The 60,874-nt window shown below is 35.6% G+C and overlaps 10 protein-coding genes and 1 non-coding gene across 26 annotated transcripts in view; 4 read left to right on the top strand and 7 right to left on the bottom strand.

The window, feature by feature from the left end:
* Positions 1 to 1,186: 1,186 nt before the first annotated feature.
* Positions 1,187 to 4,689, bottom strand: LOC111809166 (NAC domain-containing protein 17-like). The gene is made up of 5 exons (XM_023695544.1): positions 4,269 to 4,689; positions 3,504 to 3,781; positions 3,135 to 3,422; positions 2,147 to 2,663; positions 1,187 to 1,744 (listed from the first exon to the last, which is right to left on the bottom strand). The coding sequence occupies exons 1-5, from the start codon at positions 4,432 to 4,434 to the stop codon at positions 1,356 to 1,358; spliced, it is 1,638 nt and encodes a 545-aa protein (XP_023551312.1). The 5' UTR covers positions 4,435 to 4,689; the 3' UTR covers positions 1,187 to 1,355.
* A 5,281-nt stretch (positions 4,690 to 9,970) lies between these two features.
* Positions 9,971 to 10,166, bottom strand: LOC111809485. The gene has a single exon (XR_002817254.1). It is a non-coding gene; the product is annotated as a U2 spliceosomal RNA (small nuclear RNA).
* A 243-nt stretch (positions 10,167 to 10,409) lies between these two features.
* LOC111808972 (uncharacterized protein OsI_027940-like) lies at positions 10,410 to 12,472 on the top strand. Its single transcript, XM_023695236.1, has 6 exons — positions 10,410 to 10,555; positions 11,303 to 11,489; positions 11,583 to 11,745; positions 11,832 to 11,869; positions 11,949 to 11,988; positions 12,064 to 12,472. Exons 1-6 carry the CDS (start codon positions 10,551 to 10,553, stop codon positions 12,174 to 12,176), a joined length of 546 nt encoding a protein of 181 aa, XP_023551004.1. The 5' UTR covers positions 10,410 to 10,550; the 3' UTR covers positions 12,177 to 12,472.
* Positions 12,473 to 13,107: 635 nt separating this feature from the next.
* Positions 13,108 to 16,803, bottom strand: LOC111808159 (probable F-actin-capping protein subunit beta). Of its 2 annotated transcripts, none has more exons than XM_023693979.1 (8): positions 16,444 to 16,803; positions 15,607 to 15,677; positions 14,948 to 15,061; positions 14,618 to 14,700; positions 14,466 to 14,539; positions 14,262 to 14,381; positions 13,345 to 13,440; positions 13,108 to 13,275 (listed from the first exon to the last, which is right to left on the bottom strand). In XM_023693979.1, the coding sequence occupies exons 1-8, from the start codon at positions 16,570 to 16,572 to the stop codon at positions 13,192 to 13,194; spliced, it is 771 nt and encodes a 256-aa protein (XP_023549747.1). In that variant the 5' UTR covers positions 16,573 to 16,803; the 3' UTR covers positions 13,108 to 13,191. The 2 variants fall into 2 exon arrangements, with proteins under 2 accessions (XP_023549747.1, XP_023549748.1); XM_023693980.1 differs by lacking the exon at positions 16,444 to 16,803 and adding an exon at positions 15,878 to 15,964.
* Positions 16,804 to 18,475: 1,672 nt separating this feature from the next.
* LOC111809003 (tRNA pseudouridine(38/39) synthase) lies at positions 18,476 to 27,128 on the bottom strand. Of its 5 annotated transcripts, none has more exons than XM_023695292.1 (17): positions 26,944 to 27,127; positions 26,651 to 26,843; positions 26,485 to 26,544; positions 26,269 to 26,374; positions 25,641 to 25,713; positions 25,358 to 25,403; positions 24,326 to 24,436; positions 23,643 to 23,724; positions 23,162 to 23,258; positions 22,214 to 22,274; positions 21,982 to 22,112; positions 21,140 to 21,257; positions 20,452 to 20,575; positions 20,201 to 20,308; positions 20,038 to 20,112; positions 19,257 to 19,330; positions 18,476 to 18,896 (listed from the first exon to the last, which is right to left on the bottom strand). In XM_023695292.1, the coding sequence occupies exons 2-16, from the start codon at positions 26,795 to 26,797 to the stop codon at positions 19,263 to 19,265; spliced, it is 1,407 nt and encodes a 468-aa protein (XP_023551060.1). In that variant the 5' UTR covers positions 26,798 to 26,843; positions 26,944 to 27,127; the 3' UTR covers positions 18,476 to 18,896; positions 19,257 to 19,262. The 5 variants fall into 5 exon arrangements, with proteins under 5 accessions (XP_023551060.1, XP_023551061.1, XP_023551063.1 ...); XM_023695293.1 differs by having other exon boundaries at positions 18,476 to 18,888; XM_023695295.1 differs by lacking the exon at positions 26,944 to 27,127 and having other exon boundaries at positions 26,269 to 26,400; positions 26,651 to 26,665.
* Positions 27,129 to 27,831: 703 nt separating this feature from the next.
* Positions 27,832 to 38,937, top strand: LOC111809123. Of its 7 annotated transcripts, none has more exons than XM_023695476.1 (11): positions 32,066 to 32,155; positions 32,419 to 32,486; positions 32,971 to 33,156; positions 34,677 to 34,728; positions 35,775 to 35,848; positions 36,133 to 36,234; positions 36,575 to 36,715; positions 37,143 to 37,194; positions 37,755 to 37,828; positions 38,242 to 38,331; positions 38,689 to 38,937. In XM_023695476.1, the coding sequence occupies exons 2-11, from the start codon at positions 32,443 to 32,445 to the stop codon at positions 38,699 to 38,701; spliced, it is 828 nt and encodes a 275-aa protein (XP_023551244.1). In that variant the 5' UTR covers positions 32,066 to 32,155; positions 32,419 to 32,442; the 3' UTR covers positions 38,702 to 38,937. The 7 variants fall into 7 exon arrangements, with proteins under 7 accessions (XP_023551250.1, XP_023551248.1, XP_023551249.1 ...); XM_023695475.1 differs by having other exon boundaries at positions 38,684 to 38,937; XM_023695477.1 differs by lacking the exon at positions 38,689 to 38,937 and adding an exon at positions 38,584 to 38,650.
* A 2,121-nt stretch (positions 38,938 to 41,058) lies between these two features.
* Positions 41,059 to 44,883, top strand: LOC111808111 (polyadenylate-binding protein 3-like). Its single transcript, XM_023693922.1, has 7 exons — positions 41,059 to 41,533; positions 42,312 to 43,087; positions 43,182 to 43,259; positions 43,360 to 43,449; positions 43,635 to 43,949; positions 44,023 to 44,247; positions 44,340 to 44,883. The coding sequence occupies exons 1-7, from the start codon at positions 41,269 to 41,271 to the stop codon at positions 44,562 to 44,564; spliced, it is 1,974 nt and encodes a 657-aa protein (XP_023549690.1). The 5' UTR covers positions 41,059 to 41,268; the 3' UTR covers positions 44,565 to 44,883.
* On the bottom strand, positions 44,853 to 46,625 carry LOC111808110 (MRN complex-interacting protein). 4 transcript variants are annotated; one of them, XM_023693920.1, is made up of 6 exons: positions 46,507 to 46,625; positions 46,108 to 46,414; positions 45,779 to 46,018; positions 45,601 to 45,698; positions 45,204 to 45,247; positions 44,853 to 45,173 (listed from the first exon to the last, which is right to left on the bottom strand). In XM_023693920.1, exons 1-6 carry the CDS (start codon positions 46,555 to 46,557, stop codon positions 45,101 to 45,103), a joined length of 813 nt encoding a protein of 270 aa, XP_023549688.1. In that variant the 5' UTR covers positions 46,558 to 46,625; the 3' UTR covers positions 44,853 to 45,100. The 4 variants fall into 4 exon arrangements, with proteins under 4 accessions (XP_023549688.1, XP_023549687.1, XP_023549685.1 ...); XM_023693919.1 differs by lacking the exons at positions 44,853 to 45,173; positions 45,204 to 45,247 and adding an exon at positions 45,303 to 45,462 and having other exon boundaries at positions 45,529 to 45,698; XM_023693918.1 differs by lacking the exons at positions 44,853 to 45,173; positions 45,204 to 45,247 and adding an exon at positions 45,321 to 45,371 and having other exon boundaries at positions 45,486 to 45,698.
* Positions 46,626 to 47,487: 862 nt separating this feature from the next.
* LOC111809279 (probable LRR receptor-like serine/threonine-protein kinase At1g34110) lies at positions 47,488 to 51,583 on the bottom strand. Its single transcript, XM_023695721.1, has 2 exons — positions 48,510 to 51,583; positions 47,488 to 47,928 (listed from the first exon to the last, which is right to left on the bottom strand). Exons 1-2 carry the CDS (start codon positions 51,367 to 51,369, stop codon positions 47,552 to 47,554), a joined length of 3,237 nt encoding a protein of 1,078 aa, XP_023551489.1. The 5' UTR covers positions 51,370 to 51,583; the 3' UTR covers positions 47,488 to 47,551.
* A 2,615-nt stretch (positions 51,584 to 54,198) lies between these two features.
* Positions 54,199 to 58,416, bottom strand: LOC111809291 (30S ribosomal protein S1 homolog A-like). Of its 2 annotated transcripts, XR_002817200.1 has the most exons (9): positions 57,439 to 58,416; positions 57,266 to 57,340; positions 57,099 to 57,170; positions 55,696 to 55,776; positions 55,506 to 55,603; positions 55,220 to 55,345; positions 55,103 to 55,151; positions 54,799 to 55,013; positions 54,199 to 54,271 (listed from the first exon to the last, which is right to left on the bottom strand). XR_002817200.1 is itself a non-coding variant. In XM_023695735.1 (8 exons), exons 1-8 carry the CDS (start codon positions 58,351 to 58,353, stop codon positions 54,852 to 54,854), a joined length of 1,578 nt encoding a protein of 525 aa, XP_023551503.1. In that variant the 5' UTR covers positions 58,354 to 58,416; the 3' UTR covers positions 54,630 to 54,851. The 2 variants fall into 2 exon arrangements, 1 of the variants encoding a protein (XP_023551503.1); XM_023695735.1 differs by lacking the exon at positions 54,199 to 54,271 and having other exon boundaries at positions 54,630 to 55,013.
* Positions 58,417 to 59,243: 827 nt separating this feature from the next.
* Positions 59,244 to 60,874, top strand: part of LOC111809189 — a 6,113-nt gene continuing 4,482 nt past the window's right edge. The window contains exons 1-2 of the mRNA XM_023695574.1: positions 59,244 to 59,451; positions 60,293 to 60,427. Of these exons, the coding sequence (XP_023551342.1) occupies positions 60,297 to 60,427 (131 nt within the window). The 5' untranslated portion in view covers positions 59,244 to 59,451; positions 60,293 to 60,296. The remainder of the gene's footprint in view (positions 59,452 to 60,292; positions 60,428 to 60,874) is intronic.

Here is a 60,874-nt window from a genome sequence, read left to right as displayed (position 1 = left end):
CTGAATTTGTAATCCCAACGAAACCCTACTAGCTCCCCTCGTGGATAGCCTCACGCTATTCTTCGTCTTCCTTTTCCATTGCTTTTTCTCGTGATTTTTATTGTCATCATTGCCAAAACACTACCGACCATCCATCGTTACTTTCCTCGATTGGTCCTATTAATTTCCTTTATTATTATTATTATTATTATTATTATTATTATTATTATTGAACAACTATTTTGAATTGATTTGAAAAATGACATAATTTTTTGAATGATTTTTTTTATTTTTTTGCCTATTTCTTTGAACTTATTTACACCTATTTTTGTCTAATCTATGAGTTGAATTATTTTTTTTATTGTTAATTTTATACTAATTCAGAGTTGTTTTATATATATTTTTTTTGTTTGATCAATCTGTCTTTTGAGAGCTATCGTCCCACTAAAAAAAATATTCTTGTGATAGGGCCCGTTCCTGGTCAGAAATACAGGGAAATCACCTTTCTATTCTTTCCCCGGACCCTGCGAAAGATGTTTACTTCTTAAAATATCCCATATACGTAGGCGAGAACAGGGGAAGGGGTCAGATTTTTCCGGGAGTAAGAGTAATAATAATGTTTATAATGGCTACAGCAGCAGGTATAGTAAGCAAAATAATACGAAAATAAAAAGGAGGATATGGTGATTTTGACTATTTTTATCGGTTTAGGGTTATATGCTTTAATATTGTAGAGTAAAATCAACAAAAGTGAGTGTTAAGACGATTTAACATGCAACAAACAGTGCCACCATATTGTAACACAAACACACAACTATAACAGTTGGACTTGCATGGTAAATATGATCATCATGATTGACAACGATATTATGCAACGTTCATATCACTATAGCTTACACATCATGATTGGGCCATATCATACGACTCAGTCACACGGAGACATGACACATAACAACCCTTGTCAAGCTTGTGTAAAAATTACCTTAATTTTTCCGTCGTCAAATTTCAATTATACAAATATATGTATTATATTCATTTTTTCTTCTATAAATAAAAATTATAAAAAATTATTAAAATTAATGATTAATTATTTTTTTAACAAACGATATTTTTCTTAATGCTTTATGGATATTTATAAATTAATTCACAGTATAGGAGAAGTTAGTAATGTTAATATGTTTTACAATAATTATAGGAGACTTTAATATATAATTTATGAATAATTCTAGGATACACGTGGCACTCAGTAGTAAACTACACGTGGCACTCAGGAATCAAACTAGATGTATAGAACTCTCATCTATAATTAGCCATAACTGGATTGCTTTACATCCAATATTCTATGCATATAACAAAGGAATGAAAGAACTCTCATCTCACGAGGCAATGCAGTTTCCCCATAATCTAACATTTCCTATCAACACCCATAGAATGGCACACAATACTCCAACAATTGAAAACAATAAGAATCCTTTATTCATACCCGTTCTCCTTGCACCGGTAACGGGATTATCGACGGCGACATTGGCGTTAAGGGTATTCAGTGTATTTAGTTTCAATCTGCTGAAACTAGACATCCGCTCGAAAGCGCGGTTGACATTCTCTGAAGCTGATGCAGGAGTGGTCGGTATCGACTCTACGAACGCCCACAAATTGGAAGAGAACCAACTTGCAGAATCGCCACCAGCATTTGTTGCAGTTTGGTTCTCCGTTGTTGTTCCTGCTGTTCCTGCTGCTGCAGAACTTACAGATTCATATCCCACACCTAAACAAGACCAGAAAGTTTCAGAATTAGCTACTGCCTACTGCTTCCAATCAATAATGGCACCTGGGATTGGCACCAAAATGGCAGTTTATGATGAGGTCGACAAATATAATTCGATAATTGCTCCTTTCGAGTCGGAGAATTCGATATACACGAGAAGATTACTCGTTCTAAGTAGCTGTTGAAGCTGGCTCAATATTTCACAGAGAAGGGCTCTTGTCATGTGGAGTATAGTATGGCTTATCAAACAAACCCCATTCATCTGAACAAGAGCTCTGTGTCGATGTGCTAATCGAGCCAGCAACTTCGCGAAAATCAACAGAAAGAAAGAGCTCAGTAAAAATGGACTGCTGAATGTCTGCTAAAAGAGAGAAGATATCAAGTTTCAATTGAATAATATACCTAAGGTTGATTGAGTAACAAACTGTCCATGCGATTCCGGGAAGCTGAAGGCATTTTCTGTCTCGTTGTTCTTCCAGAATCCATTGTCCATCCCGTAGTCCAAACGGTCATTCAAAGTGTTCGTAACATCGATATCGAGAGCATTCAAATATGGATCTAAAGCTGTTTCAGGGACGATGGGACCCAAGTCGCGGAGAAACATATTCGCATCATGGAACAGATCTAACTCGCTCAATCCGTCCAATTCTGTGGGTGATACATTTGCCACCGGAGAAGGCTCCGGGTCAAGGAGATCATTGATCTCCAAGAAATCTTCTTCCTCGCAATATTTGGGAGCTGATGATATCTCACTCTCAAATGATTGCAACTGAGAGTTACCCAACTGGGTAAAGTCAAAGCTTGCATGTAAGTCACTGGGATGGCCACTAAAGTCATGTACTTTATCCGCTTCAGGAAGAACGTGATCCCAAGAGTAAGCATCGATCATAGTACTTACAGTTTCTTCTTTGTCATCAACCTATACAGAGAATGGAGATAAATCATAAGCTAATCGATGAAAACAAGCAAATAAAGCACATGAAGAAAAGGATAACTGACCAAATAACCAATGAAATACAGCATATATATCAGTTCCTTACTGAACCAGAATACTACTTTTAAAGCTTTTAAACATTATTCACACTTAAGTTCAGAAATGCAGTTTATATGTAACGACCCAGGTCCACCGCTAGCAGATATTGTCCTCTTCGGGCTTTCCCTTTCGGGCTTCCCCTCAAGGCTTTAAAACGCGTTTGCTAGGTGATTTGTTCTCCTCCCCAACCAATGTGGGACATCACATTATTTGTACCAATGTTCCCAGTTCCTACTGCTATATGATCAATCAAATAAGAAACATTTTGATCTCGAAGCGATGACCAGTCAAGCCACCAAGGAAAATTAACATGGATGGGAACGGATTATCAGAAGTGCGAAATACGGGGCAGCCAACCTGCACAGCAGAGTCAAATTGATGATAACCACTGATTGATGGCAACACTGGAACAGGATCATTTACAACTTGTTGCATAAGCTCCTCAATATCATCTGATGAAAGCTGAATTCGACCATTCTCTATTTCACGAACTACAGAATTAACCTCATCAAGTATCTTCACTTGAGGCTCCTGACCATCGGCGTCGTCAACCCAATCTTCTTCTTTAAATGGTGCTCCATATTGCTCCCCATTTTTAGGTCCAGGTCCACTTTTCTTGTAAAGTTTGTAGAGCGCATAGTAATCCTGAAATGAAGATTCCAGCTTAATCAAGCAAGATCATCCAAGAACTATTAAGTACAAAAACGCGCTTAAACATGCAGTTACCTTTACATTCTTACACCTCTTAAGCTCATCTTCCTCCAAGGAATACTCGTGCATAACCCAGTCAGTGCGCTCGCCATTAGGGGCACGACCTAGATAGAACACAAGGGTCTTCTTCACTCCGACATTACGTGAATTGCACTGTATTATTCGATCCTTTCCCGTCGCCTTCCAGTAGCCATGTCTAGTAGCTCTACTCAATCTTGATGCATTTGGGTATCTATGTTCCCTAGGACTGAAAAAGAACCATTGTCTATCACCAGATTTTAACTTAGATTGACCTGCATTTATTTAATCATGTTTAGAAACACCATCAATATTCATTGATATCCAAAAATAAGAGAATCATAGGGCAGCACCTAACATTTACAGAAAGAGAGACCAAATCTCTCAAATTCTGGAAAAAGATAGAATCCAAAGATCAATTATGCCTTCGGCTAGTACATGATCTCCTTTCGGTAATAAGGTCTGAGTGGATAAAAACGACTCAAATAGGAAATTATGCCGAAAATAGTAACAATAAATAGCTACAACTACGAATTCAAGAAGTTAAACACGTTTAGAACCATATGATACGATTAGAATTTGATAACAAGTTCAAACAAACGCAAATCGCACATGTAGGCACATACAGAAAGATCCCCAAATCAATTCCAAACGATCAAGTAAGTTAATCTACGACAAATTCAATCAAAATCAAACTAGGTCAAAGATAAACCACAAGAACTTCAATCAACCAGATCAAGCATGAGAAGGAAATTTCTTTACCAGGCAATTCCTCGGGTTCCCACTTGTAAACATCGGTCTCACGGATGATATCAAGCTTCAATTTGCGTCCACAGATCTTGAACTTCAAGTAATACAGAACCAGCTCCTCATCCGTCGGGTGAAACCGAAACCCCGGTGGCCAATCCCCCTCATCGCACAATCCCATCGAAAACTACGTCGTTGACAGCAAACCGCTTGAAAGAACAGTTCAAAACTCGGAATTCTCGGACAAAATCGACAGCGACGGTGAAGAATTCCGAATTCGAAGAATCTACACAACCTAAATTGAAATTGAGAAAGAACTACAACTCCGACCACCGGAGACGATCGAAAGACCGCCTCAAGAGAGAGAGAGAGAGAGAGAGCGGAGTGGTGGTGGTTTTGGTCAAAACAATTATGGGGGTATGAAGCAGCCAGAGGCACACTGGTGGCGGCCTTTTTATTATTACGGTAAAACGCCGAAGTTTCCTCGAACCAGAGACGTGGGAAAAGGATAAATTTATTTATGCTAAATTACAACCAAAATATATATATATATATATATATATATATATATATATAATTATATAAGCATATATTGAATTTATTTTATTTTATTTCATAACTATTTAACTATTCTTTCTAAAAATATACTATAAATATTTCTATCTCAACTATTTAAATAAATAAATAAATAATAACCGAGCCAAACTATAAATTAATTAAGGGCAATGTTATGCTGAAATAATATTTTAAAAAATACTAAAATTAAAATTAATGGGGAAAAATAAATGTTTTTGTATCATACGATAAGAAAAAAAAAAACATGGACCACAAAAGAATTTAAATGTTTTTATTATTTTATTGCTATTAATATTTTATGGAGCGGCGAAGACTTATCGCCTGAGTCAACGGCTCACCTAGGACTAATTTGGAACCGATTGATCAGTGGTGAGTTGGCAGCATATTATTGGCTTGATTTGCTTACTTGATTGGGTTTCATGTGGTTCATGATGCAGAGGATTATTTTGGTTCACAGGGAAACAGAAGAACGTTCAACGGCGGTATTGACTACGACTCCAATAAACCATTATGTTTCAAATAACCAATACAACACATGTCCCAATTTCAATTTAATAATATTTCAATTCTAAAAATAAATAAATAAAAATTAATTAAACATATATTAAGGTGAAAAAAAAAATAATTAATATTTAAATTCCTGATTAGTTTGGTTAAGTCTTTGACTTTGCCTATACTTAATGAAAAAGTAATTTTAAAAAAAAGTGAATTCTTTTGACTTTTATATATTTATTTTTTTTTAATTTTAATAATTTTGTTTATATAGATTTTGTTTCAATCTTGAATTTTATACCAAACATCGAGAATATCAACGAGAGAATATTGGAGTATCAAATGTTGAATCCATATTCTTAGTTAAAGTCGGAATTCTAGGCATATGAAATTACAAATGGTATCATACTACCGAACAAATATGGAAATTAGTAGTAATCCCGATCAAAATAATTTATTTTAAGAATCTTTTAAAATAAAAAAGAAAAAAAATAAAATCATTATTTAAATAAAAATTGGAAAGGAAAAAAAAATAATAAATAAATAAATAAAAACAAAGTAAGCACATGGGATAAGGAGCGTCGATTTCAAGGCTCCTAATGTCATTTTTAGATCATAAATAAATAAATTTAAGTTTTAAGAAAGTTTTAAAAATAAAAACCTTTGAGAACTAAATATTATATTTATTATATTTTTATCTATAAATATTATTGGATTTATAAATTAGTTAAAAAAAATTATTTAAAATGAATAATTTAAAAAGTATATATATAATAAAATCAGAAAAAATTCTACTTACTTCCACAAAAATAAATGGCAAATTAAAACAACCAGAAAAGACAGACTTACCACAGACTTACCAACTCTTCAAATTGTAGTTGTGCATTTCGATCCCGGTTCGTCACAGCGGCCTTCTTCCTTGGTCTGGGTCTCGGTCTCGGTCTCGACCCGTCCCATCTGCATAGTGTAAATATTTAGATTAAGTAGATATCATGGCATCACGGATGAGTTGTATTGTGCCTGTTACCATTTTGAACCGCTTCTTTGTGTGCCTAATGATCTAAGGTTTGGGATGTTTGTTTGAAATCCACACCCAAGACCGTGAGATGTTTTTCGGGAGAGATTCCTACTTGCAAGACACTGTAACAGTCTAAAATCACTATTAGTAAAGGCCTTACGAGTTCTAAAGGCATCACTTCATTCTACTCCCTCCGACGTGATACTAAATCAACTCGGTAGAAAGATCCAACAATTTGTATCCATTACCATGCATTCCAAATGCTATTATCATTGTATTCCATGTCATCAACTTTTGTCACACCTCATGCTCTCAAACACCCAATAAGATTTATCCACATATCCACATTTANATTATTTTATTGCTATTAATATTTTATGGAGCGGCGAAGACTTATCGCCTGAGTCAACGGCTCACCTAGGACTAATTTGGAACCGATTGATCAGTGGTGAGTTGGCAGCATATTATTGGCTTGATTTGCTTACTTGATTGGGTTTCATGTGGTTCATGATGCAGAGGATTATTTTGGTTCACAGGGAAACAGAAGAACGTTCAACGGCGGTATTGACTACGACTCCAATAAACCATTATGTTTCAAATAACCAATACAACACATGTCCCAATTTCAATTTAATAATATTTCAATTCTAAAAATAAATAAATAAAAATTAATTAAACATATATTAAGGTGAAAAAAAAAATAATTAATATTTAAATTCCTGATTAGTTTGGTTAAGTCTTTGACTTTGCCTATACTTAATGAAAAAGTAATTTTAAAAAAAAGTGAATTCTTTTGACTTTTATATATTTATTTTTTTTTAATTTTAATAATTTTGTTTATATAGATTTTGTTTCAATCTTGAATTTTATACCAAACATCGAGAATATCAACGAGAGAATATTGGAGTATCAAATGTTGAATCCATATTCTTAGTTAAAGTCGGAATTCTAGGCATATGAAATTACAAATGGTATCATACTACCGAACAAATATGGAAATTAGTAGTAATCCCGATCAAAATAATTTATTTTAAGAATCTTTTAAAATAAAAAAGAAAAAAAATAAAATCATTATTTAAATAAAAATTGGAAAGGAAAAAAAAATAATAAATAAATAAATAAAAACAAAGTAAGCACATGGGATAAGGAGCGTCGATTTCAAGGCTCCTAATGTCATTTTTAGATCATAAATAAATAAATTTAAGTTTTAAGAAAGTTTTAAAAATAAAAACCTTTGAGAACTAAATATTATATTTATTATATTTTTATCTATAAATATTATTGGATTTATAAATTAGTTAAAAAAAATTATTTAAAATGAATAATTTAAAAAGTATATATATAATAAAATCAGAAAAAATTCTACTTACTTCCACAAAAATAAATGGCAAATTAAAACAACCAGAAAAGACAGACTTACCACAGACTTACCAACTCTTCAAATTGTAGTTGTGCATTTCGATCCCGGTTCGTCACAGCGGCCTTCTTCCTTGGTCTGGGTCTCGGTCTCGGTCTCGACCCGTCCCATCTGCATAGTGTAAATATTTAGATTAAGTAGATATCATGGCATCACGGATGAGTTGTATTGTGCCTGTTACCATTTTGAACCGCTTCTTTGTGTGCCTAATGATCTAAGGTTTGGGATGTTTGTTTGAAATCCACACCCAAGACCGTGAGATGTTTTTCGGGAGAGATTCCTACTTGCAAGACACTGTAACAGTCTAAAATCACTATTAGTAAAGGCCTTACGAGTTCTAAAGGCATCACTTCATTCTACTCCCTCCGACGTGATACTAAATCAACTCGGTAGAAAGATCCAACAATTTGTATCCATTACCATGCATTCCAAATGCTATTATCATTGTATTCCATGTCATCAACTTTTGTCACACCTCATGCTCTCAAACACCCAATAAGATTTATCCACATATCCACATTTAGCATAATGTAAATGCTCAAGTCTAGATGGTAGGAGAACGAAACATGGAGGACAATATCTACTAGTAGTGGGTATGGTGGGTGCAGCCGTTACAAATGATATCACATCAAGACATTGGACAATGTGCTGTGTGGACTCAAGGTGGTATGCCAACAAATACGCTGGACCCAAAGGGAAGTGGATTAAGTGAATTGACAGGTAGATTGGACCGAAGGAAGGGGGTGGATTGTGAGATTCCGGTTGGAAAAGATGGAGAGGAGATAGGAGTAGAACGAAACATTCTAGGAGATAGGAGTAGAACGAAACATTCTAGGAGATAGGAGTAGAACGAAACATTCTACTCTTTACAACGGTGTGAAAACTAATTCGTGGGAAGCCGGAAATCTCTTTCATGACTCTCCTGAGAGAACCCATATCTTGGTTGCGGCATATCGTCGAACAGTTTGTGGGCAAGACCAAGATCCCCAGCTTTCGCCTACGCATCAAAGCAACGTAGTCTGGCAGGAGAAATATCAGCATCGAACACAAATCGCAAAAGCTGCGAATGTAATTGCATCGCTTCTGAAAGAGCCATCGCGCGGGCACAGGCATTGAGGGAAAATGAGCATGTGAGAAGAGCGTCAACATTGCGAGGTCCATTTGAGACAGCCATGGCCCTGCACCAGAAGACGGCATTTGCGGGGTCGGAGCTCGGGGCGGTGCCGCAAATGACGGCGTTCCAATCATGGGTCGAAGGGGACCGAATAAGATGCCGCAGAGCTCCAGAAGCTTAGATATGGATTTTTAATTATATATATTAAAATTAATTATATGTATAGCAGAGATATAGATTTTCAATATATATATTTAAAATTAAAATATACGGAGCTCCCAAAACAGAAAATAAATTTAGAAATAAAAATAAAAAACCTAACCTTGGATGATGAAAGTCTGTCTCAAGGCCTCGATTTATAATCAAAGAGTAATTATCTGAATTTATAATCAAAGAATAATTATCTGAATTTATAATCAAAGAATACATCAAAAATATACTGTGAATGATTATGGGTTTATAATAATGAAAAAATACTCTTTTCATTGTGATCGTGAATAATTAAGGGTTTATAATCAAATAATACTCTTTCCATTGTGTGACTTTTTGAATAAAGGTAAATGATCATAGATTTCATTAAGCGTTTATAATCAAAGAATACTCTTTCCATTGTGTGACCCTTTGAACTCATGGATTTATAATCTTATAATCAATCATTGAACAAAGGTGAATCATCATGGATTTAAATCTCATTTGAATACACTTTATTCGGTTTGGGAGGCTTTATTCGGTTTGGGAGAGCAAAGCCATGAGAGTTAGGCAAATAGCATACCATTGTAAAGAGAGTCACGTGTTCGTCGTATCATTGTGAAACACATATCATTGTGAAAAGTCGTGTTCAACATCTTACTCTATTTATAATCAATAATCAAATAATACACTCAATAAACTACTAAAAATTATTTATAAATAAAAAATATCATTAAATTATCAAGAAAAGATTATAATAATTCCTGAAATTCCTTCAATGAAAATAATTTCACACTACCAAATATCTTAAACAAATGCAATACTTAAGAAAATATACAATTAGATTAGAACGATCTGGGGTGGGACCCACTCCATGGGAAATATTAAATAAAAATTTAGAACTGGGCTTGGAGGGGTGCGCCAGGCCCATGCTATAGTGCAACGCAAGGTCGACGCTCAAAGGCCCGAGTAGCAAGCTACTCGAATGGGCCTTTCCCCATAAAAAATTAATTTAATATCATGTGGGCCGATGGCCCACGTATCAGATATTAAACTGATAAGAACAGATACTACACTTGATCTTAGCCAAAAGGCCGAGAAAGGTATGCTTTGGGATGGAAACTTGGCCGCTTTTTATAGAGGCATTTGGTTCAGTCCCCCTAGAATATTTCCGATGTGGGACAAACTTCTAAGCTCTACTGTGTCAATTTAAACAAAATTTTAATTTTAATATATAAATATATATATATAATCAATTATGATTCAAATACTTTTATTAAAACACTTATTATTCACAAATATAATATAATTTTTGCAATATAAATTTAGAAAACTCGTCATTTATCCCTTACTTCGGTGAACCGCCATTTCATTGTTTTTATCCCATGGCTTTGTCTTTGTTCTTTATTTCTTCCCCTGAAACGATTCGATTAGCTTCCAAATACCATTCAAGGACGTTGCGACTGCGGTTCCGTTCATCGAGTTCCAAATATGAGGTATTGTGCGGCTGTAATTTCTCTAGCTTCTTGATTCTTTTAGTTGCTTGTTCTATATACAATGATGAGGAATCGGCGGTGTTTGTTAGTTGAAGTGAGGCGGTGAGCTTCTGTATCTGTTTGATTGATTGAAAAGTTGATGGAAATTGAGATGAATTTAGAAGGTGAAGTTCGATTGTTGGAGTTGCGTGTTTTTGTGATTGTTTGATGCATTTTGAGACGCGTTTGTACTTGAAAATTGAGTTTCGCTTGTTCGCGATGATGGAGTAACTAGAAGCTGGATGCAGGACTTGAATAATTCCTTTTCTGTCGATAAACTCATACTCCATGTTTAAGAAATTTCAGTCACTCGTAAAATGCGAAAATGGCGGCTTCTTCTTGCTGATTTCAATGGTTCGTGTACAATTCAAATCAGATTCTTGTTCATGGCGGTGTACCGTTTTACCTATGGATCTGTTGTTGGTCCGTTAAACTTGCATAAAGTGCTACAAATTGTCGACTTCCTTAGACTGTTGAAGTTTAAACTTGTAGCTTATCTAAATTTCAGAGGTTTTATGCAATATGATAGTTATCTCCTTTTGTCTTTGAATGGTAATTCTAAGTCATGCAAACGCAGTAATCAATCCTGTTCATCTTCGATCTTTCTTCTTGCGTTCACGAAGCCTTTATTTTCTCCAATTATATAGGTTTAGATGCAATGTCAAGTTTCATTTTATCTGACTACTTGTTTCTTCATCAAACTTACAGCCGACACCCTACCTTAAGATGGGCACAAACATCGGACAGGCTATTCATAACAATTGACATCCCTGATGCCCAGGATGTGAAGCTTAAGTTGGAGCCTGAAGGGAAATTTTTCTTTTCTGCAATTGGTGGAGCAGAGAAGATTCCATATGAAATCGACATTGATCTCTACGATAAAGTTGACATAAATGTATAATCACTTCTCTTTTTTGCTTTGTACCCATCATTTTTTGTTCTACTGTTGGATATTAAGGCTCTAATTGTTGAAACGCGATGATGGCAGGAGAGTAAGGCTAGTGTTGCCATGAGAAACATCAGATATATGATAGAAAAGGCTGAAAAGAAGTGGTGGAGCAGATTGTTGAAGCAAGAAGGGAAACCTCCTGTGTTTGTGAAAGTTGATTGGGACAAATGGGTTGAAGAAGATGAGGAAACTGAGAATAAGTGTGAGTTTTCTTTGTCTATTCTCCCATTTTTCTGTTGGCAAGTTTTTGTTGAAGAGGCTTTCTTACCCCGTCATTCCAATGCGCAGCTGGCAATGATATAGATTTCGGCGACATGGACTTTTCGGTAAGTTCAATTATTGTTCGTGTTATATAAGAGCTTAAAACACTATACTGACGATTTTGTAATCGTATTTTATCTCTAGAAACTTGGTATGGGTGCTGGTGCATTTGGAGAGGATGATGGTCAGTTTGAGAAGTCTTGAAATATTTCTAATGTGTTCAAGCAGGCATTAATTTTTTCTTTTTGTGTCTGCGCAGAAGACAACAACGACATCGACAATGAGGGTGACGATAAAGAAGGGGTAGAACTCGATCGAGCACCTCTTGCAGAGCCTGGTTCTACAAGTAGCAAACCTGATGCTAAAGCTTAAGTTGGTAACTCTGCTTAGTTTAAGGTAAATGCTGCTCATATCCTGCATCCGGAGGGGTGGGCATGACATGACATGACATCCTAGGGACTTAAGAGTGTTCATATTTTGATTGCATTTAGCTTTAAGAATATTTTCTCCTGGAACCTCTCTGCGTTTAGATTTTGGATTGCAATGCGTTGTGGTTTGTTTTTCGATGCTGCCTTTACGGATCAAACAACTGAGCAAACTCATACGTGCTTATTTGTTTCTTTTATCTTATGGTTAAACACAAATATGAATACATATTATTAGTCAAACTCTTAAAACTTTATTCCTTGTTTTAATATCCTGAATTCCTTTGACTTACCCAAGTGACTTTGATCTTTCTAGAATATAAATAAAATAATTTTAGAGTAGAAATTGGTTAGAATATAAATGAAAATAACTTAAAATGATGTAATGATATAGCTATCCCAATTTTTAGATTACCATAACATGTCTTAATTTTTGTCTAATAAAAGATTTTAACTCTAAATAATAGTTTGGAAAAGGTCATATTGTAAGGGAAATGACTGTTTTTCTAATTTGTTTTCTTGATGTATGGAATAAATGTTTTATTTAAAGATATAAGTTTGGGTTTTATACTTATTTGTGTTAATTAGAACTAAGAGTAGGAATAAAATTGAGAGTTATAATACAAACTTAAATCTAGTAGAAATTATATTGATATGGAACTAAATATGACCCCCTTTAGTCACCCTGACATTTGAAGTAAAACACAGAAGAACCAAATGCAATTTTCAATTCGAAACTCCGTCTCACATTCGTAACCCGACGACTACTAAACAGTGAAGCCTAAAATCAGTACACGCACAGCTAAACATCTTTTTTTTTTTTTTTTTTTTTTTTTTTTTTTTTTTTTTTTTTTTTTTTTTTTTTTTTTTTNAAATTCAAACCACATTGTTACAGAAGAGCATGAAAAACGACTTACAACTAATCCACCCGCTAAGCCATTCAGTTCTGTATGATCCAGTGGTCACTTTTCGGGTAATTTCATATGCCCCACTTCTGAGGGTGGCCGCAAGGTGCAAACCATCTCTTTTGTTTTCCCAAAATAGACCTGTCAGGGATGAATGGTTAAACCTTGTGCCTTGAAAATGGCATCATAATGATTCAGATACATAATTACCTGATCTAGTGAATTCCTCAGCTTGCTTTCCATTTCTTCAATCATTCGACCCATGTTACAGAGATGGCCTTCGGCAACTGAGAGCTTCATCTTCATCTACAATGGAAGTTGTGGAACTTGGATTACTTTATTTAAAATAAGAACTCAGACTTTCATTCAGGATCTAAGAGGGTATTCAAAGCAAAACAGTTCCCTGCCTCAATTACGAAAAAGGGTTCTCAATCGAAAAGGATAAGCTAAGCTAGTATTTACGAAAAAACCGGATGAATAAACGCCCACAGAGAAGAATTAAATCTAATTGTACCCTAAAGTTCCATCCCTGACCAGACAGATATCTCTACAAAATAGTAAAGAAACAAAACTGCCAAAGAACTCTTTTGTCACGAAAATTAGGGTTCAAGAGAGCCTTCTTAAACATCAAACGACACCTCTATGATTACTACTAGTATTACGGGCTCGAGGTGAATAATAGATGGATATGCAAAAAAACCCTCAAACTAACATGGTTGAGCAACAGAAGACTGCTATTTACAGGCATGTTTGTTGTTGCTCACTATAGGGGCAAAAGGTTGATTAATTAAAACATACAACTGGAAGAAAACATGTAGTGGTTCAGTATAGGCTTTACTTTTACTTCCACTATGGAAAGGAATCAAAGATGCTAGGTGGTTACTCTATATCGTTTAATATGAATGTTCAGTACTGCCTAAACCACTCACTCAAACAGTCAATCCCACAGTTCTACAACGAAGGGAGCAAAAGGAGATGAAAATGGTGGAGTTTTTAGGCCTTGAAAATTTTCTGTCAGGAACAATGAAGCCTAGGAATGCTGCTCACACTCCGCCTCCAGGTAATTTTTCATCCAAAACCGACTATTTGAATCTAATAGTTAAAGTACAAAATTCATTCTGAAGTACCTGTCTTCTAATTGAACCAGACAAGCTAAAAGTCCCGGCTGTATTGTTATCGGTTGTCAACGACAGCATGACTGTACTCGTTAAACAATAGCTAGCTGTACCCTCATCTTCGAGCCTCACCTGAATTTGGGAAAGAGATGGGCAGAGTAAATGAACATGCTTAGAATCTAGTGGATGATCTTTACTCAATGGAAACATGGATACCTCAATAACATGAATAGCATCCCATGCTCCTTCCTGTAGAAATCCCCTTCGACCATGACCAGTCTTTGAGCCATCTTTATCCTCAAAAAGCATCACATGAGAAAATTTTCACTTTTATTAACGCTCACACTTAATGCATTGGTTAGCCTTACCTTTCTTTATCAAAAAACAGCCAACGAAACTTTCTTCGTCATCTTCCCACATATACACAGATGAAATGCCACCTTCATAATACCTGACCAATCATTTGTTAAAGCAGCTGTCTTAAGAAATACATAATCACACAAGGCAATTTAGTGTTAAATTCTATGGAGCAAGTTCTATTGTTGGGTTTGGGGCTTCTATTTTTGTCCTAAGAAATAAATAATCACGCATGAAAGTGCCTCTTGAATCTAAGCATACACTGGCTGCAGATAGTATCTAAAATGTAAGGAGTATTCTATTGCACAAGGATCAAAAAGGAAGCAAGCAAAGGACCTCACTGGTCACGATAGATTGTGAATACTTCATTTGCTTCAATCTCAAGTTTCCTCATCTCTATGGATGGCATCGATCCATCTTCCAATGGTGGATGGTATTTGTTTGACCATGGTGATCTATTTGGCAAGAAAAGAATATAGCATCATGTAGTGCATATCAAAAAATCATTGACAGAAAATACTAGAAAAAAAAGAAAAAATATATGTCACTAACCTACTTCCTAATCTACCCAACCATAGATCATGCGCCAAACTTAAATTCTTATATTTGTCAGAAAATTCAGTGTTTTCCTTTTTCCAATACTGAAATGCTGTTATACTTGTTAGCTTACATAATTTGTGGTACAACGAAAAACAATGGACTCGGAATTTTTGACAGAGAAAGCCCTTTATAATCATGTAAGAAATGTATTCTTACAACTAAATTGGATTTACATATTGCATATTCACTGGCTTTGAAACATGGAACTAAGAAACATGCAAGAGACTTGTCTTGAACTTAGGCACGCATTTCAAGTGCTAGTCATAACCGGAACATTTTGCATCACAGCCTCAAACATTAAGGCAGATATCAAAATGTCTATAACCTTGCTAAAACCATTGTGATGCATATTATTCATGCCAGATGCTCAAATCCTGCAAAAGTGGATCCAAGTACTTACCTGTATGAATCTGCATCTCTGTTGTACTCGCACAAAATAAATTCCTTCCCATTATCCACATCGCATAAAGCCTGTAAATGTTGTAATTTCTCATTCAGAAAACAATAAAAAAGTTGAATAACCAGCCAAAAAAACCCCACAAAATGATAATGCCAACTACAAAAAGGTCTCCAATCAAGTCAAATAAGTTCATTTCAACAAGTTGAAGCACTGTCAGTTGAAATGAAGGAGGGGGGAGTTGAAAAAATGCAGTTAATCATAGAAAACATACGCGACCAGGACAAAAGTTCATCAGAATAGTAGTGATAATCCAAGAGAGAGCCAAGAGTAACATGAAGAGGGGAAAAGGGGAAAAGGGGAAAGGAAAACAACACCTATACCTAATTATTTAAACAAAGAAGACCTTGTAATTAAGGAACCACTCTTAATTATTCAATCTTGCCCCCACCAAAGTGAGCATAGTTAAGTTATAATTGGTATGTACTACCTTACTCAAGGTCAGAGATTCAAATCCCCTGCCCCATTTGTTGTACTAAAAAAGTATTCAACCTAATGAGATAACAAAGCCTCTCATTATTCCAGAATTCCATCCTTAATCCTCATTACTTGATGCACTTTCCATTTAATTAGAACCAGCACCCAGGATTACACCTATAGCTATGGAAGAACAGGAACATTCATCAAAATCCACTCCCTACACCCCAAAAAAACCTCGGATAACAGCTAAAAGGGAAAACAAATGGTGATAATTAACAAAAAGCAACAAAATCTCCAAGAAATTTCTAAAAACCAGGCGACGAACAAGGGGAGAAAAGGGGAAAACAGAAGAAACATCACCTGAAGAGGCTGGTCAACCTGAGACAGTAGATCGGAAGAGTGATGAGGCAAGAGAGTGAGAAGAGCCGAAAGCGCTGTTTCGGAGTGCCTTGGAGGCATTCTCCTCATCAATCCCATGGCCGCTTCCATTGTTTCCTGTGTTTTTCGCCTCAAAATCAACGCAGCACCAGAAGGAGACACAATTTCTGAAAACAAGATTCAAATGAGAAGCGAAAACGAAAGGAGAAATGGAAGAGAATTCGAAAAGAAAATTGATTTTGTTGGTTGCTTTTTGTTGGGTTGGAGGAGAAAAGGAGGAGAGCCTCTGGTTTGATCCGAGCTTCCCTCGCGGGAACGAGATCTTTCTCTGTGCATCTAGAGTTCGGATAAATATATAATTTTGATAATTATTAATTATTGAGGTCATAATAATCACGTTAAATAATTATTAACTGTATTCTTGTTTTAAATAACCGTGCAACTGTTTAATCTTCCCGTAAAAACAAAGTAACAAATAAGTGCCTAAATTAATAAAAAAAATATATATTGTTATTTTAGGGTAAATCTCAAAATAAAATAAAAAATACTCAGTTTTAAATAAAAACGGTTAATATTTTGTTTTAGAGGTACGACTTCTAAAAATACTTTAATATTCTTATTTTTTAAAACTTTTTAAAAAAACTGTAAAGTATTTTTGAAATAAAATATTACTATTGTATCTTTTCAAATATTTTATTCTAATAATTATTTACAAGTAGAGGTAATATTGCAACTTAAAAAAATAATTATTTTTAAAGGACTTTTTTGTAATTTAGCCGAAAACAATGATTTAAAGTTTGTTGAATAATTTAGGGTGATGATTCATTTTCATATTTATGTCGTTTGGTGTTTTTGTTTCTTTTTTAGTTACTAAAAATAATTGGGAAGACAATAATTCAAAGTTCTAAGTTATTCGAGTTAAATTTATTTAAAAATAAATAAAATATATTTATTTTAATATTGAAAAAATTAACATAAGTTTCATCATTTATATATAAATACTTTTAGAGGAAAGTCCATTGAAAAATGTTTTACATTGCCTATAAGAAGCATCAAATAGGCACACGGTAGTTTAAAGTCAAAAGAGCTTGAAGAAATTAGGAAGCTCGAACCCGATCAAGATCGGACATGTTCATTTTCGAAAATGAGTACAAATAGCATGAGAGCTTTTAACTACATGGGTAAGTCCAACGAGAGAACGACCACAATGTTACACCCAAAATCGAACCATATGGAGCCATTTTGAATGACCTCTTATAGAGTCGACTATACTAGTCAAGGAGTGTATCAGACCCCATTCACCTCCCGATAATAATAATAATAATAATAATAATTTTAAAAAATAAAAAATTTGCCGCTTTTTTCTGGCCGTTTGCGATTTGATGTCAATCCAACTTTGGGACCATATTCCCAAAAGAATTGATCAAGAAACTATTTATCCAAAAATGCTTTTTTTTATGAGATAAATTTAAAATAAAAACTATTTATTGTCTAGGGTGATTTGGACTTTTTTTTATTTTATTTTATTTTTTTATTTTTAATAGATGAGCTGTGGTTGCCTTCAATATACTCATTCATCCTTTCTCATCAAAGGATCAAAAAAATAAAAATAAATAAATAAAAAATAAATAAAAGAGATGAAGTTAACTTAAAAAATACTTACTTCTTTCGTATTTCTTTTCTCAAAATGAAAATAATAAATTATTTAAATATTAATACATAATATCATTCTATCTGCTATCAATATTGACCACAAATAAGATTAAACTGAAATCATAATTAGCTTAAAAATTCTTTTTTTTTTTTTTTTACCATAATCCCTTTGTCCTTGATATGATTCCTGGGATTTCACTTTTCAGAGTAAATCGATAAGAAATTTATATTTTCACCATAGTTGATCATGGTTAAATTTTAAGACACTACGACTTCTAAAGTTTTCAACTTTACCCTAACACTTCGAGAATAGTGTTTAAAAAGACAAGAAACATTTTCCGCTCTAAGAGTATTATTCTTTGGGTCAAATTTCAAAGTTCAAGAGTAAAAATGAAACTTTTCGAAGCCTATAGGTATATAATTGAGGCCTGATACAGAAGTTCGGGGTAATTTATATAATTTAACCTAGATTTTAACTAAAAAAACATAGCTTCCTCTAAAATGGTTTAAGCTTTCACATGGTTCAGGACAAAAACACACAGCACAGAACCGTCACAAGTCATTCTCAACATTAATAAAACCATAGAGGAGAGGGGGACAGGGCAAGTGAGAAAAATGATTTGGTCGGAGTTCATGCACCTGGATTCATGATGATGATGGTACATGTTGATGTTGGGGTGTGGTTGGGCTGTCAGCTTTTTCTTTAGACTCATCTCCCCTTCATCACCGGATGCTCATCATTGCCACTTCTGCTCTTTTAATGGCGTTCAAACTCTGCAAAACTACAGATACACTCATTATCTCTAAATTTACCCCCTTATTGTACACTAATTCAAATGTTTCTTTGAGTTATAATAAGAAATAAACATAAATATAAAGAACATTGAACAGTAGATTTGAGAAGTTCCTTAATTAGTATTCTAAAAGTTAGGCCAAATGCAGTTTTAAAAGACTTCAGTCTCTTATGAAATGGGATGAGAGCTGCTCTAAGATATAATCTTGTATCCATATAGTATCATAATTAGTCTAATTAGGCTTTCATGTTCACTTGATAACTTTTTGAAAGGGAAGAAATTAGATCTTAGAAACAGATGCTCAGAGATTTATTTTTTATTTTTCAAAAAACATGAAAACTATGTTACCTGTGCCTATGAAGATGTATTTGATGAACTCTTTGAGGATGAGTTGAGCTTGGCACGCCGCTCTTCATAAGAAGCTGGAAACGGAACAGCATAAACCAATACATATAAACTAACATATTGAAATAACAGAGGGAAAGGTATGCTTTTGGAGGTAGTTAATAATATAGTTTGGGGATGAGAAGGGGAAAAGGCAACGCTTAAGATAGAGGGATTCAATAAATCAAATAAATTAAATGAAAACCAATCATGTAGCTAATATTTTAATTTCTTGTAACAGACCAAGCCCGCCGCTAGCAAATATTGTTTTCTTTGAGCTTTCTTTCAAAGACTTCCCCTCAAGGTTTTATAATGCGTCTACTAGGGAGAGGTTTCCACACCCTTATAAGGAATGCTTCGTTCCCCTCTTCAACCGATGTGGGATCTCACATTTCTCGATGAACATCTTCCTCCATGACAGCTAGACTTACTGGCCCATAAATCATTAGCAAAGAAAGAGAGGTGATTCTGCTATGGACAAAACAAAAGCTCCACATTAACTAAAAACATTATGTAAATGGATATGGACAAAACAGCTCACACCAAATTATTAACTGACATGTACACAAGGGTCATTGGATTTGCGTTTAGCTGAAGTGTTTTTCTTTTTAACTTTGATACTAAAATAATATATTCAGTTGTTTAGTCATTGGTTAGATACAGAATCACAGATAGTGTAGTACTATATGACATTATCAAATAAATAATCCCAAAATAGTCAGCAGTCTTTTTGTTCAGAACTTACGTTCAGTTGGTCTTGAAAATAGGGGAACATGGCAAATTTTCTTCTTTATCTTTCTGTTGTCTGGAAAGCTCTCATCTGGAGAGATGGAAGTTGCCACATCAGTATCATAATCAACCGACAATAATGACAAAAATGTATAATAGGAAAAGATTGCAATTCAAACCATTTGTGATTGGCAAACAGCTTAGAAGAGCTTCTTTGAATATTGCAGCTTGGAGCTCATATGTGCGGATTTCATTTGTTAAATGCAACTGTAGAGCTTCTCCAGCATCTAGGAGAAATGCAGGCATGGAAATCCTTTAAATATAGAACAATAGTATAATGACAACTGAGGTGAAAAAAGAAAATATACAGGAGGTAGAAGTCACGTTATCTATAATCAATTAATCCCTTAATGAAGCTGAAGAAAAGTACCTGTTGAACACCTAAATTTGACACCTTCAAATTCACAAGAATGAAGAACCAGAGGATTTTCTGAAGCCATAACATACTGAGGCTTCCTTGGTGTTCTTAATGGATCCAGTAGAATATCAACCACCTACAAATTTTACCAGTCATCTTCATATAATAGATTGAGATGCATTTTATACTTCACATAGCATAACAAAATCACACCACAGGCCAAGTAAAGCTGATAATTGGGAAACCACTGTGTACAGCGACTTTAAATGTTGAAATCTTGACATGAGTGCTAATTGTGTGACCATTAGCAAAACAACACATATTTCAAAAGAGCAACGAAGTCATGCTTAGGGTTTACCAACCAAGAAATAAGATTGATAACTTCGGTAAAGGGGGGAAGTGCACATGTATTGAAAAGAAACAGTGGCTAGGAAGGTTCATTGTCAACGGCAGATGCATCTATATAAAATAAATACGGCTATCAATTCTGGAAAACACTAGCTCCTAGTTACCAAATTTACCATTAGTTGTTTATCTTTTATGGCCATTCTAGAGATATAATAAGCTGAAATGAGAGTGTTGAGGCCTATGAAGTATAAGATGACTACATTTTCATGAGCAAAAGCAAGCAGTTTAACATATTAAAAGTGTTTATGCAAATATAATAAAGCAATCAGATGTCAAGACGTCTGGCACGCACATCAGGATCTTCAAGACCTTGCCCAACCATGTATACTACAGCAACCATGCAGCGGACCTGATGCCAGAGGAAAGCACTGCCTTCTATGTTGAATGCCCATAATAGATTGCCTTCCATCCTGTCAGAGTACCAAAAAGATTCAGAGACTAAAAAGATTGTGAGAGAGAGAGAGAGAGAGAGATTAATTTGTTTACCAAAAAAAAAAAAAGTAGATGTCTTGAGCCAAGAAGACATCTTAGCTCAGGACACGATGATGTAGAATGAAGTTACAAAAGATATATCCAATAGAATTCAATCATAAAACACGGGTTCTATGGTACCACGCTTCTTTCTCCCACAAGTATATTTCACATTCTTTTAATTTGCGTAGTCGTCTTAATGCATCCTAGATTTGGAATAAATAGAAATCTAACACAGCAATAACTGCAGGTCGCTTAAAAAGTTAACATGATCATTCTTCTGAAGTTCAAAGCATCTTGCATAATATGAATCTACCCCCGCAAATGATAAAAACCACAGAGATGGTCAATTTCAACATGATTATCAACAACTCAAAATGAACATGGTCAGAAAAGCACTCTTATTCTAGTTAGTAAATAACTGGCAGCTTGGCAACACCTAGGAGAGAACATAGTTAATGAACTTAAGAGACCAAAAACAGGGAGAATAAAGTAACATAAGCTTGAACAACAGCTAGAGGAAGGCTCTTTTGGATGGCCTGAGAAGCAAATATGCTAATCAGATTTGACAATAAAAATATACAATGCAAGGCGTGTTTCAATTAAGCATGGAACAACAAGTTGAATTGGAAAACAGATTAGAAATCTGATAACAACGCCAACCTCACATCACAAGGAGAAATGTCAAATGACATGATGCATCGCCTATAATTGTGAACATTTGCTGCATCCATTTTGCAGAAGTTTCTGAAGTCATGTTCCCCTACAAATTTCTTACCGGCCCTCTCCATAGCCTGGTGAAAATGCAGATAAAATTTTTCAACCTTTTGTTGAAGCAGCATCCAAATTACTTCTGCAAAAGCTTTACAAGACTCATACAAAATAATTTGCATACCGAGATGTTCAAGTTTGCTCCCCAGAATAAATATTTATACTTTCTTCTTAAACAACTAAATCTGTGCTGCATAAAGAGGCAACAAGAAATGCCAGAGTAAGCATTAATATTTTTCCGATAATATAAGCATGTATGTTAGAAACTAGAACTGGAGTCTTTCCAACAGATTAATACCTTAAAGAAATATTATGTTGAATAGATAAGTTTTACACTTCGGGAACAAATTCACATAATAAGTTCCTCAAAGAAGTATTGGTCATGCATTGAGTATTCGTGTATGGGGAGCATCATGAAGTACCCATGATTATCAATAACACCTTAAAATTTTGAATATTCTTGAATTGTTTAGGTATAAATTACTATGTGGCTTTTCCAAAACTAATTTTTAACATAATTATGAACCATAACCCCCATTGGTCCAGTCCCTTGGAAGAAAAATGTTAATCTTTAGAAAAAATGTAAGATGTGTAAACTAAATTTTTAGAAAGTAACCAAAAAATTAACATGGTTCTTGGTTTCAAACCAATGCCCCAACGTAATAAAAAAAATGTCATCCCCAGACCATGATGCCATACACTGGCAAAGTTAAGCATGTCTAGAGAACTTAAGCAGCATGTAGATCCAGCTGTATCTAACAAAGATTCAGCTGTATCTAACAAAGAACACATAAGTAAAGCTGCTTGTATGACGTAAGGGGTAATGGAGATGCTACTGGTCACTGCACTTCTTAGAGAGGTGTACAGACATTTAGAATAGCAAGACAACTCTGCAGAATTTCATGTAGGCACATAAACTCAGCAGTCAAAGCCAGTTATATTGATTTTTAAATCTGTTGAATGCTAGTCTCATGAAGTTCCTAACTTCACATTAAAAATTAACACATCATATTCCTCTCAAGAAAAGGAAAATACCCAAATCTATAAAAATAAAATCACGAGCAATACAAACCTTGCACTGAAGCCAACAGGAACAGTACACCAGCCTAAAACCCGAATGTCATTGGGAAGAACTCTATTCATTACTCTCACATAATCAATTTCTCCATCTGAGAGTAAATAATAAATGGAAGTGAGGTTGAGGTAATAGACATGGAAAAAGTATGCATCGTTCCAGTTAGAACTTAGAAAGAAAAAATTATCCCAATTGAAAATGTTATTAAAAACTAATAATAAGCACATGAAACTATAGATGACATCCTTTCAAAAAATAAAAGCCAGGGTCATGTCTGCAGTTCCCTGTATAAAGTATCGCTACCATCTACTTTCCTAATGCAGTAAAGAATATTGCTATATTTTGATGTTTCAAACAAGAGTGCTATCCGTAACAGAAAGCAAGAAGTCTGATGCACTCCATATCATTCAGCTGATTAGATTCAATATTCAAGTTATTAAAAACAGAGAACAACTTCGGCAACATCAACTTAGCTGACCATGGTGCTCTTCCGAATTATGATTGCCATTTTCACCGTTAGGGGGATCCTTAAGGTTGGACCGTAAATAGAGAGCAATTACCTGCAGCAACAATAGTGTGATTGCTAGAAAGGGGAAATTAATTCAAATAATGGTTGAAAGGACAACAAAGTTCCCTAATTCAAAATCTGATTCTCTGTGTACTAGGTGACTGATGACTTACAGAACAAGAAAAGCTTTTGTAAAAGATTTTTTTTTTTTTTTTTTTTTTTTTTTTTTCATAAAAACTGCAGCCTTCATAATAATATTAGAACCATAGTAGAAAACACCAAATAACTAAAAGAATTATGTTATACATCTTCATCTCCTTGGTTTTCATATTAAAAAAATAAAGCTTTTTGAGCTAGATTCTCGTGTGTCATCTGTGTGTTTATATAAATTAGAAAGACGTAAAGAACATCACAAGATATTTCGGGTTAACTACATAAAAGAGGTATTGTTAGATTTCAATTTCCCCACCTCAACTAAACACCCCCAGGACATGAAAGAGGTGGCAGTAAATGTCATTTTGAACAGCTAGTAGAATAACCAAAAGTGAACTAATTCGTGATGAGGAAGTCAACGTATTCAGAAAATTGGCATAAATTTATCGTTGCTATTCTAGCTGTACAATGTTATTCTCTAAAGATTTTAAATGTCTTACTTGCCCAACAGATGAGACCCCCCTGTCTGTTCTCCCACATCTTGAATAACAAGACTCCTTCCTACCACCAACAAGAAGCCTGGCTTTCTCAAGAGCTCTGAAAATTTCGGACTGCAGGAAGATTTGATAACAAATTAACTTCTTTTTTTGGATACAAAATTTACAAGTAAATCTCTTCTCACCCAACATTCCTCACAACCACCAAATCTACCTTCCCGTAACCCCCTCCCCCTTAAAACAAATTGATGCTAAATGTTTACGCCCACCCAGACCATGGCCTTGCGCATGAAGTCATGCTCACCTATTTCCTAAGCCCCTCAACTTTTATGTAGCATTCAAAGGTTGCCAATCAACTTTGTCAAAAGTCTTTTCAAGTGACAATTCCTACTCTTTAGTTCCCTTTATTGGCTCCATTTACCTCTTAAGCCTTTTGTTTGCTTTTGGGATCGCAAGAGAATCACAAAGGAGGGGGAAAGGTGAAAAAAGGGTGGCTGTAAGGAGGACTTGCAAGGGTAAAGGAGGGAGGGGCTACACATTACTATAGTGAAACTCTAGTTAAATCCAAGCCTCCTGAAATCTAGGGAGTCTGGTTACCCCATAATTCATACTTAGAAATTCATGACATTTATTTCTCAAACTCATAAAAAAGCTAATGGTCGGATGAATCAGAAAGTTGATTGTGCTTTCTAGCATTCTTTATTATAATCCAAATCCATAATTAAACACAGCATCAAACTAATCTCGATGGCATTCCTTAGCAAGCAGGCAGGGAAGAATACTCATTGACAAAGAAAACCTTATATTTACTCTTGAGAATCGCACGATGCTATAGTGTGATCAAACCTCAATTAGAAAAGATGGAAGGTTAAAAAAATTGATATTAGGATCCTCTAAATGCATTATTTAAATGTTTAGGCACTCCCAGTAAACATTAAGAATCAATATTGTGCGTTCTTGACAAGTATCCCCCATCAGTATCACTGTAATTGATAAATCATAAATAATTTGTTCAAGTTCAATTTGAAACTGTACCTCAACTGTTGGTTCCATTTGTGCCTCTGAAGCAAAGCCATAGAACCTGAACAGATGAAGTAACCAGAATTTCAGGCACTATCTGACATCAAGTTAAATTTTCACAGTATAACAAAAAGCTACGACGATAGAGTTTTAAATAACAACTGTTGTGGGGGGTTTTCTTTTAACAAGATTTCTCCATATTTCGGAGGAAGGTTTTGGAGGACTGAAATGTACGGAAATTAATGCAGGGGAAAGTAAAAGGTACTGGTCTTGTTCCCATTATCGCTAGATTACATACCTCCGCCCGAAATACATTACTTTTAGAGCAATATATCTCTTTGAACAGTGATCCAAGATCCTTGTGTTATAACCTTCGCCCATAAAATAACAAGCAAATCATTCCAGTAGATAAACAAGGTTGATAATATGCATGAGAACTACCGTAAATTATTTCATCTAAACTTCATAAACATTCCAAACGTATGTCTAAGGTTCATCATTTTTCACCTTTTTGTCTGGCAGGTAGGAAAAACTACTTGGTTTATCCAGTGGCTATTGGGGAAATGCAAATTTTCAAATCCATATGCAACAGTTATTGTGAAACAGCCACATTTGAGTATTTTATTGTATGTCAATGCATAATTTGACTATAGTTCAGACTCACAAATCATCATTTCTTAATCTTGATTCTTGAATTTCATAAAAATCTCATTAATATATTTATATGAACTCCACTGTTACATATTACATTCTTCTCCATTCTGCCTCCTTTGGTCGTATGTACATGTGAGTTACTACTACTACTACTCCCCCATGGCACCATTCTTTGGTGATCCTCTTATCTAAAAGAAAAAAATTGATTTGATTTTCGCAACTATGGAGGAATTAGAAAATAGACTCTATTTGATCATAAAGTAACAACTAGCCTGGCGTTTTTTCTACTGCTTTCTTCTTAGTAGTCTTGTCTTTCAGACTTCCATATTTCTTGCTTTTCTCAATCGAACTACTCCCGTCGTCAAAGTTCATCCTCCTCTGCACGAATTCATGTTTAGTTAGCCCTGACGAAAAATCTACCCTAAGGTTAGCTGGGCTAGCATGACAACCAAATAGCTCTGATTTCATTCTAACATAGTCGACCAAACCTCAGAACAGCAGCAAGTTGCAAGTCGAGTGGATAGATTGGAATTTTCCTCCTCTAATTCCTGACAGATTAGTGGATTGAGATCGAACATCAGTCTTGTCTCTACCGATACTTCTCCATTATGTCATTAATCAACCGGAAGTTGAAATGAGAGTAGACATTCAAACCTTAACCCTGCCTTGGAGAAGACGAAGCTGGGATTGAAGATTTCCGATTAGGTTTCCATCGAAGGGTTGAAACTCGTCAGTTCCTGAGGTCGTTTCCATTGCTCCCGTACCTCCTCTGTAATCGAGGGAATGTTCCGCTCCGTCCATTAGCCCTTGTACGTCAAGAAATACAGCCCCAGAGTTCAAACGACCACTGAAAAACAAATTATAAGGCCCCAAAGTTCAGACAGAAGTAGGAATTCATCGCGAGGTAAAAGAGAATTGACGCATAGAAACGACGAGAGAACACATACGAAAGCTTCTTGAAGAACAGAAGAAGCACAATGTTACAGCAATGGAAAAATTCCGCAAATCATATAACACCAGGTTGCATCAAATCACAAAAGAAACCCTAAAACCCTAGCAGAGACCGTTCTCTGAAAACTGAGATTCAGCGGTTGAAGACGAGAAGAAAGAGACGAAATAGTCTATTCAGAAAGCCAAGTCAGAAGGCGGGAACGTATTTATAGAGCAAGTATACACGCCGATGTACTAATTTGCGTAGCAGACCATGTACGGTATCTTCCGTGGGCTTAAGTAGGGGACGTGAAACTTTCATCCAACACATGGGCTCGAACAAAGTATGCCTCTCGAGCCGATGTGGGACTTTCATTCAACATTTGGGTTCGAACAAAGTACACCTCTCTTCAATCGAGGCTCGAATCTTTTTCTTTTAGTGTCCTTTCTTCATTCTATTGACATTGCTAAATCTAGGGCATGACTATCATGTTAGATGAACATGACTCTCACAGTGGTATGATGCTCCAGTAGCTTTACTTTGGGCTTCTCAAAAGAGCTCACACCAATGAAGACAGTATTCCTGAACCGACGTGAGACTTTCATCCAACCGTTTCAAGAATCCAATGTGGTATAGGGTGGAATAAATCACATTTATACCATTTATTACTAAAACAATATAAATTATTTATGTATAAAATAATTATTCATACTTTATTAATTTATATTAATTATAGTTTATTATTATTAATTGTAACTTTAATTGACAAAATTAATCATACTTCAATATTAAATACATTAAATTGAATCACATGTTTAATATAAATTCAATACATTTGTAAATTAAAAAATATATAAATAAGTAAATAATTAATATCCAAAATTAAAATAGCCGGGAGCCACAAACGTCTCCGTCTAAAAAGTGAGTACTGTCACATCTATAAAAGCAACAGTGCTCAAGTCCAAGGCGCTGCAATGGCGATCTCGGCAGTAATTGGATGGCGGATTGTGTTCGTTGTCTTGGCCTGTACGATGGCTACATCTATCGCTTACACCATCGCCATCGATGGCTCTCCTTTCCGCACGGAAAATTTCTCGCGGTACTCATCTCTTTTTCATCCACTGAATGCTTTTCGTTTTCCGTCTTCTTCGCGTTGAATTTACAGATGCGAGCTGTTTTAGTAGTTACTCCGTTCGTAGTTCTATAGATCATTTTAGGTATTTCTATAAATCTATTAGGTTATATGATCGTTCTTAAAGTGATAATCGTTAGATGAACACAACTCTCCATAATGGTATGATATTGTCCACGGTGATCATACCCTCTCATGGAGGGTTTCCCCAAAAAACACAATGGTATGATATTGAACACAACATAGGTCATCGAAAGGATCTCGGAGATCCACCAAAGCAGGAAAGCCATAATCTTTCAGAAAATGGATTCCTATTTGAAGAGTGCATAACCACATAAGCTCACACTAACCCGTCAATTTTGGATCCAATTCGGGATTGAGGGCTTCCCCAAAAGCCCTCACAGTAATGGAGATAGTATTCATTGATTCTATTAACATGACTAAGTTTAAGGCATGTTTTGATACCACGTTAGATGAACGACTCTCTACGATGGTGAGCATAAGCTCTCATGGCTTTGCTATTGGGATTCCCAAAAGGCCTCAGTTTGATGAATCTTACACATATGATTCGTTAAAATACGAAACTTATTCACTTTCGCTTCCGGGCAATTTTGCAGCCAAATTCCATAGGTGTTAACATAGGAACTTTTTTTCCATTTGAGATAGGGTCGTTAACTCGATCTGAAAAGTTGTTTTCTCATTTTAGTATCATACCATATCCACTAAAGATTGTCCTAAGCTTAAGATATCTTACAGAATCGTTGAAAAAGATCGAAAAAAAAAACAAAGGTTTTTCACATCATGATTTGGGTGCCTCCATGAGGGTTTACTCGATAGGGTTGAGGTTGTGAGATCTTATCGACACGAGTAAACGTTTTTTTTTCTTCCATATTTTAACCTCCTTTAATGGAGGGGAACGAAGTCATATTCCCCTACCTAAGGTTATATATGCTAAGCGGTTGTTATCTCTTTCTTGCTTGCTTATATAACGTCTCTTTCAAAAATCTCTCTTTGCCCTCGTTTTCTAAAACCTTCTTTTAAAACCGAGGCTAGAGGCTTGATCATACGTCGCTTGGCCGTAGGCGACGCAAGAATAAATTGGCTTAGCTCACTTATCGTTGGAAAGTGAGTGCCGTACAATCGCTAGTCCGCTGCCTTCAAAAGTGCAATTGTGTCCTTATAAGGTTATGGAAATCTCTACCTTAAATTGGACGGCTACAAATGGTATCAGAGCCAGACACTGAACAGTATGTAGATGCTGGACCCCAATGGGGTAGATTATGAGATCCCACATTGGTTGGAAAGAGAAACGATTATAAGGGTATGAAAATCTCTCATTTAAATTGGACGATTACAAATGGAATCAGAGTCAGACACTGAACAGTATGTCAGCGAGGACCCCAAGGGGGTAGATTATGAAATCCCACATTGGTTGGAAAGAGGTACGAAACATTCCTTGTAAGGGTATGAAAATCTCTCATTGAAATTGGACAGTTACAAATGGTATCAGAGCCAGACACTCAACAGTGTGTCAGCGAGGACGTTGGACCCCAAAGGGGTAAATTATGAGATCCCACATCAGTTACAAATGGTATCAGAGCCAGACACTGAAGAGTGTGTCAGGTAGGACGCCGGACCCCAAATGGGTAAATTATGAGATCCCACATCAGTTACAAATGGAATCAGAGCTAGACACTGAACAGTGTGTCAGCGAGGACGCTAGACCCCAAAGGGGTAAATTATGAGATCCCACATCAGTTATAAATGGTATCAGAGCCAGACACTGAACAGTGTGTCAGTGAGAACGTTGGACCCTCAAGGGGTAGATGATGAGATCCCACATTGGTTAGAAAAAGTAAGAAAAAGTAACGAAACATCGTGGAAACCTCCCAAGTAGACCATTTTAAACCCAGGAAGAAGGACAATATCTACTAGCAATGTAACATTGACTCATTCATAATCTTTTTTCGCTTATATTTTCCCTACAAGTCTGGACTTGTTATGTTTGTAGTTACATGTTTCAGGTTAATGGTGGCAACCATAATTGACATTTATATCAGCACCGTAGCCATTGCGGTAAGGAAATATCCAGTTTGCATAATAATTTATATTATTTTATGAAATTTTGACTGTGCATAATCTATCAGACATGGATTTCCTATAAGGAACCAAACTGGATTGCTTCGACAATTTGGATTGTTTTTCTTGTATGTCTTGGCAGGTAACTACTTCGCTGGCTACCTTATTTATCACATATGTTCTTTTATGTTGGATCTAATTAAATCCTCTTCGCCTATCATTTTCCACAGCATTACCACTTGTGCCTATATTCTTTGCCAGTTGTGGCAACTATCGTCCCACGAATCCTTTGAAGATATTATGTACCATGTTCTGATCAACAGGTATGTAACCACTAAACCTCGTATCAGTAGATATTGTCATCTTTCGACTTTTTCTTTCAGGCTTTCCTTCAAGATTTAAAACGTGTCTGTTAGGGAGAGGTTTCCACACCCTTATAAAAAATGTTTCGTTCCCCTCTCCAACTGATGTGGGATCTACCAATACACCTCCAAGGGGTCCAACGTTCTCGCTAACCAATGTGGATTCTAGTAATCCATGCTCCAAGGGGCCCAGTGTCCTCACTAACTTATGTGAGATCTCAGAATCCACCCCCATTCGGAGTCCAACATTGAGATCCACCCCTTTAGGGGCCAGTGTTCTCGCTAAACGATGTGGGATCTCACAATCCAACCCCCTTTGGAGTCCAATATTCTCGCTAACACTTGTTCCCCTCTTCAATCAATGTGGGATCTCACAATTCACCCCCATTCGAGGCTCAGCGTCCTTGTTGGCACTATGCCCTGTGTCCACCTCCCTTTCGGGCTCAACGTCTTCATTAGTACACCCCGCAGTGTCTAGTTCTTATACCATTTGCAACAGTCCAGGGCTCCAAGCCCACCGCTAGCGGATATATTATCCTCTTTAGGCTTTCCCTTTCGAGCTTCTCTTCAAGATTTTAAAACACGAGGTTTAGTTCCTTGAGTTGAAGGATAGATGTGAGAAACTTAATTATTTTGATCCTTTTCTTAAACACAATTCGGTTGTTTGGCATATAGGAAAGGCATGGAACAGCACAGGAAGCACTCCAATGTTATGATTGCAAAAAAAATTTACAGTGTTTTGGGTTGTTTGATGGCGGTAAATTTAGTATATCTTTTCAGTGATGGTTGGCCTTTCCGCAAGGAGATTTTTACGCCGTAATTTCTCTTTCAACTCGTTCTTAATTTTACTGTTCATCAAGTGTTAATTAGCTTTCAAAGGATGTTCTCTCTTTTAACCCATTTGCAGTTGGATGGTAACAACACTCATCGATTACTTCATACTTGTCACAGTTTTGTCGGTAAGGTTTAAATTCCTTATCATTTACATTTGTTGCTTTTAGACGGTTAAATATGTCATTTTTTTTCTTTTTAAATTAATATCGAGGATCGAGTTCCATATTGGCTAATTAAGAAGAAAATCACAGATATACAAGTTAGAGACACTGTGTTCGTTGGTATAAATTCTTTTAGGGAAACTAACAGTGAGCCTAGGTCGTTATACTAACCATGTGCTCCAGAAAAGTAGAGTCATGACTGTTTAAGGGGAGACTTGCAATGTGCTCCATAGAAGAGACGACTGTCGTCTAGATAATGCTAGACATATAGATACGACTGTTTATGAGGATAGACTTAGCTTCTTGATAGTCTTTCTCGTTCTTTTCCTTTCATGACTCCGCTAATTATCGGAGAGCTGAATAAACGTTATTTGTCTTCCCATGTAAACTCAGATCTGGATGTTCTATAAAGAAGAATCATGGCTTACTGCAATTTTTTGGATAGTTCTAGTACAGACTCTTGGGAGGTAATCTGTCGTTTTTGTTGCAAACCGGGTTTTTTATTATATATATATATATATATATATATATATATATATATATATATATAATAACATGTAAATATTTCAGCACCTCTACATGTCCCTTCATTGTTAAGGAATTGTTCAAGCTCAACTCGGAGGATCCAGCCCACCTTATTTTATTCAAAGCTTCCCACAGGCAAGTCCATTCTTATTATATTAGGCATAGTAAGGCTATAAAATATTTATTTATTTTAATATATGTCTTTTTTTTTTTTTTTTTTTTAAGAATTAAAATTTTTAATATGAATTTATGGTTAAAAATTTCATCAAAAAAATGAGATAAAAATGAAAATGAATGACGGTTAAAAATTTATGTATCTGAACTGGAACATAAAACTGTTCAAATTTTCATTTGAACTATGATTAGTTTCGATTGACACACATCTTAATTTATGGCAGGTTGGGTTATCAACAAATTATTCAATGAGATCGTCGGGATGTGGCTACCAATGTAGATCTAAAAATATGTATGTCTTGTGTATCAAATATATGTTACAGTGAAGTTAGAGCGGTCTAACTTATTCTAAGATCGATGTATCTTTGTCATATGCCACCTATTATCTTATGTATTTTAAAATATGAAAAAAGGAGTTATGTGTAAACGTTAAATTTTAATTTTAAATTTGAGACTATATAAATTTTTTTTAATTTTAATTATTAAAATTTGAAATTTGTTTCTAAATTTATTGGATTTTTTTTTTTTGGATTATTTATATTATTTATGTAAACAAGATTAAACATATAGAAATTAAATTTAGAGGATTATAAAAAAAATAAAAATAAAAAGAAGAAAACCCTAATCGGCATATTACCCTCTCTTCCTCTGCGNAGATTTTTTTAAAAAAATAAACTTTAATTAATATAATTAGTTGGATTCCTGTCCAAAGAAATGAAACGGATGAAAAGAAGCCACGTGGGCACGCAGTTTCCACTAACTTCCGTCTTCTTCAGCTCCCGTGGTTGCTCTCGTCCTTCTACTACTCCCCGCGCTCTCTGTATCACTGGGTCTCTAATGGCGAGCTCGGCGGTAATCGGATGGAGGATTCTGTTCATTCTACTGGGCTGCACGATGGTTGCAACTCTCGGATACACACTCGCCACTGATGGCTCTCCTTTCCGCAGAGAACTTCTCTCACGGTACTCTCTATTCTCCGATGTACGTTTTTCACTTTGTTTATTGTCATTCCGTGTCCTTCTTCGTCTTGCTACCTGTCCGCCTTCGCCTCTCCCCCCTTCAACATACAGAATTGAGCTGCTTTAGCTGCTTGTTTCGTGTATTTGCGATCACTTGTGTATATTTCAGTCTTGAATGTGCATCGACGTCTTCTTTATGCGGTCTAAGTAATACAGTGGTTAAAGGAGTAACTATATTGACTATAAAGCGGGTGAAAATGCCAGAAATCAATAGGTTGAGTGATATTGGGAATGGTCGGTAGCGTTAATAAGATCTATAGGTTGCTTGTTTCACTACCACTTGATTTTGAGATAATTTTTGAGATGGAACCATGTTTGTATAATTGGCGGGTATACTGAATTACAAATAATTTTTGCTAAAGTAGAACACTCAGATTTGTTCATGAAATTAAGGGCTGTTTGGGTGTATTTTTCTAAACTTATTTTGTTGATCGGGTTTTTGGAGTTGTTTGTTCTATTTTTGGTACTTGTTTGTTCGATTTTAGTCGCTCACAAATGTTCAAATTCAGTCTCCTCAAACATCTAAATTTAGCTTCGTCCTTTAATAATTATTACATTTAGTTTCTTGGTCAATTTTTAACAATCTCAGTCTTGATGATTTTGAAAATATATATTCACATTGCGTCTTATCTCATCTTATATGGAAACGCGTTAATTTTGATAACAATTAACTTGAAACTAATAATAAGAACGAATCATTAATTTTAGACAGCACAAAGCCTTAGTTTAAAGGTTTGATAGCGCATAGACTATAATGATATTATTCTTAAAATATAGGGTTCAAAATGATATTTCAAATTTTATTTTCCTCCAAGCATCCATAATATGCTTTTTTTGTCACTGAATTTGTGAACTATCCCTATTGGATTTTTTTGTCATTGTATTCAACATAAATTTGGCCACCGGTTTCATATTTGCTAAGTGGGCATGACACCTATTGGGATGTCCGACCGACAATGGTTGGGGAGGAGAACAAACCACCATTTATAAGCGTGTGGAAACCTTCCCTTAGCAGACGCGTTTTAAAGCCTTGAGGGGAAGCCCGAAAGGGAAAGCCCAAAGAGGACAATATCTACTAGCAGTGGATCTGGGCCGTTACACCTATATTATTTTTTGGATTAAAGGTTCGAAATTTTACTTCACATTAATTGCATTTTTTTTGTTACTTGGAAGAAAATGATCAAGTTAAAATATTCAAAAGTATAAAAATAAATTTGAATAAGTATGTACTGAGAAGAAGATTTGAATCTTGCCTTTATTCTTGTGCAATCCTCAGCATGGGATTAATATTGAAGCTTAATTTCATTTTCCATAATAAATCTTGTTATAATTATATGTTAGATGGTTCTGACTCCTGGAAATGGGTGCCGTTTACTCACCTTCTTAACCATTAATTTTTCTCTATCTTATTATTCCTACAAATCTGGACGTTTTCAGTTACGTTTGTACTTAATATGTTTCAGGTTAATGGTGGTGGTATTGATTGATTTCTATTTCAACGTCATAGTTATTGCGGTATGGAACAATTAAGTTTTCTTACTCTTTTATATGTTTCAAAATTTTGACTTTGAGTACATTTAGTTGTTTCTATAGCTTAACCTCTTATGTGGTGAATGGAGCTGCTAGACCATTTGGGTAGGGGCAAAAAGTCCTGTTTATTTCACTTAATTGTATTTTGACGTGAAGATTATGAGTTTTGATAAGAAAGCCTTAAAAAATTGAAGCGAACACTCTAGAATCCCAAAGCCAATTTAGTTTCAATCCCTGGGGAAGTGATAGATATGGATTACCTCGACAATCAAAGATCCAAGATGGAGTAAATGGGCGAAACCAACTTGAATGTTCTAGCCATGCAATTTCTAAGGACAAGAAGTTGTGCCAATCTCAAGGAAAAAGAAAGAAGTTGTGTTCGTATCAAGTCTGATGAATGTCAACAATGAGAAACCTTGATATTAATCTAACCCGACCGAAACATGTTATGCTTTTGGACCATACATATGTAACTCTAGATGAAACTCTATGCTAAATATTAAATAAACTGAATTTTAAGGCCACATGCCAGGTCAAAGTAAGGCTGTCCTTATTCTAACATGATCTAGAGGGGTAAAATTAGATGAATACAAAATATCATGAACGATTCATAAATTGTAGAAGCAATCTCCACTTTCATCAAAGGGTACGAACGCAAGGACTTTCTAAGTGGTTACTCAACTTGTAACTTAATTGGTGGATAATTTTGATCATCAAGGATGGGAAATAGATATGCAAGTTTGAATTTGAAATAATCCCAGAAGTCAGATCATGATGCTTTTTTTTTCTCAAGTTCTTCACTGTAATTTAAAAAGCTATACCAGATTTTGGCTTATTTCGTTTTTGGAAATTTTATCTAGGGAAAGCTCATATGAAAATTTTTCATTAATTATAGTTTCTATTCAATCCATATCTGCTTGTCATTATTGCAAGTTCAAAGGAAAAGCATCTAACTATCTACATCAGAATCATTTACAGACAATAGAAGCACTCACGGTAATCTCTCTCTCTCGCTCTCTCTAATATATTAGGCATGGGTTTGCTACAAGGAATCAAACTGGATTGCTGCAGCGGTTTGGATAGTTTTTCTTGTATGTTTAGGCAGGTAATTACTTCGTATCCTTGTCAAGCTCACCTTCCAGCCTAAAGCTTGTTTAACCATAGGATATATTAGTGTTTATAGCACTGATGAGTTCTTTTGAATCAATTTTTCTTGTTGGAGTTTGATTTCCAAACTCTTACCTGTTACTAAGACCGAAGTTGTTTCTGCATGGGCTACTTTATTTCAATAAGAAGTTGCAGTTTTTTTTACTAGTAATCCTTGCAGATTGAATCTTCATTTTATTAATTTTTAGATCTGATTAACTTTACCCTTATCATTTTCCTCAGCATCGCTACCTGTGCCTACATTCTTTGGCAGTTGTGGCAATTATCATCTCAGGAATCATTTGAAGATATTGTGTACAATGTCCTGATCAAGAATCCAAACAAGTGTGTATGCAGTAAGCCTAGTTTAGTATGTACTGTGAGTTTTAGGTCTCTTAAATGGTCAATTCCATCAGAAATCTTCCTTAATATGATCTATTTGGAATTCTTTTTACGTTCTTCCTGACTATTCTACTGCATAGTTAAAGTCCATTCTTTTTTCTTTTCTCATGTGTTTAAGAAATTAAATGAAATGAAAGAAGCTTTTTCTTTCTTTCAATTCACTCAGTTAATAGATAAATTCAGCATCCGATGCTATGGTTATTCTTTCTTCTAGACTTTGAGAAACTTTATCATTCTGTTTCCTATTCTTTGTCATGATTTTCTTGTTGGCTTATATATATAGGAATGACATGCAGCAGCATAAGAAGCACTCCAATATTTTGACTGCAAAAATAGTTTTCGGTGCATTGGGTTGTTTGATGGTGGTAGCTTTGGTCTTTCTTTTCGCCGATGGTTCACCTTTTCGCAAGGAGCTTTATACACCGTAATTTCTGCTTTTATTTCTTCCTTAATTTGATTGCCCTTTTAAGTGCTAATGCTTTGAAATGATGTTTTCTCGTTATAGGAAAAAAAAAAAAAAAAAAAAACGACGGTGTTGATATCTAAACCTTGGAAAGTGAAGTAATTTACCATTCATGTTCTTACATAATGGTAATTGCACTTTTTGTTAGTGTGATATACAACTACCAGGAGTTGATTAGTGAAAACAAGGTGTTTATGACTTTTTCTTGACTTGTTGGATACTAGGAAGGTTCATTGATCACCATTGTCTATGCAATTTGTGGATTTTTCTTTGAACAGATTTTGCATCATTACACTTTTTCCTGTTATTGATATAATAACCTCTTCGACCGATATTATGCAGTATTTATCTCGTTATAGAGGTTAACAAGCTGTTAGAACATTTGCAGTTGGATGGTGGCCACGCTGATCGATTTCTATATAAATGGCACAGCTTTATCGGTATGTCTTAAATTCCTCATCGTTTACACTTGTCGCTTCTAGATGGTTAGATGCACCACCTTTTTGGTAGGAGGCACGCACTCAATAAGTTTCATTCTTCATGCATCCCTTTGTGGTGAAGAACTTTTAAGGGGCAACATGATGAATTTAGTAGCAAATTAAGATTGTTCTACTACCCACAATGAAAGCTGAAGAAGCTATAATAGGCGAACCTTTTCTTGAGGAATTTTCTCCCCCGGAGGGTTTATTAGTGAATGTAATAGCAAGATTATATCTCTAAAGAGTCAAAGGGCATAATTTACACCAAGATAGGCCAATAAAAATTATATTGTCATGATGGATATCTTTGGCTATTCTATATCATTGAAGAATCTATTGTTTCTTTCTAACTATAGATGCCAAAGATTGTTCCCTGTTAACAAAGCCTCTAGTTTGAACTGTTGAAGCTAACCCGAACATTCAGAATTCAGAAGAAGCTTCACTTCTTGATAGTTGTTTTCATGACTTCATCGGTCATCTAAAAGCCGAATAACGTTTTTCGTCTTTCCATATGAAATTAGGTCTGGATGTTCTATAAAGAAGAATCCTGGCTTACTGCACTCTTGTGGATAGCTCTATTCCTAATCTTTGGGAGGTAACGTGTCACTTTTTGTTGGAAAAGTCGCATATCTGTCTTTATTATTGCATTTGGAACCTGCCATTGGTCAAGGAAATAGTGATACATTCTTTCTCCACGGTCGATCATTTTAAGTTCATTTCTCAGCTCTATACACACACACACACACACACACATACAAATCAGTGCATTCTTACATTCATTAATATTAAGATGCTGAAGAAGACCTTGAGGCTTTGAAGGATGTAGAGAAAACGTGTTTCTAATGAATTGAATTGTTAGGAAGGGATAAAGGTTGTAGCCGGAGGGATACACATTGTGTTAATGACTGTATTTGTGTGTCCACATGGGCCTTGGTGAATATGTGATGTCAATGACAAGAAAGAAACTTGTATATCTGTACTGACAGTGTGATCCTTCTAATATTTCAGCGCCTCTTCATGTCCTTTCATTGTTAAGGAGCTATTCAAGCTCAACTCCGAAGATCCAGCATACCTTGTTTTATTCAAAAATTCCAACAGGCAAGTCCACTCTCCTTCTTATATCTATTTGTTTTTTGTTTTTTAAACTAAGAATAAGCTTTCCTTATCCAAGTTTTGAAAACTAAAAATTTGACTAAGAATTTAAATTCGAATGTTGTTTAAGAAAAAATGAAAATTATGATAAATAAGCATAAATTTCAAAGAAAACAAAGTCGTTATCAGACTAGCAACAAACTTAAGCCGAAGTTAAAACTATTTCTATATAATAATTACCATTTTGATTCCGTTTAGGAAATGATGATAACCGTTGTCTCTACTTAGCCTTTTGGGTTAATAAAGGTAAAAACTTACTGTGGCTTCTTACTTGTATCTTCTAATTTGTTTATGGTAGGTCAGAAAGAAAATATGAGAGAACGTTGTGCTCATAAGCAGAAGTTAAATGGCTTAAGCTGGTTTCGAAAATGTTACATTAAGAGCAGAATCCATAAGATGTCATGATATTTGAAGGGCAATTTAGTCCAAATGCTACTATGTTTATATTTAGTCTCTAGGATTAATTCTATTATTGAAATGCTACTATAGCAAACGTGTTCTAGTTAAATTGACATAAATAACAAATTGTAGGCTTTATTTTTGGAGCTTAAATAATTTGCTCATAAACTAATTAAAATTTTAAAAATGACGAGCAAATTTGTCTAAAATCTTATCTAATTGGAAGTTTTTTTTGTACTAAATAAAATTAATAAGGTTTTTTTTTTTTTTAATTAACTCTCAATTTTTTTTCCTTATATTAAATACTTTAAACTAATTTACAATTATATTCTTAATAATAATATTTTAAGCAATTAAAATATTATTATTATATTCATATATATATTCTTGCTTTAACATGTTTGAAAAATAATTAAAAAATTAAAAACCCATGTATTTTTATTTAAACATTTAATATTTTTATCAATCACGTCATTACCACATAAGTTAAAAAAAATGGAGCGACTCTAATTAAATCAATTTTATTATTAGATTAAATTACGCCTCTAAAATTAACAAACTACTTCCAAAAATAAAAATCCATATTTAAAATAAAAGTTAAAAATGAGTGTTTTATTTTTTAAATACAAATAATTGTTTTTATTATTATTATTGTGTAACATTTTGAAATAATTAGTGAATGAATTGTTATTTTAAAATTTTAATTAAAAAAATGAAAATGAAAATGAACAATTTTAGGGAGAAAAAAAATTACGATCAGCCCTAAAAAAAAGGCAACAAATTTAAAAAGTATTTTGATACTTAAAATTTTAAAATAATATTTTTATTATTTAAATAATTATATAGATGGTTGAGATTTTTTTTATGATTATAAATTAGATACTCAGTGAACAGCCAACCATCACTGTAAAAATTAATATAAAAATTAATTAAAATAAATAAGATAATATATATATATATATATTTTAATATTTTCTTTTCTTATTACTAAAAAAAATTACGACAAATTATCATTCTTAAATGATATTTTAAAAAATTATTTAAACTTAATATATATATATATATATACATATTAAAGATATGTTATATATTGGTAAAGTATTTTTTAAAATAAAATATATAAATAAAAATAAAGTTAAATAATTTGATTCAATAATATTACTTTAACTCATTCAAATAATAAGATTAACTATTTCAAAAAAGAAAATATAAGATCCAAATTTAAACTAAAAAATATTAAATTATAAATTAGTAAAAAAGCTTGAAATAAACAAAAATTATTTATTTTTTAAGATTCAAAACACAAAATTTAAAATTACTTTACAATTCAATTAATTTTAAAAGATTTCCAATTTGTTACAAATTTCAATTGGTTTTAAAAAAATTTGAATTTGTTAGAAATATCTATTAACTTTAATATAAATTTGTAATTATTATGTATACAAATAAAAATATAAACGTGTTTTTTAAAAAATTAACTCTGAATTTTTTTCTTGTTTTAAATACTTTAAACTAATTTACAATTATTTTTTAATAATAATATGTTAAACCGTTAAAAACATTATTATTTGATAAAACTAATTAATATGCAAGTAAGAAATTATATCTAAATTCTTAACAAAAATTATATCTAAATTGTTTTTTATTATTTAAAACTAGATATCAAGTTAACAGTTAATTAAAATAGATAAAATAATAATTTTTTTTTTCAATTTAATCTTTAAAATTCATGCCTTTCAATAATAATTATATTTTATTCTCTTTTCACTAAAAAAAAAAACATTTTTTTAATAAATTAAAAATATATCAGACATATGTTATATATTGGTAAAATATTGGTAAAAATAAAAAATATATAAACAATAATAGTTTGAATATTTTAATTAAAAAAAATACAAAATCCAAAATTTAAACTAAAAATATTAAATATTTTTTTAAATGTAAACCACAAAATTTAAAATTATTAAGGATTTTTATTAATTGGTTAAGATTTGAAATTGAAATTAGAGATTTATTAGATAATTAAATTAGTTAAGATTTGATAAAATAAAATTTGAATTTGAAATATTAGATATTTTATTTGACTTAGTTAAAATAGGATGATAGAATATTTAAAAGACCGAAAACCCCTCAACAACGTGATGAAAGATACGGCTGGGATGACACGTCAGACTCTCCTAAACGCACCGTTTCGAAAACCTCCCGCTTCTTTCTTCCTATAAATACGTTAGTTACGTTCGAATTCACTTCACACTTCTTGCTGTTAGTGTTAGAGGAACTGAAGAAGAAAAAGAGAAAGAGGAAGAGAGGAAGGGCAAACCCAAAAAATAAGGCTTCGATTTTCCATCTTAGAGGGTATAAATATAGTGTTCTTGTGGTCTTCTTCGCCTGTTCGATCACAGTCGGTAATCTGCCTTCGACTTTTAGTCTTTTAGGCAACAATCTGATCTTCTTTTCGCCGGTTTTTTTTGGTTCTGAGACGGTATGGCGGCTATGATTCCGGCACCAGTGATTTCTGCTCCGATTCAAACGGCGGTCATTCCTCCTCCGGTGGGATCTGTGCCCACTGGAGAAGTTTTTTTGAGTTCTTCATTGTATGTGGGCGATCTGGAGCTTAACGTGAACGAGGCACAGCTTTTGGAACTGTTTAGCCGTGTGGCTCAGGTTGTCTCCCTTAGGGTTTGCAGGGATCAGACACGCAGAGTATCGCTTGGATATGGTTATGTTAATTTTAGCAATCATCAAGATGGTTCGTTATTCCGTTCTTTTTCATTCTTTTTCGTTCTTTTTCGTTCATTGTGTTTATTTTGTGTTTTTTTCTCTGTTTTCTTGATAATGCGCTTTGATTTTGTGTTTTCCCTTTTTTTTTCCTCTGAGTCTGCTTAGACAATTGCATTTGAGAAATGAAAATTGAAAATTATTTTATTCTCATTCAATTTTAAAATACTTTTTAAATTTTTTTTGTTAATTGCTGATAATTTGCACACAACCAAACGTAAACAGAAAGCCATCTTTCAGATGATTCGTTCAAGTTTCATATGATCTTAATAGATAATTAATGGGGATTGATGTCTTTGTTTCTGTACATTCTTTGGATTCATTTTTAATGATCAAACTCTTTGAGTTTTGATTTCAGTTAGGAAGAATTTAACATTAAAAAAGAATTTCATAGAAACAGTTTCAACCGGACCAAAATCAACTGTTGTATTTCCTATTCAAGTTCAACCTTAAATTTTGAAACCCAGATTTTCTGTTAATTTTTTTTCAATCTGGAATGAATTAGATGTTAGAATTTACACACTCATATTCTAACATTTTTTTTTTCGCACGTAGTGAACTAACACTGTGAACTGTGCATTTACAGGATATTAAGTTTATGATTGTGTTTCTTCAACTTTTAGTTATCCATTCATGCAGCTATGAACTTTATAGTTTGCAACACATTAGTTGGATATACGTTTTTAAACGATCTTGTGATACAAACTTATATATTGAATCTCTTCTTGTTTCATTTCATAAATTCTCAGCTATGACTGCCATGGAACACTTGAATTTCACCTCTATTAACGGGAAGCCTATCAGGATTATGATCTCAAATCGAGATCCTAGCATTCGGAAAAGTGGCTATGCAAATGTTTTTATCAAAAATCTGGACGCATCAATTGATAACAAAGCATTGCATGATACATTTGCTTCTTTCGGTACTGTTCTTTCTTGTAAAGTTGCGCTTGATAGCAATGGTCAATCAAAAGGTTATGGATTCGTGCAATTTGATACCAAGGAAGCAGCCGAAAGTGCCATAATAAAGTTGAATGGCATGCTCCTCAATGACAAGCAAGTATATGTTGGCCATTTCATTCGACGCCAGGAAAGGATGCGAGCAAATGGATTACAATTTACTAATGTTTACGTAAAAAATTTACCAGAAAATATGATGGACGATGGCCTAAAAAGTCTGTTTGGTGTACATGGTACCATTACTAGTGCAGTTGTTAAGACCGATTCAAATGGAAAGTCCAAAGGTTTTGGTTTTGTGAACTTTGAGAGCACAGACTCTGCTGCTGCTGCAGTTGAAAAGCTGAATGGTACCCTCATTGGTGAGGACAAGATTTTGTACGTAGGCAAGGCTCAAAGGAAAGCAGAAAGGGAGGCTGAATTGAAAGAAAAATTCGAACGGGATAGAAAGATCAGATTTGATAAATTACAAGGCGCAAATTTGTACATCAAAAATCTTGATGACCATATTGATGATGAGAAGCTTAAAGAATTATTCTCCGAGTATGGAACAATCACATCATGCAAGGTTCGTTTCGTTTTTCTTTCGACGATCTTCGTTGCGTCTTCTTCTAAATTCCATTGTTGATTTTTGCTTAGATATCTGTTTGATGATGAGCCAGGTTATGCTTGACGAAAATGGAGTGAGCAAGGGGACTGGTTTTGTTGCCTTTTCTTCACCAGATGATGCAGCTAGAGCCGTAATTTTTCATTCCTTTGTGATCCACTTATGGGTTCTATTTTCCGAATATGAATGGAAATTGGAACTTATTTTTATGTCTCTTTTAATGTGTTTTTTAGATAAATGAAATGAATAGAAAGATGAAAGGAAGGAAGCCTCTGTATGTGGCTGTTGCCCAGCGCAAGGAAGAAAGAAAGGCCCAGCTACAGGTGCGATTTTTCTTCTTTTGGAGTGCTATATAGTTATAGTTCATTTACATTAATATCTAATTGAATGAATTCAAGTAACGTCCTGACGAACACAAACATGGTAGAGTAGAGTATAGAGGTTTTATGTATATTTGAGGTTTCTTAGGAAACCAATTATGTGAATCTTGATTGGTTGATGGTGTCAGACACAGTTTGCACAGATCCGAGTAGCTAGTGAAATATCATCACTGACCTCAGGAATGCCAGGATTTCATCCAGGGGCACACCGACTTGCTCCTCAGCAGCTGTATTATGGTCAGGGAAACCCCGGGCTGGTGCCCCCACCGCCTGGATACAGCTTCCAGCCTCAACTTATGAACGGAATGCGACCTAGTATGGGGCCCAACTTCATCATGCCCTACCAGTTTCAGAGACAAGTACAGCCCGGGCCACGCTCGGGGATCAGGCGTGGTGGAAATTCACAACCTGTACATCAGCAGCAGCAGCAGCAGCAGCAGCAGGTAAACTGAATTACGTTGTTAAGATCATCGATGAATGTTCATGCCACATTTATCTGAGGTTTTATGAATCCAGTTAATGCTCCGTGGCGCTGGACAAGGTTATAGATACATGAACAATGCACGAAATGGATTAGAGCCGCCGGTCCTGCCCCATGGTCTTGTTGGTCCAATGATGCCTCTAGCTTTTGATAGTTCTGGGATGTCTAGCCCACCAATCGACATCCAGCGATCAAGGGCTGTGCCTACTTCAACACTCGCATCTGCATTAGCTTCTGCTACACCTACACATCAGCGTTTGGTATGGCACCATGTTTGTTTCCTTTCATTAGAGAAGAAAAGTGAAACCATATTTGTAAGATTAAAACTATAGCTTCTGCATTATTGTTACAGATGCTCGGCGAGCAGCTGTATCCACTCGTAGAACGTCTCGAGCCAACTCATGCGGCAAAGGTTACTGGAATGTTGCTCGAGATGGACCAGCCAGAGGTGCTTCATCTCATTGAACCACCTGATGACTTGAAGAATAAGGTGGCTGAGGCAATGGAAGTCCTCCGCAAAGCTTCGTCGGAACCCGACCTCTCTGATCAGCTTGGTTCGTTGGTGCTGACCAAATGAACGACGACGACGACAACCGATAACGAGAGTGTCGCTTCTCAGACATTCAATTTCCCTTAGAACATTCTTTATTCCGCATGGTGAACATATTATTTATGGTTTTGGGTTTTAGCCTTCTCTTTTCCTTCAGCATCCTTCAAATTAGCTCCCTAGTTTTGGATTTAGAATTTTGGTAGTTTTCTGGTTGCTGTCTAGTTTTGAGAATTTTGTTGATAACGTATTTGTTATCGGCCATGCTAGCGCTAGGTTGAAATGACTTTCTAGTTTGAAATTTATAAAGTTTTTAGATTAGATTATAAACTTACTTTTCAATATTCAATATGAAAAAAAAAAAATTCACACTTTGAAATGGACCGACAACTAACCTGCCTTTACACTCGAGGGCCAATCCCCGTCTGGCCTGAGAAAACCTTTGCACACCTCCGTTGCCTTTTGGGAGGCTTATACCCCATAGAAACTGTCTACCTGAGATTGTCTTTTGGCTCGTAGGTCTTAACACAAGTTTAGAATTTTAGCTCTTTTAGAGTGATATCTCACTATTGGCTCGGGGGCCTTCTTTGCCCTCCACCTAAGTTGCACAGGAAAGGCCCAAAGCCAATCTCAGGGAACAGTGAAGACTCATAAGGTCTTTCTGTCCAGGTGAAGGTAGTCACTTCACACCTTGAAATGGACCGAGAACAAACCTGAAATGACAATAACTCGAAATGATAATTGATTGGGGTGAGTATACGATACTTAGAGCAAACAATTTGGAATGCATATATGGTGAGTATACAAACTGTCATTTGAAATCAGGGTGGATATCATCTTGTATACTTAGAGCAAACTGTCATTTGAAATCAGGGTGGATATCATCTTCAACAATTTCATCATTTATGATCATCTTCAAGGTATCCATGTCCTGTTCTGTTCCCATATCATCTTCAACAATTTCATCATTTATGATCATCTTCAAGGTATCCATGTCCTGTTCTGTTCCCATATTTTTGTCCTCTTCAGTCATGTATTCACTCCACTTGGGAGAAGGACCTCCTACCTTAGCTAATATGCAAGCATTTTCATCGTCTTTTGACATGCCTTTACTCCATTTTGACGCTTCAATGTCTGACTGCGATTCCCAGTTTCGAATCTCATCTGCAATTTTACGACTGTTTTTGCTCAACTTTCTGCCCTGGAAAGGTGCAAGAAGTGTTAAGATCATATCAGAGTTTTACCTTTGGAGCTTAGATTGGCTTTCAACGAAACTTTTTCATCATCTTCTCGGACGCCTTTACGCCATTTTGATGCTTGAATGGCTGAATTCTTGGCAATGTGTGTCCTCTTCGGGAAAACTGGTCTGTAAAATCTTTTTCCTTCTCCACCTTCCGGCCTGCTTGAACAGCTCGTTGAACAGTGCTTCCTGGTTTTTTCTTCTGGAAGCTCCGTCACAATCTTTCCGTCAGTAAAATCACTACCTGCTTTAGGAAAAAGAATCATCTGTCGAAGATTTTACTTCGGAATTTTTCAATAAACTACTCTAAAAATGCATTCGAAATTCAATGACCTAATTCTCGTTCGTTTTCTCTTCCAGTCTGGCTGCGATCTTCCTCGAGATCGAGGTACTCACTCCAATCGCTACGTCTTTTTCTCTTCGCGTTGAAATCAAGCTGATCCTCGTCAACAATTTCCTCATCAAGTATCTCATCGACTTTCGTCTGTTCATCCGCATATTTCCGAGACATATTGAAGCTCTGTACGAACTTACGGACGTCTTTAGCCATCGGAGCTCGAGCAAACACCTTCTGCACCGATTGCTTCTCGTTGCATACTGCACAGATCCACTTATTCCCGCTCCTTCGCTGCTGCTTCACCTAAATCGAAACCACAGCCATTACAGAAGTTACAGAGAGAGACATTGAAGGACAAAGAAGAAACAGAGAGGGAGAAGGAACGAGATCCGTGCCTGCATCGTGGAGCATTGAAAACACTGGACGGCGATGAAGATCGTCGACATTCCTGCTTCACGGTACGCTTCTTCGATTCTCTAATCTTTCTTTGTTTTGAGTTTCAATCTGGAGCGAGCGATCGTTCTCAGTTCCGATTGGAAATTTTGGCGCCATTTCTTTTGGGGAATTTGGGCCATACGTATCCCTCTCGTGGCCCATTTTGAAAAATGGGCTTCTTGTTTCTGGCCCACATTTACAATTATGGGCCTCCCATTTATTGGGGCTCCAAACATTCGTCGCTTAACTTCCAAATATCTAATTCTCCGTAAAATCCGGACAGTTATTATACTTGACTTCTTCCATTCCTCTCAAGTTCCCTTTCCCTTTTAATTTTATTTTCTTTTTGGATTCCAACATATTTTTGGGCTAAAGACTAAATAATGTAAAATGGTAGAAATTATTTATTTATTTATTTATTTATTTACTTTTAATTTTAATAAATAATTTTACTAAGGCACAAACTACATACAATCGTGAGCGCACTACGAAACCTCCTTTTTCATTCAACATTTAACACGTCATTAGATGATATATTATTTTACGACAAATGGTCTAATTTTTTCCTTTTGAAAAACGTTTCAAGTGGTCCTTAAAAGTTAGAAATTTGTACCTTTATACCTTTTTTTAAGTTAAAATGAGTATTATCCTATAATAAAGTTAATAAAGAAACCATTTTTATCACTTTTCCACTATAAATTTTGAAAATAGTGCATTTTCGTGGATAAGAACCGATGATAATATATAAATTTAAGATTTATTGAAAGTACAGAGACACTATTTTAACTTATAAATATCAAAATTTTCATTTATTCTGAACTACCCCTTTGAAAAGATGTCGGATAAGAACACATTGGCCTAAAGTTTAATTTCAAAAGTGGCAATAATTTAGAAAAGGAAGAGTAATTTAGGGTTCAGAATTATGAAATCTGTTGCATGAAACTGAAGCTGTACAAAATTGGAAGGTTCAATGATTTGAAGTGGAAAAGAAAGAATTATTTGAACTTACATTGAGGAGTGCTTGATTAGAGGTTGGGAGGTTTTGGTCCATTCTTCTGGAGGACTCTTCACCTCCATCAACAATGCTACCACTTCCTTCATTGTTGGCCTTTCTGCTGGGGAGGAGTTCACACAAAACATTGCTATTCCAAGTGTTTGAAGCATTTCTTGCACCATTTGATCTGGTAAACTCTGGAGCTTTGAGTCGAGTATCGTTATCGCCGGTTCGAAGCTTGCCATCTTCTTCTTTACCCACTCAACAATGTGAAGGCCATCTCCAACTTGTGTCTCGATTGCACTACGGCCGCTTAGTATCTCTAGTAATACAACTCCATAACTATAGACATCGCTCTTTTCAGTTATGTTCATGGTATACCCGTATTCTGCATCGAGTTTGAGGAAATTTAGAAAAAAAAGATTATAAACAATGACCAAACTTATCATCCTATATGAAAATCTGATAGATGCAGATAAAGCTTCAACTTATAATGATGTGACAGTATTGTAATGGTGAAATGCTTGACAAAATATGTTCATGTTGAAGACTTGTAATATCTTGAGTTCTTAATATGAGAGGAATATGAGAGAGGAAACATTTAAGGAAAGATTATTGCAGTTCATATAAGATCACATTTTTGTAGATTATTCAAGCTCATTGCTAGTAGATATTGTCTTTTTTGGACTTCCCACATCGATTGGAGAAGGGAATGAGTGTTAGCGAGGACACTGATCCCCGAAGGGGGTGGATTGTGAGATCCCACATGGGTTGAGGAGGAGAACGAATCATTCTTTACAAGGGTGTGGAAACTTCTCCCTAACAGACGCGTTTTAAAAACCATGAGAGAAAGCCCAAAAGGAAATACCCAAAGAAGACAATATCCGCTAACAGTGGGCTTGGGCGGTTAGAATGTGAGTTAATATCTTGAGTTCTTAATATGAAGGGAAAAATCCAAAGGAAACATACCTGGGGCGATATAACCGTAAGACCCGGCTACTCTCGAAATCGCATGATGATAATTAGGAGCATTCATCAACTTCGCCAAGCCAAAATCTGCCAAATAAGCTTCAAACTTTGAGTCTAGAAGTATGTTATTGCACTTGACATCTCTGTGAAGAATTGCAGGCACACAATCATGATGAAGATAAGCCAGACCCTGAGCTGTCCCGACCGCAATCTTATACCTCGTCTCCCAGTCGAGATTTCTGTTTCCTTGCAAGAGTTGTTGCAGATTACCATTTGAAATGTAGTTGTAGAGAAGTAGCTTGACACTTCTATTGGAACAATAACCGATGAGCTTTACGATGTTACGATGTCGAATATGCCCGAGAATTTGAATCTCTGCAGCACAAGAGTCAACTGCTTCTTCATCTTGCTTTGTTTTCCATAGTTTCTTTACAGCAACTAATTCACCATTGGGCATATCTGCCTTATAAACAACACCAGAACAACCTTTTCCAATTATATTTTCATCTTTCATGGATTCCAAGATGTTACCTATGGAAAAGTTGAGCTTCTGAAACGGGATGAAGGTCCATGGATAAGAGAAGTCCTCGGCAGCCGATGCCGAGGGCAATGTCCCTGAATATTTCTCGTCCATGTACTTTCGATTTCGTGAAACTAGCATCCACAAAGCAAAAAGTACGACGACAACTGCTACAAGAATGATGGAGATTAATGCAGCAGCTTTTGCAGACTTCAAGCCATTTCTACGCAACGAACTCGACGAACACGTAAATCCATCAAGTGATTCACAAAGATTAAGGTTTTGATAATATGCATCTTCTGATAGTGTTCTAAAAAATGGTGTTACAGGCATTGGACCAGAAAAATTGTTGTAGGAGATATTAAGGGACGTGAGACTAGTCAGCTGACCCAACACTTTAATATTTCCAGAAAGCATGTTATGGGAAAGATCAAGTGACTGTAACTGTGTCAAACTCGATATCGACTCAGGAATTTCTCCGCTTATCCCGTTCGAGCTCAAGTCCAGACTGATAGACAAGCTCTTCATGTAACCAATTTCTGGTGGTATCTTGCCAGAGAGATTGTTGCTACTCCAATCAAGTAGAGTTAGTTTCTCCAGGTTCTTAATAGACTTTGGGATTGACCCTGTCAGTAGATTATTACTGAGAATAAGCTTATTCAAATAACTGAAGTTTCCAAAGCTCTGAGGAATTTCACCAGTGAAGCTGTTCCGACTGAGATCTAGCTGCTCCAAGTTCACCAAATCCCCAAGCTGGTGAGGAATTTCTCCAGATATATAATTATTATGCACATCAAGTAGCTCAAGAACTGTAATATTAGCAATCTCAGACGGAAGACCACCCGAAAAACGATTCATATACAAGTCAAGAAAGACAAGATTTTGCAACTGGCCTACCTCCTTAGGAATCTTGCCTGATAGCTGGTTTTCTCCAAGCCTCAACCTCACCAATGATTGACAATTTGCAACACTTGGAGGCAACCCACCAGATAAAGAATTTCCAAGGAGCAATAGCTTGCTCAGCTTCTTCAAGCTGAAAATTTCTTCTGGGATAATCCCAGAGAGATTGTTTCTTGAAAGATCAAGAGCATATAACTCAGTGCAGTTACCAAAGGAAGATGGTACAGTTCCTGATACAGAATTTCCCCATAAGAAAAAGCTTTGCAGGGATTTTAAATTGCCAAGTTGGGATGGAATTACACCTGATAATTGATTGTTATCAAGCTGAAGAGCAGTTAAGCTTGTGCAGTTCCCCAACTGCCATGGTATTGAACCCGAAATCGAATTGTCAGATAAATGAAGCTGTTCAAGAACGACTAATTTCCCTAAATCACTTGGGATTTCACCAGAAATATCATTCTCTGAAGCATCAAAAACAACAAGAGCCGAACAATTCGAAATTTCAGACGGTATCGACCCTGATAGAGCATTACCCCATAGAAACAAACTAGTAAGTTTCTGCAACTTACCCAACTGAGGAGGAATATTACCAGTAAGCTTGTTCATGTGTAAATACAAATCCCTTAGCTCAGAACAAAATCCCAACTCAGGAGGTATAGAACCAGACATCTCAGTGTCATAGAGTGACAAAGTTTGGAGGTTAATTAGGTTCCCAAATGTAGACGGTAAGGCTCCGGAGAGGGCAGTAGCCGCCGCCCCAAATGTAGTGAGATTAGTAAGCAGCCCTATTTCCGGTGGAATGTCACCAGAAAGATATGGATTCCCTCCTATTCGAAACTCTTGAAGAGACAACAAAGAACCGAACTGCGATGGTATGGAGCCATTAAACAGATTGTCTTGGAGGCAAAGACTTTGCAGAGAAGTCAGATTAGCAAGCTGAGGAGGAATCTTACCAGACAGTTTATTGGAATTGAGGAAAAGGAATTGTAGCGATGAAAGAGAACCAAGCTGAGGAGGAATAGGGCCATAGAGATTGTTGGAGGAGAGGTCCAACAGGCGAAGATGAGTGAGTAGGCCAAAAGAAGGAGGGATTGAGCCAGATACATTGGTGGAGGATAGATTGAGAAGCTGCAGAGAAGATAGAGAAGACAACTCCGGAGGCAAAAACGATAGGTTTAGGAATGTTTTTGGGAGAGATAACGAAATGACTCTGTTCTGAGGAGAGCAAGTGATTCCTTCCCAAGAACAAGGGTTTTGGCTAGATGGATTCCAAGAATCAAGAACAGAAGAAGAAGAAGATGTTGCAGAAGGACCAGCAGCCGCAATGAGAGAAAGAACCGCTTCACCATCGGGAGAGAGAGCGGCGACTGACAAGCTTAAGCACATAACTATAAGGTACAATAGCCATCGTTCAAGAAATCGATGGATCGCCTCTTCCATCAGAGCTCTGAAAACTATCCCGACCTTGAAATCGAAAAAGGCTAAGGAAATGTCGCTTCAATGGCGGATAAAAAATACGTGAAAGAAATGCAATGGCGGAGCGGAAACGGAGACTTAAATCGGACTCAATACAGCATGTGATCGAAAAATATATATATTATCCGAACGCAACCCCACACCGGAAAAAACTGCCTCAAATCAATCAAAAGCAATTAATGATCACCATCAAATGCTCAATAACTCACCATGGACACAAAGATATCGCCGAAACCAGAAACAGAGATATCGCCGGCGTCAGCCGCTAGAGTGCCGGCGAAGTAACAGAGCCAATGCTACCGGAGCAAAGTTAAACGGAAAGAAGAAAAGGTTACCTCCGAGGAGCTTGCAGTTGTCCAACAATGGAAGCCATGGCATGTGGTTGAAACTTGAAGGTGTTTATGGAGCTTGGTGGTACTGCTTCAATGGCGTCCACAGTCACCTGGTTTAAGGGAAACAAATGTTAGTGAGAAAGACAGAGAAAGCGGGGGGCAGCGTGCATGTTATATTATCGAGACTTGGAATTGTTATTGCTTTCTATTATTTGCTGTTTTTATTATTTATTATTTATTTTTTTATTTTTTTAATAATATTTTTAAATTGAAAACGAACATGACTTTGTTTTGATGCAGTGATTAGCTGATTTGGGCTCTACATTTTTTAACTAACTTTTGCCATTTTCTATATAAATTTGTATTTTTGAAACCTAATAAATTATTCAATAATATCGTCACAATATAATTAATAAATTTAATTTAATTTAAAAACATGTGGATTATAAAAAATCATAACGATCGTTAATATATATTATAAATTATTAAATATTTTAAATTTTATTAATCATCTTAAAATTATGGTTCGTTGGGTCGATCCCACCTGACTCAACCCTTGTGACTTGAATTAGATGGTTCGAATTGTTCGGGTTATCGAGTCATATGAATACCCTCGAATTTGACGTAGTTCACCACATTTATAGAACTTATTTTAATATTTAACACGTTATCATACATAAAGTATAAAAAAACGTCAATAATTCTCCCACCAGGGCTTACCTCCAAACCCTTAAAATTGCTCGGTAGAAAAACATACACCGAGCCATCTTGGTTGCGGTTCTATATACCTTCGATCATCGACACTATTAACTTGAGCAAAATTAATTAATTAAGATATGTCTATGGAACAAACTTTATCTAGTTTGATCGGACGTGGCAAAAATATAATAAAGTGCCACGTGTACATCAAAACTGCGACGGCGTGGGGGTAAATTGGGAATTTCGAGCGCAGGCGGGAACAGAATCAAAGATTTCAGGGCCATGTCCAAGTGTTAGAGACAGGTGTCTGCTTAAGCATTGGAAAGGTCATTTAAAAAAAAAACCGGGCACTTCGGGCAGTGGCTTTTCCGTAAATAAGTCCATTATCCGTGTCCTTTTTCGTCTTCTGAATCCAAACACTAAATTAAAACCCAATCCCCTAGAAGCGGCCTTAGGACAATATTATAATGGAGGGTAGCATGAAAAGGGGAGCAAGCTGAGTTCCAGCGCCAACTCTGAGGGTATAAAGGACATTTCGTCGACAAGTGAATTAAAATTTCCCCTTTTTTCACTGCGTCATTAATTACCTTGGTCGGTGAAAATATGAAGTTGAGGTGCAGGTTAGTTTGGTTACCGAGGTAAACATGGTGGGCTTGTTTTGGGAACGGAGGGGAAAAGTGAAAAAAATTATATATTCTTTTTATAAAATTCACATGGTAGAGATAGAGTTTTTAGGGCACAGTGAAATTAACCATTAATTACCTTGGTCGGTGAAAATCTGTAATTACTTTCCATTTTTGTATAAATAAAAATCTAAAATTAACCATTTTTCAATTTAAATACTAAAATTTTATAATAAAAAAATTATTAAAATAATAAGAAAAATTATCACTAGGAGGATAGAGTTTAAAAATAAAATGTAGAAAGACGGTTTTGCCCGTATGATAACTAATTTACGGGGATAATTTGGGAATTTTGATTGTGTACGGTGGAGATTAATTGGGTGGTGTGCTAGCGGATAAAAAATACAATAGATTAAAAACCCTAATTTGGATGTACTTGATTTGATTGGCTTGGCAAGTTACCAAGTTAAAACAGTTAATAATTTGGTGTTATTTTTCCAATAAAAATTTAGAACCCCAATCGACAAAAACCCTAATTTTTCATTAAATAGGCTTTTAAAATGGGGATTTATTCTTTTATTTTATTACTGCTTGTTCGGAGGGGTGCAATGGTCATTTGCGATCTTTCTTCGCGAGTGCTGACGCAGTGCGTACATAAATAAGGAAAGCCACATCCCAGTGGGGGGCCGATACCTTTCTTTTACGGCCTAAATTCCTATTTGTCAGTCGTGGGAAACTGCTACTCGATTGGGAAGAGGCAAAAGGCTCGGGCCTACCTATTCCGATAGGACCTCATAAAGGAACGAGAGTGAGAGGTTCCATATTGCCGAGTTGAAGGGCAGCACTTCTATACGTGATCGTAGTATGTCACCTCGTCTCGTCCCCGCACCACAGCATTTCAGAGTATCTATGCACCATTTCCGATTCACAACCTAGGGTTTCATAGATTTTTTTTTTCAATAATATATATATTAAATTTGTTGTCTAGTTCCGTTCGGGTTGACTCGAACCTTTGTCTAGTAAAAAAATTCGAACCAATTCGGATTAGATTGGTTTAGATTTTTGAATGATATTAATTTTGAGATAAAATATAAAATTTATAAATATTTTTGCTAATTTATTTGAATTTTTTTATTTAAATATTCAAAGAGAGGGAGTTGGGGGATATGCAGGGAAGCAGTTATCGGCCATTTAAGTCTTGGAGCCCCCAACCTATAAAAAAAAGACATACAGGAGGTGACAGCTTTTAGACATTATAATTTATTATAAGCTTTTTCATAATCTCAGTGGAGTTTTTATTTTTTAATAATAATAATAATAAAACTCTTAATATTCACTAATATCAATAAATAAAAAAATTACCCAAAAATGAAATTATTTTTAATTAAAAGCAAATTAGGGCAATAGAATACAAAGCATTAATGGACATAATATTGGGGACAAATTTGACTGAATTTCTGGCCTTTCAGCTTCCACGTTCAAATCCCTTTTCATTTTATTTTTAAAATGATAATTTATTTGGTTTATAAAACTATAGGAATTAAAATGAAATAAATGAAAGTACAGGGACTTAAGTGCTAATATGACAAAATTTATGCATGGAAAAACTTCAATGAAACAGCTGAACTAAGACAGAATGGTGTTCAAAATTTGATCTTTTACACTTCCCATTCCCTCGATTTTTATCGTTCCTAAAATTCGATAACGATAATGATAACGATAACGATAAGAATGCTTGCCTGGAGTAAGACGTGGTTGGGAAGCATGAAAGAGAGATCGTTCAACTCGACAACTACCTTTCGAATTTGAACCACTTCCAATTTGCATACATGCTTGATTCGTTTTCAAACGGAAGATCTGTAGTTGGAGCAGGTTCGGGCCTCGTAAAGCCTTCGACCGCAGGTAGCCTTTGCCTATACTTCTTTGCCATGATCTTGGCCTCTGAAAATACTTTCTAGTATAGGAAAAGAAAAAAACGACTCGAGTCAAATTTCAAAGAAAATGAAGTTCGTCGGTGAGGAAGATCGGTATGACTAGAGTTACCTCCTTGTTCGATATAAAGAGGCCGGGCTCACTTTCGAGGTCTGCAATGCTGTAAAACCACAAAAGAAAAATCGTCATCACGATTCTATTAAATTGAGTAATATACTCGTCAATTACCTTAGGGATATCTTGTCGGGAAACATCGACTTCACAACAAGAACTTTGACCTTTTCGCCCACTGCGAGTAAGTCGCTCACCGAGGTAACTCGGGCACGGGTTATGTTCGAAACATGGAGTAATCCGCTGAGAAACATTTAGGTGGATGCATCAACAATTTTTCAGAAACTAAAGATTAATAAGAACAACAGAATATGGTAAGCCCAGTCAAAGCAGAAACTATTTCTTCACAGTTCATCTCAATCAGCTATTTTTAGCTATAACAGCAATCTAAATTGATACTCACCTTCTGTTTGTATCACCAATTCTTATTTGAGCTCCATAAGGAAATATTTTCTTCACGGTCCCTTCTAGAAGAGTTCCCTCACGGAGATACAGCGTTTCCTACGATAAATACGTAAATCGACTATTTATTGGTGTACTCGTCCAGTGCTCGAGGAGAAAAAATTCGAAAAGAATGTAGTAGTGAAACTGACCCAAGCTTGTCTCTCACTTAGTATCAAATCATTTTTAGCTTCATCTATTCGCATGATCTGCACAAAGATCCGACGTCCCACCTGCACGATAGGAGACCAATACAGTGAGCTAAGATCGTTTCGTTCATACTTTCCATTTGACTTATTATGTCAAGTTAAAATCGACACTGCAAAGGGGCAAGTTCAAGGCAGCAAATTTGAAGAAATCCGAGTAATCGAGAATACGAACTGGATGTATATCCAAGAAACAAGTTAAACAAGACATGGGACACAATGACGAAAGTCCGCGAGGCAAATTCTTGGTTCCACATGTATATGATGAAATCATAAGTTTCAAGACCCCGCTCTAGAATAATATCATGACAACGATGACCAAGTCGATTACAATAAGGTAGTTACAATGCTTATTACGTCAGAAGATAGAAAAGGATGAAGAGCGAGATATTTTAAGGCATTATTTACAGGCATGTTCTAACAGCTCAAGCCCGCCACTAGCAAATATTGTCCTCTTTGGGTTTTTCCTCTCGGGCTTCCCCTCAAGATTTTTAAAATGCGTCTACTAGGGAGAGGTTTCCACACCCTTATAAAGAATGTCTCGGTCCCCTCTCCAACCGATGTGGGATCTCAAAATCCACCCCCTTGGAACCCAACTTCCTCACTGGCACTCGTTCTCCTCTTCAATCAATGTGGGATCTCACACATGTCTCTTTTTCTTAGGAAACTATTTCATCGACTATGAAATTTACAAATAAAGATGCATAATCTATGACGATTGCAAGAGGCTTTCCCAGTGGGAAGAAAGGGAAGTATTACTCCGCGAAGCCAAGATGTTAGACAGTTTACACTTTGAAATAGCATGATAAATCACAAGAACAGAGAACACTGCAAGATTATATTCTTTATCCATAAAAACCCCAGACCCCTGAGAGCATAAGTGGACAATATCATATTATTGTAGAGAGTCGTGATTTCTAACATGGTATCAGAGCCATGTCAATAGAATCCTCAAATATCGAACAAAGAATTGTGAGCTTCGAAGGTGTAGTCAAAAGTGACTAGAGTGTCAAACAAAGGGTGTGCTTTGTTCAAGGGCACCAAAGAACGAGTCGAGCCTCGATTAAGAGGAGGCTATTCGAGAGCTTCATAAGCCTCGGAGGAGGCTTATAGTGTACTTTGTTCGAGGGGAGGATTGTTGAGGACTACTGGGAGCGAGTCCCACGTTGGTTAATTTAGTGGAACATCATGGGTTTATAAGTGAGGAATACTATCTCCATTGGTACGAGGCCTTTTAGGGAAGCCCAAAGCAAAGCTATAAGAGTTTATGCTCAAAGTGGACAATATCATACCATTGTGGAGAGTCATGATTCCTAACCAAAAAATAGAAGAAACCGAAGCATACTCACATTTTCTTTCAATTCTGTGAAGTTATTTACTCGATTCAATAACTCAGCCTTCGGAAGAAACGCTCGCAAACCCTGTAGAACAACGGATCAAAACCGAACCAAAACATAAGCCATTCAATAAGAACATACAAACTAAAAACCAAATCAATTAAGATGACATAAACAACCTCAATTCTTGTAAGAAGGCCTCCAGTATTCCACTCTGATATTTTAACTTCAATCGGCTCATCGAGTCGTTTAATCTGTCGAACAAGGGAACCACAACGAATATATACATTTCTTCTTTGTACCCCCTAACACAGAAACTTCAATAAACAAAGAAGCTAATCAAGAAAAGAACCTGCCTCACTCGATGCCAAGCTAACCGTCGAAACAACCTTCTAGTCGAGAGCAATGGCCGACCACTTAGTGTCCTTCCCAAAACCTCAGCAAACAAAACTGTGCCAGTCTCCACGACAGGGCGCCCCGGCCCCGGTCCACGGCTAACAGCATCGTCGTATTTCACCAGCCCCATCTTCCCATTCATCATAAAAGACTCGGCATCCTTGTCGAGATCACACATCAAGAATTCCACCTCTTTGTCATACAATGGAAGCACCTCTTTTGTCAACATTGTTCCTAATAGATCCGCTCCGACATTGATATCGAGCTTGTTTTCATTACCGGAGACAACCACACCGACCACAACATCTCCAGGTTTGGGCTCATAGTACTCAACATTTAACTTAGTGGCTTTCACAATCTCCTCGTCTCCATCAATTTTCTCTTCAAAAGCTCTAACCGCCTTTTCCTCTTCTTCCTCTTCTTCTACGGCATCTGTATTCTTAAAGAACTTCATAAATGGCGCTAGGGCTTCATTCTCGTCGGGATTTTCAACTTCTTCGTCAAATTCTGATGAAACTCCGTTGTTTATAGGAGCAGGAGAGGGTTTATTTAGCAGACCAATCTCATCGATGCCTTGAATTTCATCCTCGCTAGGCTTATTCGGCAACTGAGTGCTCGAGAAATTATCAAAAATTTCATTCCTAGAGCAAAATACAACGCTACTCCTTCTTCGCAATGGCAATTTCTTGGATTTATTACAGTTATTAGACCAATTAGAAGTGGAATACAATTTGAAATTTGAGATTCGTGGAGTGAGAAATGATGAATTCCTAAGGGAATTAGATGAAACTAAGAAATCTTGAGGCTCAGATGACGAATTGAGAGCGCAAAGACACTTACAGGGTTGAATTCCCGCAAGGATTAGCATCATTTTTTTGCTGCCCACCTCATGAGCTGAGCTCGGCTTCGTCGCTGGAAGATTTTGGCTTCAATGAGTGCCTTTGAATTGCATTATCCGTTCTGTTCATATTATTCGGCGCGACTGTTCCTGGGCAAGCAGATGATGGGCCGTGGGCCTTGGGCTTGGGGCTCAAAGTGGGCCTGAAATTGAGCTTGTGTTGTTTTGAGTTCGTGTGGCCTGTTGGGATGAAGAAACAGATTTGCTTAATACGCTCACGACCGGCCTTAAAAAGAACTCGAGCTCCATATACATTTTTCACCCGACTTTGTAGCTTCGTTGGATCTTAGACGAGATTTGTCTTCACCAACCAAACATCACTTGTGCGGAATCAAAACTTGTTCGACCACACACGCCGCCGCGTGTATGTTCAATCGCCTACAACACTCCAACTTATCTCTACACTATGTCAAATCATTCAGCTCGACCTTGTCTCTACTTGGGGCCAATGTCTCTCAATGCAAATAGCATCCAACATCATCTTGGTTCCCAATCAACATGGCCCATATGTCTTGACGTCATCCCAAGTCATGGAGTGTCGTCCATCATCATAGCTTACTCAGTCATACCATCTAGAACAATATATAACTTTTGAACGGCCGGTTAAAAACTTTTTAAGAAACTATGACAAAATAAATTTATTAGATATACATTAAAATTTAATATTTATTAATCAGAGATATTTGTTGCTTAAATGCATAATTAAAAAATTTATAAACTCATAAAATTGAGCGATAACTTAATTAATATAAATATCTAAAGCTCTAATCTCTTCCACTATTTTCTTACTACTTATGTAATTACAATATATATATATATATGTATGTATGTATATATTCGGAAGAAAATTTCAGAATCTCTCTTAAAAAATAATAATAATAATAATAATAAAAAGTTCAGAATCTCTCTCTTGAGGAGCACAATATTGCATAGCATCCAGAAAAAGCTCTCCAAACAGATCAAATTTCTTGAAGAAAGGCGGAGCTTCGAAGACTGTCATCTCTCAGCTGCCGAAGAAATCCTCGAAGATTCTGCAGATAGAACTGAGCCTCTGTTCATAATCACCTTCAGGTTCGCCTATCTCTTTTCTTCTCTGTAAATTGAATTGATTTCTATTTAGATTAGCTCTGATCATGAAACTTTTCGATTTATTTTAACAATAGAAAACGGAAAACACTTAGTTAGTTCCCATTTTTCTTGTTCCGATTTGATGTTCTTCGTGTTTAGTTTTAATTTCCAGCGATCGTAGTTAACTGTATAGATCCTTCATTCTCGGTCTAATTTGCAAGAATTTTTTCATTTCGTTTCGTTTTTTTTTTCTTACGTATTGTGTATAAATTTTGTTGAATTCAGTAAAATTATAGGTTTTAGTCGATTTTTTTTCGTTAATTTGTTTTCTGTGATTTTTTATTTTTATTTTAATGAATATAGTTAACTGTTCTTGCGGTTCTTAGTTTCAAATGGAAAAGACCAGCAATCAATCCTTTTTTCAAGCCATAGAGACCATAAAAATGTTCGATTATAGTGATATTCAATAGAGACCATTATTGTTGGGTAATGCATTTAACCAACCAAACTTTGCAATATGAAATCCCAAATGGATTTGGAAAGAGAACAAGATATCATGAAGTGCTCAAAACTACTTCGGCATTGATTTCTCTGTTGAGCAAAATTTAATTCATTTTGGAATCATTTTCCCATGATATTTACCGGTTCTACTTTTTGATGTGCTTACTTTAAACCGATCTTTCTGTCTAATGAGAAAATTCTTGATTTGTAACGTTTGAAGTTCGGATTCATCGAATGATGTATGGTTCTGATATATAAAATTTCATTTGCTAAATAGATCTCATCTCGTAAATGATAACCTTTTTCCGAACTCACCTCTTCTCTTGTTGATGTGGAGATTCAGAGAGATGAAGAAGGTGGGCGTGCCCATGTGGGGTTTGCTTCTTGTTTTTCACTTGATGGTAGTGAAAATCGAGCCCATTGCATCTTTGCCATCTACTATTCCTGCATTCCTCTGGTCCCCTCAGCATCGCCTTGGGTATGCCGCTTGATTTTTCGTGTTTCTTTTATGCGATATATGACATTTTTTGTGTATCAACTCGTTCCACTGAATAAGAAATAGGTTAAGTTTATACAATTGAGATCCTCGACATACCTATGTCAGATCATCCTTTTTCGTTGTGGCATCCATTTGGCCTCTCCTAAAATTACTCGATGGAATATATTTGGTGCATCAAAGGTGGAAAATTTTCTTCTCGAGTGGTACCGGGAGTTCGCATAAGAGCTCAATAGCTTGTAAAATTAACGTTCACATAATAATATGGGCTGTTTGGTGGTGCATGCATAGTATAAACAGTACATAAATGAAGCTATCCATGTATAGTTAGTGAAGGTTTTTGCCTTTCTCCGTGCTTAGCTGATCGTAATATTTATTGTTGTTATTTTAGTTTCCCCATTATCATCCTTCATTTGATTTTATTCGAGC

This window comes from Cucurbita pepo, chromosome LG13, assembly GCF_002806865.2.
Source record: "Cucurbita pepo subsp. pepo cultivar mu-cu-16 chromosome LG13, ASM280686v2, whole genome shotgun sequence".
In the NCBI taxonomy this organism is placed as follows: Eukaryota; Viridiplantae; Streptophyta; class Magnoliopsida; order Cucurbitales; family Cucurbitaceae; genus Cucurbita; species Cucurbita pepo.
This window is presented reverse-complemented; position numbering and strand designations above follow the sequence as displayed.

What these genes read in the sequence shown, in the direction of transcription:
- LOC111809166 (XM_023695544.1), bottom strand. Translation starts at nt 4,434, where the DNA reads ATGGGATTGTGCGATGAGGGGGATTGGCCACCGGGGTTTCGGTTTCAC. An exon ending in AATTTGACTCTGCTGTGCAG is followed by an intron (nt 2,664 to 3,134) that starts GTTGGCTGCCCC and finishes TTCTCTGTATAG; the next exon opens with GTTGATGACAAAGAAGAAAC. An exon ending in TGTTACTCAATCAACCTTAG is followed by an intron (nt 1,745 to 2,146) that starts GTATATTATTCA and finishes GGTCTTGTTTAG; the next exon opens with GTGTGGGATATGAATCTGTA.
- LOC111808972 (XM_023695236.1), top strand. An exon ending in TGAGGAAACTGAGAATAAGT is followed by an intron (nt 11,746 to 11,831) that starts GTGAGTTTTCTT and finishes TCCAATGCGCAG; the next exon opens with CTGGCAATGATATAGATTTC. An exon ending in TGCATTTGGAGAGGATGATG is followed by an intron (nt 11,989 to 12,063) that starts GTCAGTTTGAGA and finishes GTGTCTGCGCAG; the next exon opens with AAGACAACAACGACATCGAC.
- LOC111808159 (XM_023693979.1), bottom strand. Translation starts at nt 16,572, where the DNA reads ATGGAAGCGGCCATGGGATTGATGAGGAGAATGCCTCCAAGGCACTCC. An exon ending in CTGTTTTTTGATAAAGAAAG is followed by an intron (nt 14,540 to 14,617) that starts GTAAGGCTAACC and finishes TTGAGGATAAAG; the next exon opens with ATGGCTCAAAGACTGGTCAT. An exon ending in ATGCTATTCATGTTATTGAG is followed by an intron (nt 14,382 to 14,465) that starts GTATCCATGTTT and finishes TCCCAAATTCAG; the next exon opens with GTGAGGCTCGAAGATGAGGG.
- LOC111809003 (XM_023695292.1), bottom strand. Translation starts at nt 26,797, where the DNA reads ATGGACGGAGCGGAACATTCCCTCGATTACAGAGGAGGTACGGGAGCA. An exon ending in CCTGTTGGCTTCAGTGCAAG is followed by an intron (nt 22,275 to 23,161) that starts GTTTGTATTGCT and finishes TATGCAGCACAG; the next exon opens with ATTTAGTTGTTTAAGAAGAA. An exon ending in ATTTCTCCTTGTGATGTGAG is followed by an intron (nt 21,258 to 21,981) that starts GTTGGCGTTGTT and finishes GTACTCTGACAG; the next exon opens with GATGGAAGGCAATCTATTAT.
- LOC111809123 (XM_023695475.1), top strand. Translation starts at nt 32,443, where the DNA reads ATGAGATCGTCGGGATGTGGCTACCAATGTAGATCTAAAAATAT. An exon ending in TAAATGGCACAGCTTTATCG is followed by an intron (nt 37,195 to 37,754) that starts GTATGTCTTAAA and finishes ATATGAAATTAG; the next exon opens with GTCTGGATGTTCTATAAAGA. An exon ending in CTATTCCTAATCTTTGGGAG is followed by an intron (nt 37,829 to 38,241) that starts GTAACGTGTCAC and finishes CTAATATTTCAG; the next exon opens with CGCCTCTTCATGTCCTTTCA.
- LOC111808111 (XM_023693922.1), top strand. Translation starts at nt 41,269, where the DNA reads ATGGCGGCTATGATTCCGGCACCAGTGATTTCTGCTCCGATTCAAACG. An exon ending in AAAGAAAGGCCCAGCTACAG is followed by an intron (nt 43,450 to 43,634) that starts GTGCGATTTTTC and finishes TGATGGTGTCAG; the next exon opens with ACACAGTTTGCACAGATCCG. An exon ending in CACCTACACATCAGCGTTTG is followed by an intron (nt 44,248 to 44,339) that starts GTATGGCACCAT and finishes TTATTGTTACAG; the next exon opens with ATGCTCGGCGAGCAGCTGTA.
- LOC111808110 (XM_023693917.1), bottom strand. Translation starts at nt 46,557, where the DNA reads ATGTCGACGATCTTCATCGCCGTCCAGTGTTTTCAATGCTCCACGATG. An exon ending in AGAAAACGAACGAGAATTAG is followed by an intron (nt 46,019 to 46,107) that starts GTCATTGAATTT and finishes TTCCTAAAGCAG; the next exon opens with GTAGTGATTTTACTGACGGA. An exon ending in AGCCAATCTAAGCTCCAAAG is followed by an intron (nt 45,699 to 45,778) that starts GTAAAACTCTGA and finishes GTAAAATTGCAG; the next exon opens with ATGAGATTCGAAACTGGGAA.
- LOC111809279 (XM_023695721.1), bottom strand. Translation starts at nt 51,369, where the DNA reads ATGGAAGAGGCGATCCATCGATTTCTTGAACGATGGCTATTGTACCTT. An exon ending in TTACGGTTATATCGCCCCAG is followed by an intron (nt 47,929 to 48,509) that starts GTATGTTTCCTT and finishes AACTCGATGCAG; the next exon opens with AATACGGGTATACCATGAAC.
- LOC111809291 (XM_023695735.1), bottom strand. Translation starts at nt 58,353, where the DNA reads ATGATGCTAATCCTTGCGGGAATTCAACCCTGTAAGTGTCTTTGCGCT. An exon ending in GCCTTCTTACAAGAATTGAG is followed by an intron (nt 57,171 to 57,265) that starts GTTGTTTATGTC and finishes GTTGTTCTACAG; the next exon opens with GGTTTGCGAGCGTTTCTTCC. An exon ending in ATTGGTGATACAAACAGAAG is followed by an intron (nt 55,346 to 55,505) that starts GTGAGTATCAAT and finishes AATGTTTCTCAG; the next exon opens with CGGATTACTCCATGTTTCGA.